At 42.0% G+C, this 60948-nt stretch overlaps 2 protein-coding genes across 3 annotated transcripts; both read right to left on the bottom strand.

Moving 5' to 3' along the window:
- Positions 1 to 16559: 16559 nt before the first annotated feature.
- Positions 16560 to 33717, bottom strand: LOC117458782 (histone acetyltransferase KAT5-like). Of its 2 annotated transcripts, XM_034099446.2 has the most exons (16): positions 33640 to 33717; positions 33493 to 33559; positions 31726 to 31794; positions 31473 to 31609; positions 28949 to 29017; positions 28672 to 28863; positions 27335 to 27499; positions 26433 to 26507; positions 24429 to 24497; positions 23936 to 24184; positions 23409 to 23498; positions 23164 to 23304; positions 22960 to 23053; positions 20747 to 20906; positions 20573 to 20654; positions 16560 to 18328 (listed from the first exon to the last, which is right to left on the bottom strand). In XM_034099446.2, exons 1-16 carry the CDS (start codon positions 33667 to 33669, stop codon positions 18194 to 18196), a joined length of 1824 nt encoding a protein of 607 aa, XP_033955337.1. In that variant the 5' UTR covers positions 33670 to 33717; the 3' UTR covers positions 16560 to 18193. The 2 variants fall into 2 exon arrangements, with proteins under 2 accessions (XP_033955337.1, XP_033955338.1); XM_034099447.2 differs by lacking the exon at positions 27335 to 27499 and having other exon boundaries at positions 16561 to 18328.
- A 1876-nt stretch (positions 33718 to 35593) lies between these two features.
- Positions 35594 to 60257, bottom strand: abcg4a (ATP-binding cassette, sub-family G (WHITE), member 4a). The gene is made up of 15 exons (XM_034098234.1): positions 59692 to 60257; positions 57551 to 57787; positions 49348 to 49465; positions 48694 to 48826; positions 48556 to 48606; positions 43975 to 44120; positions 42697 to 42820; positions 42390 to 42504; positions 42172 to 42311; positions 41038 to 41136; positions 40755 to 40923; positions 40568 to 40668; positions 40328 to 40486; positions 38989 to 39107; positions 35594 to 38847 (listed from the first exon to the last, which is right to left on the bottom strand). The coding sequence occupies exons 2-15, from the start codon at positions 57777 to 57779 to the stop codon at positions 38622 to 38624; spliced, it is 1929 nt and encodes a 642-aa protein (XP_033954125.1). The 5' UTR covers positions 57780 to 57787; positions 59692 to 60257; the 3' UTR covers positions 35594 to 38621.
- Positions 60258 to 60948: the final 691 nt, after the last annotated feature.

Here is a 60948-nt window from a genome sequence, read left to right on the forward strand (position 1 = left end):
CGTACCTTAATAATGTAGAAGCTATCTCTGCCGCGGTTAGCAGGAAGTGTGTCTCGCTGCTGATTTTGCTAGTGTCTCTTTAAGGTCTTTGTTTTATTCTGAAGTGGATAATGTCTGCTTTTTAAAAAGTGGAAAAGAAAGGCTTTTATTATGCTCGTGACACGTTATTGTTCTCTATCGTCTGATGCGACATTTGATCCTTTTCAGCATTGTCTTCTGCGGCTCTATTCTATAACAAAAGCCTGAGCTGTGTGACATCAATATTTAAAAGTCTCCATTGAATTGGCAAAACACAAAAACATGTTTATAAGTCATATTTCATCCAATATAAAAAAGCCTACCATCTCTCAAAAGCTTTAGGTGTAAAGTATTTCATCTGAAAGCTTAATCAAAGTAGGGGCTGGGAAGGTGTAGTTTTATTTTGTCATAACTGTCAAAATGTGCAAATACTGCTATTTGTTGTCGCTCGTGTTTATGTGCAAGCAGACACAATGAGTGTCAAAGGGTCATATGGATAGATAGTGTTGCAAATAGGCCGTGGTTGTACATTATTCAACAATAAGTTTGACATTTTACTCAAATAAACTTGAATTCATGTGTCTGATTATTTAACTAACATTATTTTGTTAGCTTGAGATGATACAGACAAGGAGAGCAATACAACATGTGATAACCGTTTTTTAACATCTCGTACTAGTCCAGGCTTCTGATTTCAGATTTCGGCCATGTTTGGTTCCCTGTCGGAGACACTGGGTCCCATAGAGACACCTCTGTGCACGTCCCGCATCGTGCCAGGGACACTAAAACCCCGCTCATGTATATTCCTGGGAGCCTGTGAATGTTCTCAAACATCATTACCCATGTGGGCACAAAGATGTGTGTCTACGCCTTTCTGCAATCATTAGGTGCAGCCTCATCTGCATGTTTTCCTTGAAAAGGTGCGAGCAATCCATCGTCTCCGCTGTCTCTAAGTGGGATGTTGATCATTGGCAGCATTTTGTAAGCAGACACAATGAGTGTCAAATGGTCATATGGATAGATAGTGTTGCAAATAGGCCGTGGTTGTACATTATTCAACAATAAGTTTGACATTTTACTCAAATAAACTTGAATTCATGTGTCTGATTATTTAACTAACATTATTTTGTTAGCTTGAGATGATACAGACAAGGAGAGCAATACAACATGTGATAACCGTTTTTTAACATCTCGTACTAGTCCAGGCTTCTGATTTCAGATTTCGGCCATGTTTGGTTCCTGATTACCTTCATGTTGTTCCAACAGCAAACTGAACTTCAAGAAACACCTACCCTTTGTGTAAATCACATACTCCGGAGCTTCTTTAAACCCCCGACCCACAAATCAGTCCTTGTTTCCATAGCAACCGGTATAGTGCCACCCTTTTTCAATGTGGTATCCAGTCGAACAATGCTATACAGCTCACTAAGAGGGGAAATAAGCCCCCTACCCAACAAACTAAACACTTATGATATATAAACTACGACAAGAGACAATATTTGAGTCTTGTCATGGTGGTGGTTGACTACAAACATATTTTAGAGTGTAAACATGTTGTCTCCATAGATATACTGGTTCTGCAGTGGCAAAAGAAGATGACAGGCACATATCAAACAAACAGATGGACATTTTAATTGTACACAAACATGGCACCAGGAAACACATGGGCATGTTATATTTTAGCTATGCCACTAGCATGCCTCTAGGGATGGTCTAATTAGTTCATGTTAGCATGCTAATGCGCTAAACCACAATGCATACCAGGGAGAATGTTATAACCTGCTTCACATCAGCATGTTAGCTTTGCCTTTGTGAGCATGCTGATGTTAGTATTTAGCTCAAAGCACAGCTGTGCCTGAGGTTAGCTTCACAGAGCTGCTAGCGTGACTGCAGACAGATAGTGTGTAACAAGAGCAGTGTCTGCAGCACGAAGCATGTTCCTTGAGTGGTAAATCATAATCTACACATGAAGCATATCTCTGTGAACAGCCAGTACACCAGAACCTCCATAACATGCCAAATACATGAGCTACCTTTCTTAATAAGACACAGTGAGCTGTTCGACACCAGCGATACATTGGCTGCCTACAAACCTCTTAATGTGAAACATAGTTTTAAACTTGTACTTTTGAATGAGCTGTAACTCCTTAGAACCTGGTGCTGACTGAGAAACGGGAATATTATACAATACTTGTAGAAAAAAGAAAATAGTGTTTCAGATGTGGAATATTTTGTAGGTTTTAGGAGTGAATTATAACCAGCTTCGAAGAGGAGCCAAACAGAACTTGGATCACCATCATTTGAATGATTCACATTTGTTTTAGCATCTATCTGTACAGCGATATTCAGTTATACTGCAGTGATGGCAATACACACATTCCCTTTGATCGAAGCATACAGACAGAACATGTTACTTTGTGTGAAGAAGCCAAACGATTAAAAACAACGTCTTACCATTATTGATATGTCACTTCTTCAATCAGATCTTTAGACTTTACAATCCACATGCACACCAGATCACGTCGACACTGACCTTTCTTTGAATAGGAACTGTCCTCTGACTTTGTTCTCTACAGAGAAGTGTGTGATATACCTCATATCGAAGTACAAAGTGAAGAGGAACTGTCGTGTTATGTCCCTGCCCCCGCAGGTTTCAGCTCAATCTATTACAGGGAACTCAGTGTCTGTTCTCGCTGTGTTCTGCTGCATGGATTAGCAACTTAAATGTCATTGCATATCCTCCTAATGCAAAAGCAGGGAATCAGTGAAGCTACTTTTAGATCCTAAAATTGCTAAAAATAAAAGCACATCAATTATTGATCACTACCATAATGTTTTTCGCAGGGTAGTCGTACAAGTCTGGCTTTAACAAAACCCTAATACGATCATAAAAGGATAAGTTTGGACCAGCAGGACTGACAAAGTGGCAATAAAAAGAGAACTTGAGGATATTATAAAAGCTTTAGTCAATCAAGAGCAACAGGAAGCTCTTTCCACAGCTTTTAATAACTGAATGTTCTCTAATAATACAAGTGTATCACTTTTGCTGTGGTTGTAATGGAGGAGCTGCATCTCACTGGTTTGAGAACTGCTTCCAAAACAAGACATAACTGCAGTCTAGATACTTCTGGCACGTTCAACTTCAAATAAACCTGTGCAGTAACATCAGAATCTTTTTGAATACAATTGAAAATAACTCATTAAGGTGCAGTTGCATTGTGTTTTGACAAAATATATCTATCTCTCTAAATCAGAGAAGCAGGTCAATGCCCGTAGAAAAATCACTGATATTTATTTTCATCATATCTGGTAGCAACAACTACCGTATCTGCTATACAAAATAAAGCAATTACTCCATACAGTTATAGTTATAGCTCTCGCCCACGTTTGCAGCAAAAGCTCTTTTCTCAATGTCAGTCAGCGCAGCAGTTGATGACAACCGCGCATGACCTCTGATGCTCCCTGAGCCACAACTGTAGGCAGGCACCACTTACACGCGTTGTATTGAATGTTTCTGAGGAGGGACTGCGCAGAATTTGATTTGCTGACTTTTTGCCATGACTTAAATCTCCATCATCTGGTTGTTTTTGACATACACGTCCGTTGATATTACCATGTGTTTCCACAGCCTATAGAAACACATCTCCTGCCTTTAATCCACAGTGAAGCACGTTCACCACATGAGTCCAATCATGGATTATATTGTGACTAATTCAATGACAACCGTTATGTCGGACTAGAAATGTTCTTACCACTACTGATATGCAACGTCTGCGGTTCTTTTTCTCTCTTTCGCCACAGGATCGGTCAATAAGAGATGACCCAGACATGCAGCTGATGCTCTCCAGGATTGTTTTTAAAGATTTGGAGCGTTCACTACTATAACCCTTGGGAAGACGGTGCCCTTCGAAGATCCTCTCGCAGAACCAGCGCCATCTCCGTCCCAGAGAAACTCAATAATGCATGTGCACGGCAGTGTTTAATCCTTCGTCTCAGAGCTTAGAGCTCTGTTAGCAGCCAGTGGACAGCAGTCATGCCAGTATTACGCTCGCATGCTCCGGATAAACAAGACTTTATTTTAGTGCCGAAATATTCAATTTGTTTTTCTGCTGAGCTCAAGGTGAAATGAAACCGTGGAGCTGCATCATTGGGATTATATCCATGTTGCTTCCTTTGTTCTTTTGCACCGGATTTACTTTAAAGGGCTTTTACTGCCCGGGGTTGATGTTCGTCGGTTAAACTCATGACAGCGAGCGAGGTCCACTTCCATGTTAAATCCAGGACAAGGTTAATGGGCCTCTGGTGTACAGTATCAGCACACAAACTGAAGTCAGCGGAGGGTTTGCATCGTTTTGGGGAAGTCAGGGTCGCTTGACTTATTTTGCACTCGCTCATGCAAGTCTGCGTCCTGTCAAACAGGAAGAGGTGACTGACTTTTGGACCCTGAGAGGATGGGTGTCGTCATCGTTTCTACTCGACACTTCCACACCTATGGCTGCCCCGCCGCAGCATGAATGAGCAGCTTTCTGTTTAGCCTCGGCCCGGTGCTTTGATCACAATTAACGTGATTTGAAGTATCTGACGCCGAAAGAGAGATGGCGTGCTGATAAAGACAATTGAGATTGGATCTGTTTTTCTCTTCAGGTGAACCGGCGGAAATCGGCTTAAGAGCTTAGCAGCAATTAGATGTGATCAGTGACAAATGTCGTGCGCTTACTGCAGCCTTATCAACTCTATCAGGGCTGCAGCAACCGTGCAGATGGGCGACCGTGTGTCGTTGTTCTCTTTCTGTGAGAATGGAGGACTAAAGATGTGAAATGCACGTCGACGTATTTAGCAAGCGGTCTTTCAAAGCAGGACACTGTTCGAGATGGAGAAACTGGAAAAGCGAGGTTACCGCACCTCGATGACTATCCAACCAGGCGGGTAAACGTCCACTATCTGGATGTCAGCTGCTGTAGTGTCGCTGTCTATCTTTGTAGTTAAAAGCTGCCCTGCAGATTCTTAACCACAAGGTCTAAATCATCTCCTAATAAAGATTGATTTGGGGAAATGTAAAGCCAGGCTCGGTCTCACTCTCGTGTATTGATCCCACACAACCCTGTTACTTCTGGGATCGGGTTGCATCGCTGCGCTGCTGCCGACGTGTCACACTGAACTGACTGCAAAGCCTTTAGGAGAGTAAACATGTATTAATATGGCTGGATGTGGATCTCGAGGCATCCTCAATGTACCCCAGCTGACCCCTCCCTCCAGCACACTGCGGACAGTGAACTGGCCAAGTCCAGAGGCGGCTAAGTGGATGGTACTGCAGCACTCTCTTTTCCCTTCAAGTTTGATCTCCTCTTATTCACTCAGCCAATTTGCAAACGCCAGTCTAAACTATTGGTCCCCAAAGGCACTTAGACTTAGCAACCTGCGCGCAACGGGCCGATTTAAACAAAAGAAGATAACTGTCGAGGTGGCATGAAAAGGAGCAGGTTTCCTGTCATTGATAATCCTTCGGTTCCCCGCCGTGCGAGCACTTCTCCACAGGTTGCCGTAAACATGACACACGTATCATCGCTTCTACCTTGAGTTCTGGGCCTCGTGACGTCTTCACAACACTTCAAGGTGCAACTGACAGATTGCAAAATAGAAAGTTACGTCATTTGAAGAAGTTGTGGTTATTTCCTTCACATATGCCAACTCAGGCATAACAGCTAAGCGAGCCATGTTTCTCTTCTCAGTTTAGCGACAGCATATTGAAGCTAATCGGGTGTTTTAGCGTTAGGTTTTCCCTTCAAATAGCTGTCCAAAAAAAGGGATACTTACTTTTCAAAGAAGTGGCATAATAAGCTCCAAAAAGTCTGGAGTAGAACATATTTCAGTGAATGGAAATGTGAAAGGGTCAATCAGCGGAAAAGAGTCAGTAAAAAGCGTGTCTTTGTGGGCATCGGCGCTGCTGTGTAGCACTGTTGCCATGGTTTGATTTGGAGGTCAAAGCTCCCTCTGGGCTCCACAGCAGCATCTCCTCACAATCAAATACCTTTTCAAGGAGAGCTGTCCTACTTGAAATGTGTCCTTCAAAAATTGAAAATAAAGTCTTCTGCCTAATGAATTATTAATGAGGCTGGGCGAAAGGGGCCGAGGGTTACTATGACGTTAATAATTCATGGGCTGGATGCTCCCTGGTCCACTCTCGGACCGTCTGGGACGCAGACGCACGTAAACCAGAGCAGACTTGTTATGACTTATATCCACGTCTGTGTCTGACTTCCTTGAGCACGTGTGCCTCGCGTCTTACAGTAAACCGATATTGTTGAGGTCATGTACCGGCGCCTGGTCCAGTTTCAGTTCTTTTTTTTGTCAGGATACAAGGTTTTAATAATGAAACAGTTTGCTGTAGTAGATGACTGGCACCCTGTCCCTGGGTGGCTGGGCAGCACATGTGAATGATTCACAAATCTGAGCATGTAGACACTATTTTGTATTATGTTTTACTCATGCGTGATCAGCGACCCTACCCCTTTTGGTAAATACAAAGAGGAAGTATTCTCAGAAAAGCTCCGTCAATAGTATTAATACCTTACTTCCTCTTGTAATAAATAGTACAACAGAAAACTGATTCAAATGCAAATGTAAGCACCGTTGTTTCTATCAAAACCTACGTGCTGTTCTGCAACCGAAAAAGAACCTAACTCTATTGTTTGACGGGCTATTCGCCATGAGATCAACAGTGTGTGCTGCCACTTCCTGTGTGTCTGGAAATACACCTTGTGGCCGGCTATGTGTGTGACGGGGGGGCAGGCAGAGAGACGTGGGGCCTGAATGGGACATATTTGAGTACATGTGTGTTTTTGTGTGCCTTTGCTGAGACTATAAAAGCCTTATAGATGAAGCACAAGGTCCACACAGTGACAGGAAGAGCAGCTGTCCCTCTTTGACCGCGCTGTGTGTGTGTGCGCGTGTGTGTGACAGGGAAAGGAACTGACTCTCAGCTTCATGACTGCGTCTATTATGTTGAGACAGGGTTCACACTGTAGCTCCTCCGTCATCAGTGCAACCGGCTCAGAGGCAAAGGATGGGAGATATTGCTTTAATAGCTGTTACCCTACCTCGTGTACTTTCAGAGGAAGAGCCGCTGACCTCCTCCGCTTCCTCACCGTCCCTATTGTCTGCCAACATGTAGCTGAGTGACTATGAAATGGCCGCAACGCTCACGCTACCCAAAGTAGCCCCCATTCTCAGCTACGACTTGAGGGTGCTGTAGTGGGGAAGGTCACTTCGAAATGGTTGCTATCATTTTGAGGAATGGGCTTCTGTCTCTTATTGACAGAGCTCTGGCATCAGTAAAGCCTCCTCTCACATTTGACTGAGACATAAAGAGCTTTCCGAGGAAGAGTTGACTTCTAGCAGGAGATGACTGTAACAACGATAGCCTAAGTGATAATCAATTGAATAAAGGGACAAATGGAATATCCTGTTTTCCTCACCATAAAACAAACGAATAATCCAAGAATGCTATCTCTCTCAAATGGAAGGCGTATCGGTGTCTTCCCTTCCATTTCCTTTTTCTCTTTTTTAGATCTAAGGGACTTCTTTAACAAAGTGCGTGATGTGCTTAATGTTGAACAATCGCAAAGGGGTGTTCATTTATTATCTTGCTGATAAACTTCTGTTTGCCACTCAGCTCATCTTCGTCAAGAAACACATGAACAATTCCCATTGGCTTTTCTGTCAGGGAACCAGGGCAACGCAAACAAAATGTGTCATCCCGGCATCCTAATGGCATTCTGGATACAGCTGTTGTGCCCTGATGACACATATACTCGAGCATTGCTCGGGGGTGCAACTATCCCATGGCAGCTCCATTGCTCAGGGTTATGGACGATGTTTGTACGAGCGGTTGCAGGTAGTTAAGCAATACCGGAGGAAAGGCAATGGCTCGTTCTGAAGAGGCATGTTAGCAAGGGTACTGCAGTATTAATTATAAACAATCTCCACAAATAAGCCATTAAACATCTTGAATAAGCACTCTTGCAATAAAGTATAACAAGGACGCTAGAGAGTAGATGAAGAGCAGAAATGTGGTCAAACTAGCACCACCAACACCTGCATCTTTAGCGTAAAATATATATATATATCCTAGGGGGGGTTCACTATAGATCTGCACATTGCAGATAAGCACTGTCTGCGGTTTCAGCCTTTCTTGCCTGGTGGCCTTGTGTCATGTTCACCAGCCCCTTCTGACCTACATAAACACGGCTCATGCGCCAATACGCCGGCTGTGGCGATGCAGAAACCGTCTGATTGACTGTGATGCTACGTAGTCTACGACCTTAAGAAGGAGCAGGTTGAGTATGAAAGCAGACGCCCCCGTGCGTCACCGGGAGACCGCGATGCATCGTGTGAATTACTACAGCTTGCTCTAATGCGTGCATGGAACGATTCACTGAGCCATTACAGAAAGAACCCGCTCAGAAGTGTATCGGTGTGTCTGGGGCCCAGTTCTGTTTTTATTTATTGAAAGGTATGAAACTGACACTTTAACAATGTGATTGCAAAGCACGTGTTTGCGTCATGTTAAATAGAAATGGCAGAGAATGTGAGAAGTGTGGCAGAACTTCATTCCAAGCAGACGTCAGTTTCTTGCGAGTGAGTGCTGTAAGGTTAGACGCTCTGAAAGCCTCTCCTCTCACTTCTTCATTACCGCCGCCTTTAAAATGTAAATGAAACAGTTGAGGTTGCAACTTCCTCCTCGTAGTTGTGACAGAACAAAGAGGCTCCTCAGTCTTAAGTAAATACATTGATGGTCTCTAATATTTACAGAATAGAACATGAGGGTATTTTTACACATGTTTTCAGCCTTTTTGTATCTGCCAAGTACGGCGATGAAGTGACGTGGTGCGAGCATGAATGGTGGGTCCTGGTCTGCTTTCAGAGCCTCTGAATGCTCCGGAGTGCACTTCTCCTGTAATAGCAACGTGAACAATGGGAAAGAGCCACTGCACCACTTGATGGTTTAATGTATGTATGACATAACTGAGAGGGACATTGTGATTAAGAACAATAACTAAGCTCCGATGTATTTCTGAAAGGGGCTTTTATAACATGCATTATGTCGAGAGATGTTGGGAATAAAAGCAGATGCTTACATAAATATGTGTCATGACGGCAGCAGCTTCTGCATATTTTAGGACTATTACATCAGGGTTTTGTTGAAAATCACATTTTGTGTTCTCTTTTTCTGGCTCGATTGAAAGTACAATGATTATCCAAACCATCATTTATTTAAACAGGACCCATTCATCAACAATGAGAACGTTCTTTGTACTTGAAGGACCTGGTTTCTTTGTTCACACAGTCGATAGCTTTCAGAAAGGATATTAAAGACTACTATTCCTTTGAGTCATTTTAAACATTTCACTGAATTGTCCAGGGACATTTTTAAAGTCTGCAAATGGAAAAAATGTCTAAAGAGACTAGAGACTTTGCTGCCACAGAGACTTAACTCCCACAATGATAAAACTGAATATGTGTCATATCGTACGACTAGACAGAAATAAAACAGCAGCAAGCCTCGGACCAAACCAAAGAGGCCTGACACTTTAGGAGCAGTGGTCAACGGGGGCCAGGCGACAACAGAGAGCCCCAGCTGAGAGGATCCACCGGAGGCTTACGATGCCAACATCCTGCCATTTGATGAGGGGGAGGCTCCAACTGCCCCCCCCCCCCCCCCCCCCCGCTGAGCCCCCCCACCGGGAGCCCGCCGGGGTGTAGCCGGTGCAAAATGGCTCCAAATGAGAGGAATGATAGGATGCTGACTCGGAGCAGAACCAAATCTGCCCGGTAACCTTGCAACGTGCGATCAGAATGACTGAGTGCAAAGACAGAACAAAGTCACTCTGCTGGATTTAGACATCGGTGTTCCGTCAGGGAAACGCTTCAAAAGAACTTTTTTGTAATCTGTTATTTTCTTGTATTATCATTGAAGTAACGGCCATTGGCTGAAGCTGATGTTTTGTGGACATGGAGATTTACAAAAGCAGGACGAACAATGTGAGCTAAAGTTGAAATCAGTGACTCGATCTTACCGCACAACTGTGATGCCGCTAACACGCGGTTGTCATCGTTATTCAGTGCAAGCACACACCTGCCTTTCAACGGCAACAACATGGCTCTGTTCTGAAAGTCTTCTGTATCCCTCGATAATTTGCTTTTACAACAATAATGTTTTTAAAGTCAGGGGTTACAGTTGGCTTAAGAGTATTTGAATGGCTCTGCTAGACAATAGGAACAGAATCTGAATCCACAACATGACACACACACACACACACACACACACACACACACACACACACACACACGTACCGTACACACACACACACACACACACACACACACACACACACACACACACACACACACACACACACACACACACACCACACACACACACACACACACACACACACACACACACACACACACACACACACACACACACACACAAGCTCAGTTGGCTCGTTTGGTGCAGGAAATAAAAGTAGGCCGATCGATTGAAGAGTCTCCTCTGACTCTGCTCCCCTCCTACTCAACCTGGAATAGCACCACAGAAGAAGACTTTCACAGGAAGAGCCGGCCCTCGGTTGTCAGTTATTATACTAAAATAGCAGAGCTCTTGCGCATGTATGCTATTTTGGGTCATGGACATTTTCGTTTATATCTAAGGGCTTGGGCCAACAAAGGTACGGGAGTTTTTTCTGTTGGGTTGTTTCACATTCCTTCAGCTCCGGTACGACTGTTCCCGTACTGAAACAACTGCAACACAGTCAGGCAGAAACCGCCAAGTGTCAAATAAAACTCAGAATGTGCTTATATCCTACATTTCACCGTGTCAAGCAGAAACGATAAGTGAGGTAAGAAAACAAGTTTCTATTTCTATTTTGCCATGATAGTAAACTACATAAACTTGGGTTTTACACGGTTGGGTAAAACAAGAAATCTAAATATCAACTTGTGCTCTGCTAAATTATGATTTAATCAACCAAACTATAAAAAAAGTGAATTGAGAAAAACAGATGAATCAACATGGCACATTCTGAAATGAACTCATTATGTCCCGCCCTAATCCACACGTCTATCATCTCTTATCATCACTGGAAAACAGAGATGTATTCCTTACTAATAACATAATGGCTGACATGTTACGGTCATACATGTTTGAGGTGATTCAATTATGGAAAATAACGAAAAGGAACGGGCGCTAATTGCTAAACTACTTTACCAATTGAGCGCATTTCATTATGATTTGGGAAACACTTCTTTACGAGAGGGCAATAAATAAAGCAGTAGTGTTTGGCAACAAATCAATCATTCCGTTTTCATGCAGATAATTACGGACTAAAAGTGGCACAATGGCTTCAGTTATAGCAGTGTTACTGTGAAAGGCCTATGTTGAATCTGAGCCACTGCTTTGACACAAGTGCTCTGGATTAAGGTATGGTTAGTATTTTATAGATAAAAGATGTACTGCTTGAGTAAGAATTCGACTATTCTTCTGACACATACTGTCGAGTAAACGTGTTTGGCAGCAGAACAAAAGTCCGTGTTGGCTGATAAGCTAAATACTGTTAGCGCCGTGATGTCATGCATTCGCCATAAAGAATAACGGCATGTACAGGAAAACCCATTCAAAGTTGACCCTGATGGAAAACATGCCAGTCAGGAACACCAACACAAAGCCTTCAGGGCACACTCACGTATCCCTCCGCCTCCAGGTCAGGTGGAACTGCATGTATTGTGAAAAATGCTAATGTCAACCACAGTGAACACCACATTGAATGAGGTAGCCATGCAGCTCAATGTAAATTAAATGGCCCGTCCTCTGAGTGCACTGGCTTATGTAAGCTGCTTGTCCCCCCCACCCCCCCCCCAGATCTCCATCCCTGCCTTTCTTTCCCTTCAGCAGCCTTATCCATCCCCTGAACCCCAAATGTCTCGTAAACACACAGCCCCGTCTTAAATTGGAGAGTGCAGGGGGTGGAGAGGGGGCTGAGGAGGGGGAGGCCTGACTCACGCAGCCCTCATTTTTCTCTGCCACCTTGAAAACAACACCCCAATCCCGTGGTTGTGCTTCTCCGTGCCAGCAGACTCACAAAGCTCTCCATCAACACAAACTGGCCTTAGAAAATCAAAGATCGAGGAAAAAGAAACCCTGCTCTCCTTTTTGTTACTGCATCTTCGTTCTCTCTGTCTCCCCTTTCATTCTCTCAGTGTCCCTCCACCCATGCCTCCCCTCCCCTCCCCACCTTCTCCCCCCCCTCCTCCTTGCCCTCATCTCTAAACCTGCGGCCGAAAAAAAGCACTCCATGGCGAGGTTTTCGCAGTGGCGTCTTGACAATGTCACAACTGCGTTTTCTGAGACAATCCCAGTTTCATCGGAGGGTGCACAACGGAGAGAGGCAGGAAAAGATGGGGGGGGGGGGGGGGAGCAGGAGAGGGGAGGGTGGAGGGCGGGGGGGAAGGCCGGGGATGAAATGCGACAAAGGTTGCGAGCTGGATTCAAACCTACAGCGTTGCGTGTAAATGCTATGTGAAGGGCTGGTAAAAATGCATTTTTAAGCTGGCAGCGGCACGATGCGCAGAGAGGCAGAGGAAGGAGAAGCTGGACGGGGATACGAGAAAGCCATTATTTCATATCCTCTACACAGCTCTCACACATTGTCTCTGAGTATAAGAGCATGCCTGCACAGAGGTATGTGGCAAACACGGTGTGCGGCGGATCCATCCATCTGATTTCATTATCATCAGAAAGGAATGTGAATCCTCCGTCGCCTCGTTACTGAAAGGAAAAGGCTTACCTCCACATTTCAGCTCAGCTCGACCCTGCCTTGTTTCATCCTGTTCCTCTCCGCCGACTCCCTCCCCTTCTCTCCCCATGACAGCATTTTTCTGCTATCTATCTCCACGGTGAGGCTCTTTCTCCTCCTCCTGCTTCAGTTCCTCCTGTCTGCCGCTCTCTTCCTCTCTCCACGCGTACAAATAAAACAGAACCGACACTCACACACTTCCCGATCTCTGTGTCTACCGGCTCCTCTATTCTGTTGTTGAAGTCAAGAGGCAGGTTGATTTGTGCCGTCCTCCTCCTCCCTCTTTCTCCCTCTCGCGCTGATTCTATTCCATTCACATCGCACTAAAGCCAACCCCCTCTTTCTCCTCTCTCTCTCTCTCTCTCTCCCTCTCCCTCTCCCTCTCACACACACACACACACACACACACACACACACACACACACACACACACACACACACACACACACACACACACACACACACACACACACACACACACACACACACACAGCCTCTCTCTCCTCCCCCCTCCTCATCTCCTTGTCAGAGAGAGGTTGAGGCAGTGACGGACAGCAGCGGCCGACAGAGTAGAGCTCCATGTGTCTGAAACTGAGCCCTCAAAATGCCTCAGCGGCAAGACTGCGAACGACAACAATGTGCTGAATCAAGGACTCGGGATCCCCCTTCCTAAACGTTGACAAGCACACGCAGAAATGTGGAAGATTAGCTGCTGACGCAACACTGTATCAAGATCCAACAATGTGTCTCTCTTTTACTGGTATATTCATGGGAAGCATCGTCTCGATCTTTAAAGAGTCCTTTTTTCTTTTCCGAAACCGACACTTCTGCACGAGGGAGATAAAGACAGAAGCAGACTCGGGGGCAAAGGTTAAAATGGCAGTGTGTGTGTGTGTGTGTATTTGTAGAGACCTCTGTGTACTCCCCAAACGCAGCCAGTGTGGGTCGAGACCATAACAAACAATCAACCTGCTTCAGGACAATGAGAGCACAGCAGTGTAACAACACAGCTTGCCTTTTCCTTCCCCCTCCGTCACGGCATCTTAAAAAAACACAAACCTGATCATTTGGGAGAAACCATCTCATGCCTTTAAGGAGAGGAGATGAATCCCCTGCAGCAGGGCCAAGTGTCCGGCACCATCCCCCTAATTACTGCATGGAGTCCCGTCCTGGACGTACCATATGGCTGTGTGTGTGACCAGGTCAGTGGCTGTGGTCTGTTGGGGGGGAGGAGGAGAAGCCTGCGTTGCTGGTGGTGTGTGCCTTCAGGAGATAAGAGAAAGAAAAACAGAGGCACGAGTTGATAACCAGTTGTCTTAAAAGCAGGAATAACTCAGTGCGTGTCCATCCGCGGTCAGGAGGTGTCTCTGCAGATTGTAACTTCCTCCCGTGTTCAGAGTTGTTCCAATCTGAAATACAAGACAAAACAAATTATGATATGATATTAATAATTGAAACCTAACCTTTCCATGTCATAACTCATGTTTTTTTTTACAAACATGAACTAAAAGATTTAAATTAAATTGAAGTTTGAATTTGCTGGCACTGATTTGAATTCTGATGCCTTTAATACATTATACACTTGATTTATTGGGATTCATTTTTGCGAGAGCACAACTTGTGATGCTCTGAGCCAGAGGTCATGGTGGGCCTTTAGTGCTACAGTGACACCGTGTGGAGATAATCCATTAGGACTCTTTCCAGCTCAGCAACACACTTATCTTTCTGAAGTTGTGTCTCATTACAAATATTATAGTTTGTGCAAAGGCAGTCCATGGGTCTCCTGCACCTAGAGCACGATAACAACCAAGACGTATTCTCAAACCTTTGTCAAACTGTTAAAAAACTAAATACATACTTTACTATATATCCTGATAAAAACTAAGAAAACCAGCAAATAATGACAATAAAAAGCGGAAAATGTTTCCCTGAAAAGTGACTCAAACAATCATATTTTCTTGATATAAATGTGTTGACTTAATGTATTAATTGACTGATCCCTTCAGCTCTGATGTTTTTAAAATACAACCATAGGCCATAGACATATATAACGCTATACAACACATGTACTAACCATATTACATGCATACTTAGCACCACCACCTCCATGTTTTCATTTATTTCAATATTTATAGATTCATAGCAGTCCCCTACTATTATTAATATATCTCTATTTGATAAACATCTTTGTATTATACTGTATGTAGATTATCTTGAGTTGGCTTTAGAGCATTACATATATATATATATATATATATATGTTAGCCTCCTTACATCTCTTTAAGACATCTATTATCAGATGTATTTGAGTTTGACTTGCATTTAAAATATTTGAAATTGTACCAATAAGTTTAATTACTAATCGTTTTTTGTTAAATGTGCTTCATTGTGGTGCTTTGGCAACACATGTCACAAGTTTTGAAGAACAAACCTATTGAATTGAACAGAAATTAATGAAAGTAAAGTAAAAACACATGAAGCCACATATGAATATAATCTCAGTGGCCCAGATAACGCACCATCTGGCTCCAGTCAGGAATCAGGAAGAGGAGAAGCTGCCCAGGTGAGTAGGTGCTGCTGTGATATTAGATTAGTGTGAAAGTCTCCTGCTGTGGCTCTGCAGGTGGAGAAGGAAAGGGTCTGGCGGGATGGAGAAACACAGCAGAGAGCAGAGATATAAATAGTCTCCTATGTGTTTTAAACGTTTTGTTTTATTTTCATGTATGCACCAAAACACTAAGTCAAATTCCTCGTATGTGTTAACCTACCTTGTACACGCAGGGCCATCCCTGGCCAACATGAGGAGGCTCCACGCAAAGATGAGGCCCTCTGTTTCGCGAGAGTCGACGGGGGGAGGGGTTGATAGTGGAGCCTCGCGGCAGCGGAACCGTGCCGCGCCACAATAATTGCGCCGCATAAGCAAGATGAGGCCCCACGCAGTCTGCATGATCGGCCTGTAGGGAGGGACGGCCCTGAATACACGTGTTTCTGATTCTGAGGCAGGCTGATCATTGAAACCATGAAATGAAACAGCATCAGGCCTGAGCTCTGCCGAGAGAGATACAGATTAATTTAAACGAGATCAAACTATACTACACAGGTTAAAATACCGCGTGTTAGACTGTTTCAGTTGTACCTATTTTTAAAAGTATTTGGGCAGGATCAAAAGTTAACCGCGAAAACGACTGAAGGTTCTCGGTTTAGCATCACATTTCATTAGTTTTCCACCTACCTGTACTTGGATAACCACATTTGACCCACTGTAGGTGTCCATTTGTCGTTTGAATTTCCACAGCTGGAGCAGAATAACACGTTAGGTTGTATTATTAAACTTTATTTTCAACAAGCATGCCTCTTAACCAATTTTGACTTCATTAATGTAATTCTGCAGACTCAGGGAGGACAGTGTGTGATGCTGCCTCCTGGTGGCTGTTATATTAACATGCTAACGGCTAGTGCATTGATTTTCAATTTGTTAATGTGTTTCCAATAATACTCTGTCCCGATCAGACACAAGATATATTCTACACGGTTGTGCACGGCTTTAATTGTAACAGTACAAGTGATGTCTTTCTTTACTAATTTGAGTGATTTATACATTAGTCTGATTTCTTACCTGTACCTAAAGTTCATAAAGCTGGTTCTCTCTGCCAATATGATGCGCACTGAATGGGGAACATCGTATTCAAAGACATATTCAGGACACTTTTATGCATTTTAAGGTTGTTTTTTATCAATTCAACAAGCATATCAAACGTTCAAATCATACTCTCGACTGTTTGACTTAAAGATATACTAAATAAATTCAACAAGGTAAACTCAACATCCTTTGTGACATGTAAACAAGAAACACAAACTGAAAGTAAGATACCACTTATTATTAACATCGTCTTCTCCTGTTGATATTGTGCAGCCAGTTATTTTACATGAAGTAAAAAAAGACACTAAAGACAACTGTACACCAAATTTACATTCCTCTAACAGTTCAACATGGCTTCTGTCTTCTAAGCTTTGTACAATCAGGTTCAGTATGTACATGTACAGGAAACAATGTGTAACTTGGGGATTTGATTAGTCTCATTGCGCGCTGTACAGATAACGAGGGAATTGTCTGGGGAAAAAATAAAGAATCACCCGAATGATCACAAAGAAAAGACAATAAATACTTCCAACTATTTAAAACATAGGGGAAATTAAGCAGAGCTCCTTCTGTAAAAGATAACCCTGAAATGACCATGCATGTTTATTCGAATATTTTTTACAAGAGAACCATATTACTGCTAGAACATATCGCTGTTTGCTTGAGACAATACAATTCAGGCACTGGAGGAGTATCGCAATAAACTGAAAATTACTATCTGTACGTTGAGATGAGGATTTACAGTTTTAATGTTGTGCTCCTGAAAGAGATCTTATAACTTCTCTCCTTTAACACAATAACAATACGCTTCCCATCGAGTCACTGTGACACTCAGCTGTGAAGCAGAAGGTATTGTTTTCTGTGCACTTTAGGGGAAGAAGCGTATGAGAGACTTTCGGGAGCCTGCACACTTTGTACAAAAATGTATATAAAAACGAAAAAGAAGTGATGAAAATATTTTGGAGTGCTGATCAAACATGATAACGATATGTCATGTAGTTAAGGAGTGCTGCAAGTCTTTTTGTAATTAACTATATTTGAAGTATGAGTCCAATTAAAGTGGTTATTGGATGGAGTCACACAGGGAATTTGACTTTTTGGGGATATACAACGAGAACATTTCAACGCCACTTTTTTTGTGGTGCAGATACAAAGGACGAAATACAAAGATCACACACTTGCATTTGTGCCAAAGAAAATAAAAAAAATGTCTTGTTCAATTTAAAAGAAATTAATTTCCCTTAGTGGTTTTTTTCACAACAAATCCCTGTAGAAGTCAGATTCTTTACCAAAACCATCTTACATCCATTATGTGGCCTGTATGTTAGGCTTCCATTTACACTTGTACACAACACCATATTTCACTTTTAACGCACTGTTGGTCGCGAGCAGGATCTTTTACGCAGCAGGAGGTGGGTTTTTAAATGTTGGCGGTGTCACTCGTTTCGGAATTGTCCCCAAGTTTTGACAGCTTTTCAAATTCACAATATATAAAGAATATTCACAATAAAAACAATTGACAAGTTGTGGATCCAAAGCGGAGTCCTTGGGATTAAAAAGGTTTAGAAGTCAAGGGTTTCAGCGAGGAACTTTGACAAAAACCTTTTTCTGATCCACAATTTGCTTCAAGTCTGATACTGGCGTTTTGGGGGTGGGGGGTCAGTGAACCAGGGGGGGGCTTCTACCACTTCCCCCTCTTGCTCCAGTCCTTAGGTGTGAAATGCAGGCATTTTGAATCTATGCGCAAGTGTCTCTTCTGCATCGCTCTTTCATGTCCGTCCACAATGTCCTCTGAGAGAGTCAGGATGTACTGACCCTGCATTCAAGACACAAAACAACAATTTAAGAAACATAAAATCACATTTTCTACAACATTGTTATGGGGGGAACTACCACACCCACTGGTTAATCAATATGTCATGTTAGTAGAAACAACAAGTTATTTTTAGGAATAGCAGTTCCGTAATTTAAGCGATTTTCATTTGAGCATCTTGAGCAGCTTTTCCCTACATTAAAAAGTAACGGGAGTAAGGTTTAAAATCAACAGTAGAACATAAAACTGTGTAAAGAGAAATTAAAGAAGTGCGCAGGGCCAGTGACGGTCAGATCGTTTATCCATGATAGCTGTTTTTCACAATTTTTAAAGTTCATAAAAACTTGTTTATTCAAATAATATTAACTGTATTGCTAGCAAAATTTTGTTCATTTCAATGCTTTATCTGACGTTGAGCCACGCCGTAGAGCACATGTGTCAAACTCAAGGCCCGGGGGCCAAATCAGGCCCTTGGTGGATTTAATGTCGGCCCGCAGGACAATGTTTAATTACTATTAGATCTGGCCCCCCGGTATATTGCACGCACACCTTCACTCCATCCTGAGGGTCTCCTCCGCTCAGAGCCTGAGCCCAAACATTGATGACCTTGCACCCGAGATGAGATGCCAAGTATCTGTTTGAACTAGCATCACAGAGCAGCACACTGAGTTTAAAGGATGTTTCCTTCTGCACTTTTTCTCACGACAACAGGGCATGTTTGGTTTTTTCTTTGAGTTTTCTTGAAGCTGTTGTTGGCCTGTGGAAAAATGTAATCATAAGAAATGATTCTGGAAAAGCTGCAGATAGAGCCATAAGAAATGAATGCAACTGATTATTTAATGTTTAATGTTGTAGGCAATAATTTAAGCTTTGTTAGTTCCAGGTTTAATATGTGCAATAAGTTCATTTCAATACGTTTTGCAATAAACATTGAACCAGTCCGGCCCTCGACTGGTACCCATTTTTGTATTTTGGCCCACTGTGTGTTTGAGTTTGAAACCCCTGCTCTAGCGAATCATTCAAAATCTTCTCAAATAAAATGACTTACATCATAAAAATATAAATGATTTATTAAAGAGAATAAATAGACTCAACTACTGCTAGGAATGTTTTTGTATATATTTAGAAAATAGATCTATTTACACGTGAAAAGTTCACAACAATCGATATTCAGATTAAAGGGGACTTTAATCATTTTAGAAATCCAAAACATACTTATATTGGCTCAGTTGTTTATGCTGGAAGTTCTTAACTCCCCCTACTCCTGCCGCCCCACACCAACAATAGGCTCGTTCACACCGCAGTACTTTTCCCACTTTAGTTCCGATATAGTTCCGAAATGTCGCGTTCACACCAAAAAGAGCCGGAACTAAAATGTGTTCATCAAAACCTTTTTCACCCCCCTTCTGCTAGAGAGCAGGGACTTTTGTGGGAGAAAAAGGTTCCTATGTCTGATTGGCTGGGCGGAATGCAAACCATGCCCCGTAAAACTCCAAAAAAGTTTTGTGATGCCGCCATTTTATTATCCTCGCATTAGCATTATTAGCATTAGCCCAGCGCACCAACGGAGCGACACTAACTTATGGCAACACAAAAGAAAACATGGGAGCGGTGGAGATGAGGAGGTGTTGGTGTTCTGGCGATTTACTCGCCAGAACGCCAACAGGACTGCCAACAGCTGCTGGGACTCCCAGCAGCTTCTACTGAAGCCAGTCCCCAACTCCGGGGACTTCCGGCCGGGGACTTCGGGCGGCAGTATACGCCGTGCAGTTGTTTGCGGCCTGCCAGTAAACCCAAAGCAGAAGAAGAAGAAGTGACGTCAGTGGCTTCATTTGCCTAATCCTTCCCCAGGAACTTGTGAACGCGATCTGTACTTAGTTCATGAGAACTAAAGAGTTCTCTTGAACTAAGTTCTCATGAACCTTTGTGGGAAAAGTACTGCGGTGTGAACGCGCCTGCCTATTCGGATCCCTTATCTGTGATCTCTAGTAACGATGATTGGTCGATATGAAACGACGGCCCAAGTGTTTGTAGTGTTTTCGGTGTAAGCCATCGAGACAAAACCTCTTTTGTTCATTCATTTACATTCACCTATTTGCAAGCCTTTTCAGAAAGCCTTCCATGCCAAGTTAAAGTAAGCAGAGAGGCGTCTGCTGCCATGTTTATTTACACAGGAAAGTAGTTAATTGATACACCTCAATGTCGCAGACACAATCAGAAAGGGCAATCACAGACTCTATTTCTCACCTTGTAATAGTTGATGAGGTTGAGGTACTGCAGCGTTGAAATGACGTCTTCTTTCTTTACACTTGTGATCTCACTGATCTCACTGGAGGGTTAAAGCAAAGTCAGAGTCAATCATTAAACTGCTGTTATATACGTGATTTCCAAGGTGGAGATTAAACGCCAAGAGTCACATACTTGATGGTGATCTGCGGCCTTTCTCCGTTGTCCGGTTTTAGTTCCATGAGTATTTCCAGGATGGTCTGGGACCAGTAGGAGCGATAGGACAGAAGGCCGAGGTCAGAGAGCGGCTTCTCCGGAGTGCCCGTCTTCCCTTCTACCTTCGACAGCTCGTAACCTGACAGAAACACACAGAGAGAACAGATGACACGACTACAAGGTGAGGAAAACACAGAAAATACCTTAAAACTGGATGTATATATAAGAATGATGTAGATGCATTAGCGCCTATATGATATATGTTGCATTATTTTTATATCTTTACGGGGTTAAGAAAGGGGACGGTGTGTTTTTTAGTCAGGGCCGTTTCTAGCTTTTTGGGGGCCCTATGCAAGATGCTGTTTGGGGGCCCTAGTTTTTACAGTTTTTTAAACTACAATGGGGGGAATTCCGAAGCTTTTAAGAGGATCTGTGGAGACGCATCAATCTGTTACACTTTAAGAGGAAAACAGGCTGATTTCACGAAAACCAAGCAATTGAAACTTACACATTTTTTTATTAAAAAGGTAAACAATAAGGCTCCTCTACGTCAATAAATGCAAGAGATGCAGCATTTTCTCAACAATGTATAATTTACATTTTTCATCTTCCTCAGACGTCACTCATTGGCTGACAGCCCAATGATGATTTGGACTTTATTTCCCCACAAACAAGCCACAGCTTTGCTATCGTTGCAGTTTAGTTGTGTTTATATCCTACATTTGATTTTTATAGCTTGGGGGGGCCCCTAGTGGCCGTGGGGGCCCTATGCATCTGCATAGTCTGCCTATAGCAGGGGGGTCAAACTCAATTTCATTTCGGGCCAGATCAGCATCAAGGTCGCACTCAAAGGGCCGGTTGTAACTTCAAGACTATATAAAAATACATATATAAATATATAATATATATAAAATAATTAGGGCCGGGACTTTAACGCGTTAATTAAGATTAATTAATTACACAAAAATTTTTAATCGCACTTATTTTTGCACAGCGGAACGTTTCTCACTGGATGAGTTTCAGGCGTACCGATTATACTGGAGCACCAACTAACGTTCATGACTTCAGCATGGGGCTTCAAACAACAACAAACCACGGTGAACAATAGTCAAACATGAACGAACAAGCTGATGAGACCGCTTTGGTCGGCCCCGTGGATGGGAAATTTTGTTTTAAAAAACGGACGGATGGAAGCGTCGACAAGAGCACGGTTGTGTGCAAATTATGCAAAAAAGAATTTGCATATCACCGCAGCACATCAAGCCTAAAGTATCACGTAAATGCAAAGCATGTAGCAGCTAGCGTGGACGTTAGCCCGACTCCGAGTGCAAGGAACCACACCCTGACCCAACCCACACTCAACCAGATGACTGTTTCAGGGCCAGGATAAGTAAGTCCACGTCTGAGAAAATGACCAACTCCCTGGCTCACAGGATTGCACTCGACTGTTCTCTGGTCAAATATGTATATTTGATTAAAAATGCGATTAATTTCGATTAATTAATTACAAAGCCTCTAATTAATTAGATTAATTTTTTTAATCGAGTCCCGGCTCTAAAAATAATGTATTATATGACAGTATTGCCTCTGCATTGGATCATTATCGGATAGGGTAATAACTTCATAATTAACTACGTCTGAAAGCAGAAGTCTAGAGCAAGTAATTGCAAGTCTCTTCAGTGAGAATGTCACAAAATGATTTAAAAAGAAAAGCCAAATTCTGGAGAAAAAGGCCTAATAAAAAAAGAATAAGTGACAGTGTGAAAAAAAGGCAAATTCTGAGAAAAAAAGTCAAATTTGAGATGCATTGTGGGACATGTATTCATGGGCAACGTGCTTCTGTAAAGCGTATAATAAACATATTATGTTCTTTGCAAGCTCTTGTGGGCCACATACAATGAAGTCGCGGGCCGTATTTGGCCCCAGGGCCTTGAGTTTGACACCCCTGGCTTATAGGAAGAAACAGCCCTGTTTTTAGTTCAAAAACTGTCCATGTAAAGAACACGTTATTCTGCTTTTGTTCAAAATGTTTAAGACAACAACATTACATTACAAATATATGGATGTTTGTTGTAATTGTATAAAGCTTTGGCAACACTAAGTCATTATGGCCATGCCAATAAAGCTATTTGAATTTGAATATACATATATTTACTGAACATTGTGCCTCTGTTTTTTAATACCACACTTACTGAACTCGATGAGCAGTTTGCCGTAGCCCCTCCGCTGGTAGGGGGGCAACGTCAGGATGCAGGCCACGTTATAATCTTCAGTCGACTCTTTTTCCTGTGTGCAGAAAAGAGAAATATAATTTAGTTTGGGGTTTGTTTAGATATTGCACTTTTTCCAAGCTGTATTAAGTGAACTTCACAAAGAGATTTGCATAACGTGTGTACCTTAGAGTAGTATCCCACTATGTGGAAGCCTTTTGAGTCATACTCGGTCATCACATAGAATAGGAAAGGGTCTGTGTCGTAATACAAGGTTTTGTGGTCCAGGAAACATTTAGCGAGTAAACACAGGTTCTGGGAATAATTCTGGAAAAACATAAACAGACAATCAGTAACACGATAAAAAAAACATGACTTTTGTGAAAAATAGACAAATAGATATTAGATAGATAGATAGATAAAAATCTCACTTTGTTTTTCCTGCCGTCAATCTCAAAAAAAGAGATGGTGCCTTTGCGGTAGATCTCGTTGCCCGGCGGATGTCTGAGATGGCATTTTGTCTGTGAAAGAAACAGGAGGATGAGTGCAACGATCTAAGACCCCATTTACACGCAAACGAACCGAATACGATATCAAAAAAGTTTTCCGTTCACACGAGACCGCTCGAAAGCGCTGTAGTACATATGCCGGGCCTGTAAGTGGCGCTGTACTTCCGCCACAAAATACACCAATAAGAAGCAACAGACTGACGCGTAAATACACACTGTTTTCATACACACGTGTAAATAATATGTACACATGACCAAATATGTATATGTGTTCATTTTCATGAATTTCTTATTTTATAGCTATTTATTATTTTAAATGTGTTATCTTTGACTTTATCATGTTTTTCAATATTACCCTGTTGCTGTTGAACTACTGAATTGCCCCACGGGGATTAATAAAGGTCCATCTTATCTTATCTTAGAGATGGAGACACGCTGAGGATTCTTACCAAATGCCTCTGGAGACACTTGAGGCTTTTGAGGTACTTGAGACAGAATTCACAGAGGTAGAGGATGGGCAGCGTGGTGAGTTCCTGCGGGTACGGAGAGAAGTACCAGGGCTTCAGCCTGTGGCGTCCCAACTCTATACACTCGATGTTCTTCATGCGGGTTACAATGTCGTCATGGCTACGGTCCGACACCAGACTGCCCGTCATGCGGGGCGCCGTCGGGACGCCGTCAGAACTGTCCTGCGAATCCTGATGGTGAAAAATCGACATTGTTGACACTAAGTTATTTCAGATTAATTGTGCTAAAACACAAAAAGCTGCTTGATCAAATGGAATTGCATTTCTACAGATCTAGATTTCTTTAAATGGTGTAGAATCACAGTGGCTGTACGTGTTACTAAAAGGACTGGTCTGGGGTAAGCAGCACCTGTTTTATTGGTGAATTTGCACAGTAACACACAACCAACGACCAATAACAGGAAGTGAAACAGACCTCTGGTGGTGGTAGAAAGACACTGGCACTTTGAGGGTTGTTGTTGTTATACTGCAAAACCTTTATCATCTAGCAGAAAGAGAGAAAAAAAAGACTTGCTTTTGGAAACAAAAAAGGGGGATAAAACGGTTCTTATTGACACTGAACAGTTTGGTTTGATTGAAAGCAGAATTTAAGTTCAGTGTCACATTTGGTTTAGAACAATCCAGAGTGGGTTCAGCATCATATTCTCAATCAGAGGTAGTAGGGTTAGGGTTAGCCTCCCGCTTCTATTGAATGAAGAGGGAGGTAAAAAGAAAACACTTCGGGCTGCACGATTTGGGGAAATAATCTAATTGCGATTTTTCTGACAGATATTGAGATTCGATATTTGTTTTTAAGCGATCCAACGGAAGTTTATTGTAAAATGCGGCCATATCTCCGGCTAGGAAGGTCGTATCAACGTGCTCCCATCTCTAGCACCCCGAGCTACGAGTGAAAGAACTAAACTTACATGAAACTTCCGTTGGGTTGCTTTAAAGTCAAGCTTCAGTTTAAGATTCACCCTGTAATAGAAACATGTGATGGAGCATCACTAACCTGACTCAGATGCTTTGTTTCACCAAACCATCTAGGAAGGCTCCATTGGAAGCCATTTGGAAAAGTTTTTCAAAAATACTTGGCAAGTGTTTGGATCAACCAAATGCCAGTATAAACAAATGTAACTTTGCATAACATAAAATGTGCTGCTATGTTGCTGGTCATGTTTATTTCTAATTATTTAAACCAAGTAAAACCTACCAACAATGCTTTAGGCTCAGGATCATGCTATCAAATCACATTCACAGCTGTGGCGTGTAATGCACCGCTTGAATGCGACATTACTTATCCAGCAAACACTTTCATAATATAACTAATACAAAATATGAATTGGAAAATATGGAATTCATAGCATGTCGAAAAAAGATAAGGGTAAAGGACGATAAAAACAATAACGTGAGAAAAAATATTTGGACTTTTCTCAAAGTTGAAAATGAAATAACTTTAATAATAATTCTCCATTTTATTCAGGCAGTATTTGTGATCAATTTGGCTTGAATTGAAAGAAGTTTTTAATGTTTCAATGTTTTAGTTTGAACATTCAAAACAAAAAGATGAAATCATTAGGGCTGTCCATTAAAATATTTAATCGCACATTTTTTTTCTGATCTAAATGTACCTTCGAGGAATATTTTTCAAGTTTTTAATACTCTTATCAACATATGAGTGGACAAATATGCTTTATGCTAATGTTTGTTTATTATCATTGGAACAATGACTAATATTCTCCTGAATATTTTCAACACAACAACCTGGAACCTCTCTCTCTCTCCACAACTCCACACTCTCTCCCAACCCCGTGTACTTCTGTGCACTGAGCCAGTTGCTCAAACAGACAAGCCTGTTTACAGTTGTCGGCAAAATGCCGCTCCTCTGTCTTCATCTTCAATCAAAGCATGAGACTGAAGTTCTCACAGTGGGTCAAAATAATGCGCTGTGATGTGCAGTCGACACGTTGCATGCGATCCGAATGATCTAACGCAGCCCCTCGTCCTTTACAATGTTAAGCTGTAGCCCCCATTTAGCTATCGCTGTTGTTGTCCAGGCGTCTCCCCGGCAAACTTTCAAGCGTGGTCTGCCGCAAGCGAGCGGGGGCTCGTCGGCATCAGCTCTGTGCTTGGCTTGCTGTTTAAAACACCTTTTTTTGTATCCATATCTCTTGCTAGAATCTCCCACCATCCAACTAACAACAACAACAACAACACCACCACCGTCAAGCTTTGGGCTCTGAAACTACGGGCGGACCGAGGACAAATACACATGCGTTAATCGCGCGTTAAAATAATGTGTGGCGTTAAAAAATGTTAGTTGACAGCCCTAGAAATAATGCATCTTCAAAACCAAAAAGCAGCAGAGACGTGGTAAACACTTAAAACAAGAAAATAATAAGATGCCTGTAACATTTTAAATATTGAAGATACACACCTCGTCCGCTCCCCCACAGTTGGCTTTCCTCTTCCTCCCGGGCTGCGGGGGGATGAGTCGTCTGGCGGTCCCGTTCTGTCGATATGATACAAAGATAAGTGGCGAATTAGCCAAGAAAAAAATAATACAAAAATGTCCACAAGATTCAAGATTCTACGGTTTTATTGTCATTGCCCATTGGCTACAGAGTAGAAATGGCAATGAGATTCTTCTTACCGAGCTCCTCCAACAATGCAACATAAATTAAAAATACAAATACAAAATTGTGCAAGAAGTCTATATACATTAGGGCTGCACGATATATCGTGTCGATAATCGCGTTATGCGCATGCGCAATATTCACATCGCAGGACGTGCGGTTTTTTTTTTACGGCGTGCGATATTAAGGAGGCAAATTAACTCCAACACTTCATGTTACAATTCTTTTGCTGCTTGCTACAAAAGGAAAACTCGCGCGGCTCTCATGTCAGCGGTACTGGAGTCAGCGGTACAGGAGTGAGTGAGTGAGTGATCGGATCACAGCAGGATAACCGCGCTAGCTCAGCTTGTTGCTCTGATAACTTAAGATCCAGACGTCCATGACTAAAATCCTTCATCCGGTTAAATATAGTTTGAAAAATACCAATTGTATAGCATTAAAGTTCAAGAAAGGACGGTTTACGGACAAATAAAAATGTATTTTCTTCAATTCCTGTATTTTGTCATATCGCAGGGGAAGAAAATATCGCAATGTCAGTTTTTCCAATATCGTGCAGCCCTAATATACATGTCAATAGAATATGATATATACAAGAACAGAATGTGAAATTAAATATTAAGACGAATATATGGTGATAACTATTTATATAAATTAGTAGATTGCAAGATGACAAACAGATGAATGTTTAGGGGCGTGTCTTTACTGTAGTGAGCGAGGCGATGGATTCATTGTCTTCACGGGACTTGAAGGTTTCTCTCACGGCAGGAAACACCGCCGCCTGAGAGGCTTCGGCTGAACTCTGCGGCGACGGCACGGGGGTGGCCGGGGGGACCTGCGTCGCCACGGGAACGGCCTCTACTTTCCTCTTCTGGAAAAACAATCAGTGTCAGGCATTTGTCTTCAAATAAGTACAAATAAAACAAATGGAGAAAAAAAAAATGTAAGAAATGTTTTTCTCCAAACGAACTGTTTCCAGTCAAATCAGAGGCATGTTCGGGTTTTCAAATTTAAAAAGAAAAATGTATGCCACTCAGAATTATATTTTGAACTCAAATTTGCACACTTTGGCTACAAAATATTGGTTACCAATATTTTTTGGGAAGAGTGTTACCTAATTCCTAAAATACCAATTCCCAAGTACTTTTTAAACATTTTAACACCAATTATGGTCTTATTTTTACATCATATTAATTGTCTCTAAATACTTTTTAAGGATCTGTGGGTATATTTTAGATAGGCTTCTTTAAAGTGCACCCATCATGCTATTTTAAGGCATATATTATGGGTCTCAGATATATAGATAAATATGTTTTGCTCAAAAAACAGATCATGCATTTTAGTGGTGTAGTGGGCGTTGGACGCGGGGGTACGCCGTACCCCCACTTATTTGAAGCATGATTTTTTTTAATAGTCTAATAAATATAAAATCATTGCCAGTGTTATCAGTTGCAAGTGTGTATTTGTTGTAATAATGACGAAAACATAATGGGCAGATTTCACGGTAATTATAATAAAAACGTAGCTCAAGCATTTATGCAACTTGATTTGAAGCGTGTGTGTGTGTGTGTGTGTGAGAGGGGCAGCACCGTGTGTGTGTGTGTGTGTGTGTGTGTGTGTGTGTGTGTGTGTCTGTGTGTAGGGTGACCAGGTGTCCTGCTTTGCACACACAGCTTTTTTATTATTTGTCCCGCGTCCCACAAATTGAGACTATGTCCCGCATTTGAGTGACAGACGCGCAGAAAGGCCGGATCGGTTCGCTGGCGGCCGGCACCGCCCTTTATTATTATATTGTTTAAACGGCATCATGCAAGTTGCGCTGACAGGCGACACAGAGGTCCACAGTGACGCCGCGTGAGTTCCCTGACGCACCGGGGGACACATATTTATGTATAAAAAACATCAAAAAGTGCATGTTGCATGATAGGTCCCCTTTAAGCTAAGGGTTTCATCATTCAGTCTTACGCCTCCAGATCATAAAAGCTCCTGAAACAATCCGTCTCCAGCACAAGGTGAAAGGTGAGACACAGAGAGAGCAGCTACCTTGAAGGATTTGGGGAAGTTGTTGTTGAAGTGTGGCTTTACGAGTCCAGTGCAAACACCCGACAAACATTTGGACACGTTGTTTGTTAAATCACTTCTCGGAGTGATCTGCACCACCGGATCAGGCTCTTCTTTTTTGATATCATGGTTGTTTATTTCTGGAGTGGCGTGCAGTTCATTGTGAGCCGAGAGCTGTGTGATCAGAACAAGATAAAGGTTAGCACCAAGTTCAAACAAGGTCTCAGACATTTCTACAAGCTGTGGATTCAAGTCGTACCGGTGTGGGGAGAGTTTTCCCTCTGGATGGAGCCGAGGCCGTCTGTGCGTTGAGCTCTAAACTCTTCCTCTGAAATAAACAGGGAAAAGGTTAACATTCATATAAACTAGGGATGCTCCGATCAATCGGCCGCCGATATTCACTCTCGATCGGTGCTCTCTATAAAGGCCGATCGGGGGAGCCGATCACATGACGTAAAATACATGACACTTTTCTCTGTGCGCGGCAAAACAAGCTCGCCAAAATGGCTTCACCGGTCTGGCAGTATTTGAAGGTGTCCGAAAAAGACAATTAAATAGCGGTATGCAGCTCCGCCCGCTGTGACGGCCCGGTGAGCGGAGCAAAACACACACCAAGGCCCAATCCCAAATCACCCCCCCAACCCTAACCCTCCGTGACGGAGTGAACTCCGTCTGTAGCCGCACTCGCAGCTCCATGAAGTTCCCTCCATTAAGGGTTAAGGGTATAAATACAGCGGCAAGCTTTGGGACGGCCTCCCCTCTCTCCGGCAGAAACAGGAAGTGCCGTAACTGTATGTAACAACGGTTTCAAATCAGCATCTCTTTGACAAAAGATTTAAATGAATAACTCAAATAAAACTCCAAACATCTTTCATTGTGTTTCAAAGCTCTTTTAGTTTTAAACCTGATGTTTATAAGCTTCTTAGTTTTTGCAACGGTCTGTAAATATACACAACTTTATAATAAAATGCACACATTTACCTTTTTCTAGACTAAACACAGGTTTGATCCTAAGTTAAAACATATGAGGTCATCATGAGGTCGTTAACATCGCAGTTTATCAGTGGATGTTTGCTGGAACTACTTGTAAACAGCTTGTTTCCTGACGGACACACACAGCGTGACTCCGGTCAGGTAGAGACCGGTCTCCAGTCAGCACCGCTGCAGACTCGCTGTTTGAGGGCTTGATAGCCCCCTCCCCCTCCACACTCGTTGGTTTGGAACAGCACTTAATATGGCGGACCCTCGGAGGGGTAGTGTGTAGGGGTAGGGTGTAGGGGTAGGGTGTAGGGGGCGGTTTGGGATTGGGCCTAAGAGTTAGACCTAACACACTTAGCTATTTTATCTACCTCTGGAACAAGCTAAACTAGTTGTAAATATATTTATTCTTCACTGTCGGGTCACTCATTACTGGATCAGTGAGCTGCATGAGACGATACTGACAGGCTGTCAGGAGAGAGAGAGAGAGGGGGAGAGGGAGAGGGGGAGAGAGAGGGAAAAAGAGAGCGCTTCCGCTCATTTCTCCCGTGTTATTCTCCAAAGTTAATGTAAACTTGAATAATGTACTTCATTTGAATGTAATAATGATGTTGTTTGTGGAAGAGCATCATGTATTGAAAAGTTAATCTAAACTTTTCGATCCGTTACGATTATAAACTGAAGCAATATAAAAATGAGCCCCGGTAACTGAGTTTTAAACATCACTTTAAATGGAAGATCCCCATAGCCCCCCCCCCCTATGATCGGACCGGACGATACTGATCGGACGATACTGATCCCGGTGATCACAACGTACATATTGTTGTGCATCAAGAAAAACAGCAATTAAACAGTTTGAGTGGAAATCGAAATAAGAGGAGTAAGTGTTTCTTTAAATATTGAACACTTCGTAGAGGTTTTGCAAAAGATAAGTGTTGAGGCAGGGTTACAAATAAAAGACAACACATATAATCCTGCTTCCCGTCGGCTATCAAATGCATCATGTATTGACGGAACATTTTTATACTAAAACGACCACATATTTGCTAATAATTTTTGCAAACCAACCACCAGTTAAAACGATTAACTTGTAAAAACTTTTTGTCTGTGTTTTCTCTAGTAGCTAAAGATGAATATGAATATACATGTATTTCCATCTACACCACACAGATAGTATACCCACTTAGAATTACTTATAACACAGTGATTGAGATTGACATTAACTCGACTCAACTTTTCTAACAGCAATAGCATCCACAGGTTTGAACACTTCTCAGTGTCGGTCGTCAAACATGCTGGGATGTAAAATGAAGGCCACCGTATGAACTAGTGTCCTCACAATGGTAAATAAGATGCTGACAAAAGCCGAGTTGGTGATGAAACAGCGTTTCCGCCAGGGGGCGTCTTGCCGTCATTTGATGCTCTTATTCAGCCCTGAACTCGAGCCGAGGGCGTCCAAAAAATAAATAATTTGAGAGAAGATCAAGTTTTTATCGCTTGAAATGACGAAAAGGAAAAAGGACAAGGACATCGCTCTGTTGGAGGGGCAAAGAAGTATTTTCGCCACCAGCAAAGCGTGTTCCTGTGACGAAAAAAAAAAAAACCCGCTGCATCTTCCAAGGACCATGCCAGGAGGGGTGTCCCTGTCGGCAGGGAGACGTAAAGAGATAGTATAAGGGACGTGACACGACGTGACGTCCCCCCCCGCTCTCAGGGTGGACGCCCTTTCAGCCCTGGTCTGGCGGAAACACTGGGATGAAGTGTTTCAGGGTATGAGATGAACATGTGGCAGAGCACGGGCTTACCACGTCTCTCTCTGGGGACCCGGGGCGGGATCCTGGAAGACCGTTCTTGGTTGGCGTTTTAGCTTCTTTCTTTGGGAACTGAAGCTTCTTCATGTCCAGCCGGTCTCCTGTGACCCACTCATCCAGGCGCTTGTTGACTTAAAACGCAAACAAGAAGGCATTAGCTGTCAGTGTCATTTCATTGAGTCTGTAAAATGATTGTTACAAGTAAAGTTCCTCAGAAGAAACAAGAAGTGACACAAGCTGTACTCACAGTCAATGTAGTGAACATAGTAAAGCTTTCTCGAGGAGACTTCCTTCACGCTTAGAATTTCAGCCAATGCTGCGAGGACAAAAGAGATATGTCAAATAAAACAAAGGTTATTTCAATTAACAAAATGATGAAATAGCTGCTAAAACGTTGATGATCTACCATCATGCTTAACAACAATTCCTTACTGTGAAATAGATCTAAGGCGACACAAGGTACTACAAATGCTGCGGAAATAATTGAAATATAAAAAAGAAGACTTAGCCTCACTTGCATACATCTATGGTTATGATGGACCCTTGCTCTTGATAAAATCTTGTATGGAAAACAGGCAAATTAATTGTATTGTAATGTATCTGCACCCCAGCTCAACTCGTTTGTCAGTTTGGATGCATTTGATAAGATGTAGCTTTATTGTCTCCCTTAGGAGAAATGTGTCTTGGGCATCGAGATAATACACATAAAACATTCAGGTCAATCAGTCATAGATACAGAACAGAGATCACATATCACATGGCAAAGAAACAAACAAGAAACATACAGGTCCAGCACTTTCCCTATTGCACATACATAATCAAATTGCACTTTCCCTATTGCATTCATACATAATCAAATATTGTACTTTTCCCTATTGTATTTTTACATAAATAAAATATTGCACGTTCCCTACTGTATTCATACACAAATCAATATTGCACTTTCCCTATTGCACCTATGCATAGTGTCCGTCAAATTGCACATATCCCTATTGTGTCCATACCTTACACATAATGCACTTCCCCTATTTAACCTTCTCATTGCACAAACTACACTGTAAACAGTGCACCTCCCAACAACTCCTAACGCAGCATAATCACAATTGTTTGTGATTTGCTTATATAATGTCTACGGTGTGTTGAACAATATGGTTTTATGTGAGTTTTATGTTGTTGAAATGTGTCCAAACATACCTACGGGTCAGCGGTATGGCCATTATCATATATTTGATTGCAAAAACATTCAATTAAGAAGGTGAAAGAAAAAAAGAATTGATACACAAATGATGTATGAAAGTTTTAAACTTTTAGATTGCATATGAGTGGATAGTTATACCTCTATTATACATTGATTTAAATAAAGATAAGATCATAAATCCCAATGCTCATCTAGACACATGCAACCTGTAACAGGGGGAAGTAAAGACAACCTTAAGCTAAAACGTTTGACAAGCACTGCCAAAAACAAACTTCAACATGAGGTTGAAACTTGTGTCAAAGGGTCAAATCGTGTGTATTTCTTTGTGTTTTGCTGAGATGTTAGGAGGACCTTTATGAAGCTTAACAATGACAGTTAACTGAGAAAGTGTTACTGAAATGACAGACTGATTTTTATGTGGCTCTAACTTTTCTCATCTTTCGACCTATCATAACAAATAAGAGCACTTAAACTCTTTTGAGTGAGCCAAACTGCATTAAAAAAACCAAACACATCACTTGAAAAATCCGTTTTACATTTGTAAACAACAGCCTGCTGTCAGGTGGATTTCGCTCAAGTAAGTCTTTCCCAACAAAGTAGTTTATAAAAATGTCCCTGGGAGCTAGCTAGCTAGTATAATACGGATTTACTGGTGGCTCTGGCAAGTATTTAAGTTAACTAGAGTCACATTGCAAAGCGACATGTGTGCCCCGTGTGTTTACACCGCTCCGACTGAGGCCGTCTGATAACAACAGCTGAGGTCCGCTAGTTAGCATTAGCTAGCTTAGCACGGGAAAACAACCGCACAATACTTACGCCATTCGTCTTCGTGTTCCTGGTTTTTACGAAGAACGGGGAGGCGGCAGCCCTCAACGATATCCACCTGTCAGAAATAACATGTTAATTTGCACCCTGAAAGTGGTCAATGGCTCTAAAATAAAATAATATGGCCCGAAAACCTACCGATGATGCGTTGTCCGCCATTTTCGTCATCTGTGAGAGCAGCAGCAGGGTGTTGTGGGAAAATGCCGGTCCACAACAAAGACGACTTAAACAGCAAGATAAAGCTCGTTCAACCTACCCGGAGACCGGAAGTCGTAAAACCAAACCGGAAAAAATAAGCAGGGGATTTCTCTCTCTGAACATCCATGTTTTTAAGGGTTTTTACTCTTTGTTCACTGCGATTTATTTACATATATCTCAATATATTTTTTAATCAATCCTTCCTTTTTTTTCTTTCTTTGGATAACATATATATAATAGTATTATTATTATTATTATTATTATTATTATTATTATTATTATTATTATTATTATTATTATAATCTGTGATATTTTTGATATGTGATAAGTAAACGCTATTTTTCAACACACTTGCAAACTTCCATTTACCCTTGTATACATTAAATACTGGGGTCCTTTGCGAAGAAAATGGGCAACATTTCTTTAACAACATTTCAATTATAGTCAATTCAATATCTTTAATCTGTCCAAAAGCTGGTCCACATTGAAAATTGGAAACGGACATAGCCTATAGAGATAACCAGGCTTAGCAATACAATGGTGATACAGTCACATACCAAACAGAAAGATAGGTGACAAGAATATAAGAAGTGGCCATTATTATTATATTTTTGGTGGAGTTCTCAGACCTGATCTGTCTCTAGATCAGGTCCAAGTGTGTTCACTACTCTGGAACAATCTTTAGATAAATAAAACCAGGCCAATACATTACATTTTACATATTCACCCTCACACATACTGCTTAGGCACTTTCTTTGACAACTTGATGAAGTCCTGTATTATTTTCAAGATGGATAGTATACACTTCTCGCCAGTAGGGGTCCCTCTTGTCTACAAGCCAATCAAGCCCAGAGGAAAACAAATAAACAGGCTTTGAACAGAAGGTGACCTCCACAATGACTTTCACTGACAACATTAATTAGGGCATAATACACAGCTTAATGAAGATTAAGATATTAATAAGATCGTATGGGTTCTGAGTCTGAATAACATCCATGGATACATAAATCCATAACGACTTAATATCTATTTGAAGTTTTTAATTTAGCTTTTGCCATTTTATCTCCCCAAATCTTTCTGCAACAATAGATGCAGCTCATGGTTTAACACAGAAAGCTGTTTTTATATGAAGCTCCTGTGAGAGTGTAGAGAACAGCAATGTGATTACAAAAATCAATCAAATCTTTCTTAAAGTCGCATTGCCTTTCTTTTGTAACCTGCTCTCCGCTTCCTCGTGTAATGATGAATATAAGTTATTTATGAATACACTGCTTCACCACTATATAATAGAGGCATTATTCACATTTGCAGAAGTACATCCCTCTCATTATGCTGCATTGTGTTTGCTGCTTTTGCAATCATCAGGACAATGGTGCCTTTCGGGATGAAAATGCTTTAAATAAGTGAGCTTTCTGCTTTTTGGAGATACTGACACCCAGCTTTCCCTTTTTTTAAAAGAATACTTCTCATAATATTTGATTCATTTAATTCAATTGAGAAGAATAGCGCTTACATTACAAAGTAAGAGTTATTTTCTGTAATAAAGGAGATGTTTTCATATTAATACGTTAAACCCCAACCAAGCTTCTGGTTTCAGACAGAGGGTGAAAAGAGGTGCTGCAGCAAAGGCGGTGTGAGAAAAGCATGCCTTGGCACAAAACACAAATATGAACCTAAAAATTAGCATTAAAGGCCCCTAAATTCCATAGTACATCAGTGCCCTAAGTGTGTATGGAGAAACTGTAATTAAGTACTGCACATACACTTGTGATATATGATCGACCAAACAACAAATTACCAAATAGATATTCACTTAATTATCTTTGTGGCCTTGTATATTCTCACAAATGAATTCAGTCTGATGTTTGAGCGAATCATCTCACTGAGCAAGGGCAAAGGTTATAAATGATCTTTATTATAATCCTTGGAACAGCGTTCAGTATAGAGAACTTGCATTTTCTTCTTTTATGAAACCATTAGTTAATCTGTAAATGATAAACAAAATATATAAAACAAAAATAAAAAAGACAGTCAGTGTTAAACAGCCTTCCAACACTTATATTCAACCAGACCATCGAAACGTTCTGTAGGATTAGCCTGCATATAATCATTAACCATGCATGTTAGAGTGCACTGTCAGGTGGCTTATTATGGCAAACAGGTGAAACAGGTGACATGATAATTCAAAGTGTGAACAAGCATCGAACATACGCTCATCAGCTGCATCCTACACTTCCACAATACTGCTCACATGTGATTTTCTCCACTGGAGCTAAATCATATTTGTCAGTGATCACTTTTATGACCTGGAAATGACAATGAAAAATCTTAAGAAACTATTTCAGGATAGATTGAAAATCCAATTGGCAGGAAAATCCAGTTGGATTTAAATGACTCCAGTCCAAACATTGTGGGCGACTTTTTCAGAGCTAATTCTTTGGCCAGAAACGTAATGAGAACATTTGCTGAGAGATGAACCCTCTTCTTTTCACATTTCGCAGCAGAGGAAGGATAATTTGTGTTCTTCTTTGGTGCCACGGTCCTTAAGACCTGAGGCCGAGACGTTCCCAGACTTGTTAATGACTGCAACGCTGCTAATGATCCCTGCTTTTCTCCAGGGTTCGAGCTCTTTATCTTCCTCATGCAAAGTCATCCTTGCAGGTCTGCTACCAACACTTGGGATTTGTGTGTCATTTGTGGAAGAATAAAACACATATCTGCTGTAATGGCCCTAAAAGTCACTTTATGCAACTTTGATACATTTTCCTGCACTAACTTGAGAACTTTGACAAGGTCGGACATTAAAGTGGCAAAATATTACTACTATTTTATCTTATTCAGACCCGTATACAGTACGTTTTAATATTATTGTTCTGCTTCTGTCCCTCTAATTAGACAGAAAGAGACAGACTGCATGATTCCCTTCACGAAAACACCATAGGATGGTTATTGCACATAATAAAACTGCACATAATAAAACTGTTAGGAACAAAAAAGACTCAAATCAAGCTCTCAGTAAAAAACATGTGACTGATGCCACAGCAGTGGGAGGTATAACTATATCACAATATTAACTATTGCTATTAATGACAGAATCCAGACGTCTCCAGGACTCCACCTGCTGAACAGTGAAGCAGATCAGCGATCACTGCTCTCTCTCCAGTCTGTTTCTAAAGATACCGCCACTCTCTTCAGCTACATAATTATACATGTGTCTCTTGTTAATCCGTCTTCCTTCCAGCACATTTCACACATTTTCTAAATTACATTCTCACTCCTGATTCTTTTTCTTTTTGTATCTGCACCAGTGACGCACTCTGTTCCAGATATTCTAAAAATGTTCAGCAGAAAGCAGAGTATTTGCATCTCCACGGCAGGTTACATTTGGATGAGAAAAAGGAAATCGTTACACTTTACCCCGAAATGTACTATTTCATAATTCCTAATTTGGACATGCAACATTCGGTTGCTGTTTTCCCGTTATACTATCAAGCAGCGCTCATCATCACATAGATATATACAAATAAAATAAATAAAATAATAATAATAATAACATACATTGAAAAGTGCAAATGTACATTTGTTTACAGCATGACATACTCACTGTACAATCATTGATTATATACCCACATTGTTTTAAGCATTATAATAAGGAATACTAAGTAGCATAGTTTAAGTAAGAAATATTTCAAAGCAAGTCTATTGGAAAATATTTGCATTGCCCTGCAACAAGGAGAGGCTCTTCTAAACATTGCCAAGTGTGTGCGTGTGTGTTTGTGTGTGTCTTTGTGTGGGTGTGTGTGTGTGTTGACATATGGATGTATGTGCAAACAATGAAGCAAAGGAAACTCAAATCATTCTATTTCAGAGGCACGAAAAAACTGCCCAGCCAGCGGTTCAAGATATCTAGCATTGTTTGGGACAACACACATCTCAGACGTCAGCAAAGCAGAGGGAACGAGGAGTTCAGCGAGGAGGCAGCTAAAGAGTCATACAATGAGAAAGAGTGGAAACAAGTATCAAAAGAGTGACACCGATTAGACTTTTTTTTTAACCAGAACAGCTTGTTGCACTTCGCCTCCCTCTCTCTGTGCAGCAGCTCTCTGTCAGGCTGGAAACAGCAGACATGCTTGCTTTCTGAATGCTTCCATGATGATGGCGAACGTGTTATATTAAGGTAATGAATCACAGGCCTGGGTTCTACCACCGTCAATGGTAGGGCTGCAACAATGATTCAGTGGTTTGTTGAAGTCTCATTCTGAAATGAAAAGTCATACAGGTCAACGTCCTGGTACCTGATGAGATGTGTCTACAGAAGAGCAAGAAAGGTTTTCTGTTCTGGCACTGTGAGTTTGCCTTTCCTGATGGGCTTTTGAGGATGTCCGTCTTGAGATCTGGTTCCTTGATAGGTGCTGATGTGGAGTCGGATGTTATGATTGTCTTTTCAGGCATTGGATTGAGAAGCTACGCGATATTGGACACTCCGGCACCAAGGTGGTGGTACTATGGCTCCCCATAAACCCGGAGGCTTCAGCTTATGATTCATGTGGCACTTTCTTGGACTGGCCGCAATTTCTCAGTCTAAAGAGACATGCCTTTTGTTACTTTGTTGGGTATTCTGTTCGTGTATAGCGCAGATACACAATAGTTTCAGAAGGTAATGGTGATTTTAAAAATACTATTACCTGTAGGATAAGGGATGTTCCCTTTCTTCCAAAAACAAACCGTTTAAAAGATAATATTACACTGTACAGTTTGGTGTTGCAGCACAGCTTCGGATGTTTTTGTATGAGCTGGACTTGTGTATGTCTTTGTACATGTACTGTATGAAAGTTTGAGACAAAGAATTAAGACATTATATGTTACTATCTCACACTGGTGGGATATGTGCAAGCATCCAAATCCATCCACCTCCGGACGTCTTAACGCTCTGACTTGACCTTGTAGCGCAGAACCAGGTAAGTTGCCAGTCTGAGGGCCAAAAAGAAACCCCCCAGCACAATGAAGTCGACGTAGAGCTTTGCATCCGCCACATTCAGCAGCTGCAGGACCTCCTCCGGTTTTTGGAACTTACACACCACGCCCGGGCACTCCAGCTCCGACCGGTTCATCCCGTAGATGGAGAGTATCACCCCCTCAAAGCCGTACCTGAGAGTGGAAATGGTTAACTTGTGAACCTAGGTTCGTTCAAAGAGAGTTGTGTCACATCATAGAAAGCCTGACCACTAAGATCAATGGGCAAAGTGAATTTAGCAACTCTTTTAAAATGCAATAAGTTGATGACAGTACCTGACATAGGAAACATACGAGCTCCACTGTAGGTATTTGGGAATGGTGTCAAAATTGACAAAGAAGCCAGAGAAGAGGAGTACTGGAATGGCTGTGACTGGACCCACAAAGGTTGCCACCTGTGGAACAAATGCGTAATATTTAATAAAAAACTGACATAGTGAAACATCTTGTCAGTATATACTTATATAATGTGTTTCTCTGCCGCTAAAGTAATGAGTTATATTACTATGTTACTTCACCATCGTAACTCATCAGCTGTCCCTCACTTCAGCAGATAAATATTAAAACATTATAATAATAATAATAATAATAATAATAATAATAAGAGATGGGATTTGTATAGCACTTTTCCTAATGCTCAACGACGCTTAAATAAAATCAGAACAGAAACAAAACAAAGAAAACATAAACAACAACAATGTGACACAATTACTGGACATAAAATACACACTGTTTCCACACATTTATGTAAATATATCTAATATGTATATATGACCCAACATGTGTATATGCTCATTTTAATTAATCTCTTATTTCATCGTTTTTTATCATGTTTTTATATTTATCTTTGATTTTATCTTCAATTGTATTAATCTGTGTGAATCTGGGCTGTCCTGTTTTTCATTCTTACCCTATATTTATATAAGGTCCATCTTATCTTATCTTATCTTAAACAATAGTCATTAATAGTCAGAACATTCTTCTTGTGTCAAACTGCACATACATTACATTTCACAGTGAAGGTCAAACACCAAAGTTAAAGTGGACCTATCATGCTATATTTGAATAGCCATACCTATGTATAAAACATGTCTGTGAAGTTTCTTTTTCAAAATACCAAACGGATCATGCATTTTAGCCATGCCTCATTTTGCTCTATTTGCTCTATTCCAGCCCTGTCTTCACAAGGGCTGATTCTGTGGCAAATGAGCTGCAGCTGACCACGCCCCCCTGCAAAGGAGGGGGGTGGGGCACGAGCGTCATGTTACCATGCTGTTACCATGCTGTTACCATGCTGTTGCCATGCCACGGCAACCTCTCATTCCCCTGATAGGTGGAGAGTTGCCCATATAGGCGGAGCACCCCGTTTCTGATGTCAGAACAATTTCAAATCTGTATCAGTCTGTATCAGCTCCGTTGCAGCCCCGTTTTTAGAGATTTGGGTATGGAGGAAAAGAGAGAGGGTTGTGTTTTCTGACACTTGGTGAGTTCCCTGACACACCGGGGACACATATTCATGTATAAAAGACGTACAAAAGTGCATTTTGCATGATAGGTCCCCTTTAAGTAACGAAAAACCAAACATATGTGTAAAGGAAGGGGACTTTAAGCCTACCTGCAGAGATGAAGATGCAGCCCCTATAAGCAGACCGAGGGATTGGGCCACCAGGGCCGTGGAAGTGGACAAAGCCATAAAGAGGAGGTAGCGACTCGCCTCTGGAGGCTGCTCAGTCATCCAGTAAACAATACTACAGTACAAGATCGGACAAATCACCTGTAGAAGAGATTGTGTAGTTTGAAAAACATTGTACTCCAATGTCCAAACCATTGTGTGCACAGTTAATACGATCATTACCTGGAACGGTATGTCAGCCATGGTTTTGGCCAGGTAATAGGCTTTCAGGCTGTACCAGTAGTTGAGATGTTCCCGCATGAACACGGACATCTCCAGAGGAACTGGGGAACAGCAGCAGCGTTAAAAGACTTCAACAAGAACACTGCAAATCAAAGTTTCCAAACTCTCAAGAGACAGAGCATCTTACATGTTAGGATGGTGGGCATCAGGGCAGCAAACATGAGGAACAACATGGAGAAAAAGAGGAAGCCAGTGTTGTTGAACACCTTGCTGGCATCATTTCCAATCTTGAGATAAAGCAAGCCAATCAGCACTCCAATAAAAATATGGGACATCACCCTTAGGTGGGTCAGCACCTTGAAAACGCACAAACAAACCAACATCAGCACGACTGAAAAGCCCTTAATTGATTGATTATTTTATAACAGTGTGAGTTTGAGCAGGGATAGTTTATATATAATTATTATTACCGTGTCCCTGCATATCGTAATGAAGGTTCTTTTGAAGAGGATGCAGAACTGTGTGAATGTACTGGTAGCAAAGCTATGTTTCTCAAGGGTTCCTGTCTCCTGTGGAGAGAAATGGGGACAGCGAGGAGTTAGTTATGTAATACACACTCGATACAAGAAAACTGTTAGCAATACAGATCAAAGAGAATATCATACCTTTCTTACGGCACGTTGCAAACAGTGGAAGAATATAAATAGCCTGATATTTAATGCACACATCTGCAACACACTCTAAGTGATGATAAACAGCAGATATTTTTAGCGGGAGAGGAAAGCGACCAACGTTATTATAACATCTGAAATTAGCATTCAATGACAATATAAAAAAAACACCATAATTCCTGCGCAGAAAAATCCAGATAGAAAGAAAGGGCAACAGAGAAAATCCATAAATTGACGATATGTTTAAAGCCCTAACAGGGCAAAACGTCACCATGCAGGAGTAATGTATATCAAAGTGCTCTTGGTGGTTTACATTTACCGTTTTAGCATTTAGCTGATGCTCTTATCAAAAGTGATCTACGAGGTGGAGAAAGAAAGAGTGAGAGGAAGCTGAGCGAGGCAGAGGAGACGGATCGATAGAGTGGAGCAGAGGAACAGTTTGGATCATATAGACAGGAAAGATTTACGGGTGTTGTGTTCTGTAAAAACGTACGTGAACCCCAAAAGTGTTGTGATACGAGTACTGTAGGTCTAAATGGATGCATCCAATGCTATTATGTGTAAAGGCATGGTAGGCAAAAGGGTCTCTTTTCACCCTCTGTCTGAAACCAGGGCCCATTCTGCTCTGATTGGTTAGCTGGCTCTGTTGTGATTGGTCAATGGCTTAAAAATGTCCCCTTAACGTATCACGTACAATGTGTTGGAGCGCTAGCCAATAGTAGCGCGAGTGTTAAATAGTGATGTCATTACAGAAGTAATAGGAGTCAAATGGAGGCTGGGGGGGAGAGAAACGTTGGGATTTTAGCCTTTGCAGACATGCACAAAAACCTATATAACACACTACAGGAAAGAGAAAACCCCAAAAGCGTAAAAGAGCCCCTTTGAATAAAACATAAAGGTGTGTTACTTGAAGAGAAGGGTGGTTTTACTCACACTGGGACATGTCGAGGGACATGAGGAGTCACTTTTGTCTCCGGAGTTCTTCTTGCTCTGATCTGAGCACAGTCCACTCTGGACCGCCTCGAACAGAATTGAATTCAGATCCCCATACTCCCCTGACGCCACCTCGATGACTGTGGACGGAGAGGACACGATGGTCAGAACAACAACACACACAGACACACACGTACGTAGGGAGATGCTTGGCTTACTGAAGTCAGCAGGATTGTGATATGTCGGGCAGTGGAGGCCCAGGCTCTTCAGATAAGGGATGAGGTAAGGGACCGTGCCCTTGTATATGCACTGACCCTGACTGAGGATGTACAGCTGGTGAGGGAACACAGGTACACAGTAATAAACATTGTTTCCAACACACTGACTCTCTGAATAATATATGAACGACTGACAAAACAACAGGCCTGCGTATCGACTCCTGCGCAGCTGGACAAAATGAATCACGCTAGCCAGCGCCCCCCGGGCTAATGGGAACGTGTCCGGCACTATAAGCACTCAAGTTACCTTATCAAACATCTCAAAGAGCTTGGCACTGGGCTGGTGAATGGTGCAGATGATTGTCCGTCCTCCCAGAGCCAGAGACTTCATGAGGGAGACCACCTGGTAGCAGGACGAGCTGTCCAGACCACTGGGGCGCAAGGAGAGACAGGAAACCAGACAGATCGATGTGTTAGAGACAGCTTTTCGGCATAAAAAAACAAACCACTGATATTGATGCAGTCTGGAACCCATTCATTGATACATTGAATTCATAACCCTCAATCCGATCTCAGCCACCACCCTTTTCTACTTCTTTAAGGTCATGCTACTATTTACATGCCCCCCCTAAAATACATGACTATTATATTGTTACTCATATCATTTTAATTATAATTTTGTCATTTATTACTCTCTTTTTGTCTAATCCCTCAAACACACACACAGACACACACGCACGCACCAAAATTGTCACCTAGTAATGACCTCTGTAATCAAGAAACCATAAAGAACTACGACGCCACCCTTTAAGAGACACAGATATGGGCAAACTGTGTGGAAGATGCCGTAGGGACACAGCTTGTAACCTTGAAGTTACATTACGTACAACACAAAAGAAAGAAAGACAATCCTAGTTTGTTTATTATATTATTTGTGTTTTGTTTCCTTTTTTTAGATTTGTTCGACTATTGCAAAGGCCTATTTTCTTTGTTGAATGTGTGTGGAAAGCTTTTTATCCTTTTTTTGATAAACCACGAGACGCATTACTTCAACATCATCTGAAGCAGGGGTGTCAAACTCAAGGCCCGTGGGCCAAATCCGGCCCCCGACTCCATTTTATGTGGCCCGCAAGAGCTTGTAAAGAATATCATACGTTTATTATACAGTTACATGCCACTTTACAGAAGCAGGTTGCCCATAAACTACATGTCCCACAATGCATCTCGTTATGTGACATGCACACTGAAGAGACTTGCAATTATTTGCCCTGGACTTCTGCTTTCAGACGTGGTTAATTATGGAGTTATTACACTATCCGATAATAATCCAATGCAGAGGCAATAATGTAATATAATACATTATTTTATATATATTATATATATATGTATATTTATATAGTCTTAAAGTTACAACCTTCCCTTTGAGTGCAACCATAATGCTGATAAGCCAAAAAAGCAATCTGAGGTAAACCAATGAATTAAAAGATAACGCATTAGAAATGTCTAGTTTTAAGCCGCGAATACATGCAGCCTTTAATCTGGAAATGAAAATACACTCCCTCAAAGTAGCTGAATATTATCCTACCTGGTGGGTTCGTCAAAGAACATGACGGGCGGGTTGTTGACCAGCTCCAGGGCGATGGCCAGTCGTTTACACTGACCTCCAGAGATAGCGTTGGTGCGTGTCTGAGCGCACTCCTGCAGACCCAGAGCCGTCAGGATCTCATCCACCTGCACACACACAGAGACGATGTTCGTACATGATGACACCTAACTGATGAGAGTGATACAAATGACTTTCATGGTGTGAGTTTCATTGACAAATACGGGCCTCTTTGTTTGTGTTGATTCACCTTCACTGTGACAGTAGAGGGTGAATTAAATAGTAACTTATTTGTATGATAATATCTTTAGTACATATACATATCAGTTCATGTAAATGGTGCCTGGTCCCTTACTTAAATATACATATTTTTATTTCCTATTCAATTTTTGCCGATAATTCATGTGTGTTGTTGTGTTTTAGCATGGACTAGGGTAGCGACATATTTTCTTTATTTTATTCGACAATCTGTACAGATCTATTCCAGATTTAATGACAATTTAATTTTTTTTTCCAGAGATACATTTGGTAAAGCTGTTCCTTTTAGAGAAGCCTACATTTTTAATTCTTTAGGTTTTGGGGAGGATCCACATAACAAGCAAATAGACTCATTTTGAAGTTAATGTTGTTGCTTTGTTCTACATTGAATAGGGGTATGAATGAAACTAAAGCCAAGAAGGACCTCGCTGCAGAGAAGATGGACATCAACGAGGATTGTTATCAATAATATCAATATTGTGTTATTATAACTACTGAAAGAACCAGATGAAAAGATTTTGACAGGAAAGCAACTAGAGACTTCTAGAATTGTGTGAGTAACATTCTGTTTTTAGACTTCTCTGTTTCAGTGTGTGTGTATCAATGCTCTGTAGTTGATCTGACTGAAATTGTGATTTTAAATCTCAAAACCGCTACAGTATCTGTTAGGCAGAAACTTGGGACAGGTAATTTGACTGAAAACCTTAAAACTGAACTAACTGACTGCTAGGGTTAACTTTGATTTAAACATTTGTAGAATACTATGAGCTTAACTAATTAAAGGGACGTGGCCCCACAGCTGTGAGAACTCAGCAATCAGGTGTCCATTTTAGGTAGCACTTTCCTGGAGCGTCAGCTTCAGCGTCAGACTGGCAAAGACATTAGAGTCCTGCGGGAGTCACGAAGGAGGCAAAGAGGAGGCAAATCCTACTTTGATTGAGCTAAGTATCGCTGGTGTTTTATTTTATTTGGTTGTTTAGCCCCTCATGCTATAATAATGTGTATTTTCTCCATTCCTGTTTATGTGTCTTCTCGCAATTATCACTGGCCCCGTGTATCTCGTAATCGATATAACCGGCCTGCTCTCGTCTATCCCACATGCTCCACTGAGATCCAACATCTAGTTTCAGGCGGCCTGTGGAACTGCCAGTCAGCTGTTCCTAAGGCTGACTTCATCTCTGGCTACGCTTCCCTGCAGTCTCTGGATTTCCTTGCTCTCACTGAGACGTGGATTACTCCATCCAACACATCCACCCAGCAGCTCTCTCCACAGCATATTCCTCCTCCCATACACCCAGACCCACTGGCAGAGGAGGTGGCACTGGTCTCCTGCTCTCTCCCAAATGGAGCTTTTCCCTCTTCAAGCTACCTAACTGCACTCCTTCCACCTTTGAATTCCATGCCGTCACAGTGACCCATCCTATACAACTGACCATTGTTGTTCTCTACCGTCCACCAGGCGCCTTGGGGGACTTCTTGGAGGAATTAGATCATCTCCTCTCACACATCCCTGAAACTGGTCCTCCCGCTGTACTTCTCGGAGACTTCAACCTCCAGACGGGGAAGATAGACGAACTAACATCTCTGTTAACCGCCTTTGCTTTCTCACTGTCTCCGTCCCCACCAACTCATAAAGCTGGCTATGTCCTTGATCTCATATTTCTCAAGGAACTGCACTACTTCCAACCTCTCTACTTCTAACCTCTCTGTAAACCCGCTCCACACATCCGATCACTTCTTCATTTCATTCTCTCTACCCCTTTCCAAATATAACAAACTAATCTCTTCTCATCCTGCACCTGTCCACCGTAACCTTCGTTCCCTCTCCCCCTCTACCTTTGCCTCATCGGTGCTCTCAGCCCTCCCTTTCTCTGACTCGTTCCAATTGCTGCCTCCAAACTCTGCTGCAGAAACTCTCCTCTCTACTCTCTCATCCTCTCTGGACTCTCTCTGTCCTCTCACATCTCGGCAGGCTCGTCAGTCCCCTCCTGCTCCCTGGCTAAACGACGCACTGCGTGCTAATAGAACCGTCCTTCGGGCAGCAGAGCGGAAATGGTGGAAATCCAAACACCGTGACGACCTCCTAACCTATCAGGCTCTCCTCTCCTCTGCTTCGATCTCTCAGGTAAAAAGCACTTTCTTTCAAGATAAGATCCAATCTTCCTATTCCAATCCCAAAAAACTATTTTGCATATTCTCCTCCCTCCTGGACCCTCCCAAAGCCCCTTCCCCCTCCTCCCTTCTGTCAAGCGACTTTGTTAACCACTTTGAAAAAAAGGTTGATGATATTCGCTCTTCTTTTTCTGACTCACCTTTACTCACCGCTGGGTCACCAGACCCTCCTTTCACCCACACACTGACCTCCTTTTCCCCTCTTTCTCCAAGTGAGGTTCTTACCCTCATTACCTCTGCCCGCCCTACCACCTGTCCTCTGGACCCTATCCCCTCAAACCTCCTTCAGACTATCGCTCCTGATATTCTACCGTTTCTCACCCATTTCACAAACACTCTAACTTCTCTAACACTTCTCTCAACCCGTCTGATGTTATAAACTACAGGCCTGTCTCTCTCCTCCCGTTCCTGTCTAAAACACTTGAACGCGCTGTCTTTAGACAACTCTCCTGTTATCTCCATCAGAACAACCTTCTGGATCCGCACCAGTCTGGTTTCAAGGCAGGTCACTCCACAGAAACTGCCCTCCTTGCTGTCACTGAGGAACTGCACACTGCTAACGCAGCCTCCCTTTCCTCTGTCATCATCCTTTTGGACCTGTCTGCTGCATTCGACACGGTGAATCATCAGATCCTCCTTCGCACTCTCCAAGAACTTGGAGTTTCAGGCTCTGCACTTTCCCTCCTCATCTCATACCTCAAAGACCGCACCTACAGGGTTACTTGGAGAGGGTCCGAGTCCGACCCTTGTCAATTAACTACAGGGGTCCCTCAGGGCTCTGTTCTTGGTCCACTCCTCTTCTCCTTGTATACAAACTTGCTCGGATCAGTCATTAGCCAGCATGGTTTTTCATACCACTGCTACGCTGACGACACCCAATTAATTCTGTCCTTTCCCCGCTCAGAGACCCAGGTCGTCGCACGCATCTCTGCTTGTCTAGTTGACATCTCTCAGTGGATGTCTGCTCATCACCTCAAGCTCAACCTTGACAAGACTGAACTGCTTTTCCTTCCGGGAAAAGATTGTCCCACTCTTGACCTAACAATCAACATCGGCACCTCTGTTGTTTCCCCGACTCAGACTGCAAGGAATCTGGGTGTGACCCTAGATAACAACCTGTCCTTCACTGCAAACATCGCTGCTACAACCCGCTGCTGCAGATACACGCTTTACAACATCAGGAGGATGCGTCCTCAGCTGACCCAGAAAGCGACGCAGGTTCTGGTCCAGGCTCTCGTCATCTCACGCCTAGACTACTGCAACTCCCTCCTGGCTGGTCTACCTGCATGTGCCATCCGACCTCTGCAGCTCACCCAGAATGCAGCGGCTCGCCTGGTCTTCAACTTTCCTAAATGTTCCCACACCACGCCGCTCCTCCGCTCCCTCCACTGGCTTCCGGTAACTGCTAGAATCCACTTCAAGACAATGGTACATGTGAATGGATCTGGCCCTTCCTACATCCAGGACATGGTTAAACCGTACACCCCAGCACGTGCACTCCGCTCTGCATCAACGGCTCGCTGCACCCTCGCTGCGAGGGGGACCCAAGTTCCCATCAGCAAAAACACGTGGGTTTGCTATCCTGGCTCCAAAATGGTGGAATGAGCTCCCCATTGACATCAGGACAGCAGATAGCTTACACACCTTCCGGCGCAGACTGAAAACTCATCTCTTTCGACTCCACTTCGAGCGATAGAATTATTAACAAAGCACTTATATACTAATAAAGGACTGGCTTATCTAAAGCCAGTTGAGTAGCACTTGAAATGTTTTTGCTCTATGAAGCCTGATGTACTTATATGATTCTGTTTTCTTCAAGTTTGTATTTTGTTGGTCGAACGCACTTATTGTCGGTCGCTTTGGATAAAAGCGTCAGCTAAATGCAATGTAACGTAATGTAATGTAAAAAGGCCTCTAATGGCGTATACAGTGAAACAGATAGCTTAAAAATGTATGTTGATAAACAAATCCTGTAAATCCATTATAACCATACATTTGGCTGGCTCATCAATATGCAATTACACACATGACAAGATATTAAATGGATAGGTGCTTTGCTATACTTATATATGTATTGTCTTCCATGGTTGAAATATTGCAATGTAAATACAATCAATATATATTCAGACTTACAAGTTCCTTTTTGACCTGCATGGACTCGTTCAGCTTCAGATTGGCAGAAACCTGAAGACAGAGAGAAGTCGGCACGTTAATATTCCACATTAAGATTTAATGAGGTGTTTGTTTTCTGTTGTCTTTAGAGGACATTACCATCATGGCCTCCCGCACGGTGAGGTGAGGCAGCAGCATGTCGTCCTGCATGATGTAGCATGACATCTTCCTGAAGGTCCTCAGGTCCCTCGGCCGGCCGTTCACCTTGATCTCCCCCTTCATGCCCGTCTCTCTGTTTCAGAAAATATAATGATATTTGTTAGAAAAATATCACTCGTGAGTCGTGACTGGCTTGAGCTTCAATAATCAGGATCCTTGCATTTGTGATCCTCTCCAGAATGGAAGTAGCATCACATACAGAGCATCGAGTAGTTCCTGAGCAGTGTCCTTCACATGCTGATTTACAAGAGAGGGAGTTACACAGTCACAAGATGGAGGAATAGAAAGCAGTATTCAATGTTTACTTCAGATTAGCTCCATGTCAGAAATGAGCATGCTTGATGTCTCTCTCCATAGAGGCTGAATCATCATGTTAATCACATAGATATCATCTGCCTAAAACAGTCCTGATGCTCTTCTAGGTAATCAGACATCCTGTCATGTACACAGCTACAGTTGGGATACCTTTGTTATCATGTGTACTCTCATATTGGAAGAGTTCATTCAGTATTTTCCCAACAATATTGCTGCCATTTTCGAAGCTCTAAAATTTAAATTAAACCAAAAGTACGATTCTTCTAATCTATATCTTACCTGTACCCCGCCAGGATATTCATCAGAGTGGATTTCCCGGCACCAGAAGGACCCATGATGCCGATCAGCTCTTTGTTTCTGAATCTTCCAGACAGACACTTAAGTAAGGCTTTGTAACCTGACAAAGATAGAACAAATATATATTATTTATAGTAGTGACATTGCTCTGAAATTGCTCTTATCAATCACTCTCAGACATTTGTATGTAACTTAATCTAAAACAATGAGCTTTAAAGTGATTTGTTAAATGTAGTTATATGTTTCTAGCCAATTTACTAGACTCTAATTAATATTTATTGTGTGGAAAATATTTCTAGTGTCTTTTTCACGTTCAGCAATCACTGACAAAAAGGAGACAATATTGGAAAAAGAAAGCAGGGGGAGAGAAGTAAAAAAAATTAAGCACAATAACAATAAAACATGTAATAAAAGTGAGAGAAAAGTCAACCTGTTACTGAAAGCATGTTTTACTCACACATTACAGGGCAGAACAGGGCAACTATTGAGGTATGAAATTACATGTATCGTTTATTTACACCCTATATTCTTCCATTGGTTTACAGTGTACTCATGTGGGAAATGACTGTAGCAAAAGAAAGATTTAGAGCCATGAGAATGGATGTGTGCTCCTAACACAAATAAAACAGCTGAGACAATATTATTTTACATCCTGTATTCAGTTTGCTTTTACCCAACAGTTATATAAGTCATGGTCCATCTGCTTTATCATGTATGAGTCTGCTCACTTAAATATCGCCTTCATAACATGCCAGTGAGAAAATAAAGCAGGTTGAAAAGCAGAATAGCAGTCGAGTGTAATGACCTGTTTCTATTATTATCACTTACTGAGCTGTGTTGCACGGTGACACAAGTGTTTCTGCAGATCATTATGCAGACACTGAGCCTCATTTCTCTCCAGCAGAGAAGGTCACAGCCTATTAATTCTGAGTACAAGGAACCATGATGCAAGGCCACTGATGCTGCGGATCTGCAAAATTAGCAGGCTACACTACAGCAACGGTTTTTAAAATAATCTAGAAATGGTGTATTTTAGGAGCAACAATCAGGTGGATAGATAGTCTGACGTGTAAAGAAGATGCCAATGTCATATTTGAAACAACGTTAACACCCACCCACTCAGGTAACCCTCTTGTATGCAGTAGGCACCCTGTGATTGTGGGGGTTTTCCCTTTCCTGTCGTGTGTTATGTGAGTTTTTGTGTGCATGTAAATGGTCTGCAAAGGCTGAAATCCCAAATTTCCTCCAGGGAGTTTCTCTCCAACAAACTACATATGTAAGGCAAGGCAAGGCAAGTTTATTTATATAGCACCTTTCAACAAAAGGCAATTCAAAGTGCTTTACAAAAAATTGTACATATTTATTTATGTAATATATTTGTTAAACAATTAATTAGGAGAGTTAGACGGACACATTAGCTGTTATTTATGTCTAGGGAAAATAAATAATTCAAGGTGAAGTTGGTTGCGGAGAATACAAAGCTTGCATTTTATGTAGCTGGGTATCAGGTGTGCTGCGAGACATTACTGTAAAACAGAACTAAATAATAAATATATATATACAAGACTAGATCATTGCTCCTTAAGTGGCGCCAGGAGATGCAGCGGTTTTCAAAAAGGTTGAAGTTGTGTGGCCTTCTAATGAGGATGGCTCAGGTTTGAACCCTTTCAGAACTGACAGATTCTGAAAGCTTCCGGATATGGAAAGTGCAGGAGTCACCCCGTCTCCCTCGCCTCACCCATTTCTCCACTGTCTTCAGGGATACTTCCTCCTGTCTCAAGCGTTGTAATTAGGGTCTCAACAGAGCCGCCAGCCCCCTCAAACCCTCACTCTGGGAGTAAAGTATAGTCTAATGGCAACCTCCTCCCACGCAGTGTTATTACATCAGACAGCCTCCACTCAGACAGCAGAGCGGCCTGCTGTCAGGAAGCAGCCCTGCTCCGGCATGTGCTGCATGCTGATGGTCTAACCCGGTGCTGCAGGTTGTGCATAATAATGGACTTATCTGTGAGAGCCACAGAGGAAACAGCTCACCTCACTGTCAAAGAGGCGGCGATGTAACAGCATGTGACAGTGTACATCCAGTCTGATCTCACAGGATGTTTCACAGTCATTGTTAGACAAATGATTATGAGTCACAATGGAGGTGGATGACACCCTCAAATTGGTTGTTTGAAAGAGATGTCAACTCAAATCTCTCACTTGGATTATAATGTGTTCAAAAGTAGTTATTTCTCTCTTTTTCAATGAATCGTTTCTTTACTACATTTCTTTAAAGGATAGACATATCTGGCGAGTTGGCTCAATGATAACATTTGCTGGAATAAAATTAAAATACTAGTACCTTTTTTATATGTACATATTGTATTATTTACCTTGTTAAATAAACTATATGCAAACATCCAAAGGTAGTGGTTGCTGCTTGAATCTAATCCTTTTCGCCCCAACAGAATCATAACCTGGTTACATAAAATGCAGTCATGTGCACATGATAGATGTTTGAAAGGCTAGACCACAGATTAAGCATGCACTTGTATGTACTTTTGGATGTAGATGTGCAATAATTTATAATCTTTTTCACCCTACACTGTGTTTTTCCTTATCAAAACCTTGTGCCTACAAAACCAACAGTGCGATCAGTTCTGTTGGAGGATCAGGTGCATTATGCTAGTCTAGTTACAGAGGTGTGATACTGTCTGCAGATTTTTCTCTAACTTGTCTCAGCGGGCAGATTTTCCAAAACATGGTTTTAGGCTCCAACTGACGCTGTCTCAAGTGACATCACTAGAGACAATTTACCAGATTGCACAACACCCTCTGGAGCCAAAAGAGGTTTTATACAACACTTTTAAATTACATGTAACAGGCTTTGATGTGTAAAAGTTGGAGGTCTCTTTTAACCTGTTAAGCACTGAGCCTGTTTTTCAGGTTTCAGGCTCGAAAATGACATTCCCAGAACAAATGACCATAACTACACTTCTAAAAGGGGAAAATCAGTCATCTTTTTTCTCAAAGCAATGATAAACCTGTGAGTTGGATATAGAAAAGTCAGATTCAATATAGATGTTTTTTTAAAAAAGAAAATTCAGATTACACATAGTAAAAAACTGTAAATTATAGTGTCCGTCCAAGAATTATTTTTTACTTATAGTGAAAACTACCCTTGGATGATGGTATGGTAGACTAAAAGCTTTAGGAATCCAAAGTACAACATATAATAAGTACCCTGTATCAAGATTGATGCAAAACAAGTGACATTTTACCTTTTTAGAGAGATTTAGCAAAAAAAACTCCACCTCTGGTGATTTGGGTGGAAATGGGCGTTTTTACCGTTTCTCTGGAACCCATTGGTCGATTTTGGTGATTGACATCTCTTTTTAACCGTTAGAGCCAATAGAATCGAAGGGGAATTTCCACATAGACGCACACATTAACAAAAAAAAGTGGGGGCTTTGCGCATGCAGTTTTGCATGAGAGCGAACCAGCTCACGCTCTGACATCTGAAAAAGGAAAAGTCGGTTTATTGCTTATGGATTATCAGAAATAATTTCAAAGGGACACAGACACATTGGATTAACCTATGGATTAACTTCAGCAGCGTTTTTATCGTTTTAATGCTATTGAAGACCACTTTTGACCAGACAACGACAAAGGTGAGCCATTTTGCCGTTTTTAGCTACCTAGCGCCACATGTTTTGATGTCTGTTCTTGTTAATATCTTCGCAAGTTCTTATCATAGAGTGATGATGTATGTACCTATCGATTCTGTGTCGTCTCACGATGCTAGGCGATATGTTGGATGTGCAGTTAAGATAAGTAATAAGGGTATTATGAGTGAGTTGCGTGAGTAAAAATGAGTAATGCGTTAGCATTTTCCCACTCGTGGCTAATTCAGAGGCTGAGCGTTAGCATTGTGGGTTTAGAAAAAAAAAAAAAAAAAAGATCAGTTAGCTGAGTTTCTTCCCGTTACATGGATATAAAACATTCATAGTTTATTAAATATTAAGATGCCCGCACAGACGCTGTTTCCTGCAGATGACGCGTTTTTCCCCCGGTACCGGAAGGGCGATGTAGAACAAAAAGTTGGAGGTCTCTTTTAAAGGTCCCATGTCATGGCCATTTCCACTGATCATAATTCCATTGTTGTGGTATACTAGAATAGATTTATACTGTGCAATTTTCCAAACTCACATTGGTTTCGCATACAGCATCTCTGTAAAGTATGTGTATTCACTCTCTCCACTAAACGGCTCGTTGCAGCTCTCCCCCCCCCCTCCCTGTGAGCACAGTGTGCTCTGATTGGTCGGGACGTTGTGAATCGCGCTAAGCTCCGTGGAGGTGTGATTTCCTTGTTTAGCGATACACAGCGAAACACAGCCAAACTCACCCTGAGCACACACAAACTCACAGCCGAAGTAAAAACAATAAGTGTGGCTTGATATTGAGTAAGAAAAAGGTTGACAGTTTTTAGATGCGCAGCGCCTCTGTCTTGGAATAGTCTGCAAATTAAATGGAAACTGAACAATCTGGTGCCACTAAATGTTTTTAAAGCTCGGTTGGATGCTAGTCAATCAGAAGCTATTGGTACCTGTTTATGTGGATAATTTTGTAAATGATGCTGTATGATGTCCTTTTGTTGTTCTGTTTATGCTTTTATGTTTCATGTGGAACTACTTGAACAGGTCTCCCTTGGAAAAGAGATCAATGATCTCAATGGGATTTTATCTGTATAAATAAAGGTTTGAAATGAAAATGAAATGAAATGATAAACGTTGTGAGAATGGGTCTGCAGAGAGAATTTCGCCGTGATCCCAACTGTCCGTTATCAGCCTGCAGCCAGGGAGGAGAGATCAGCAGAGCTGCCTGCACTGAGTGTGTGAGGAAGTCCGTGGATTGGTCAATTTGGACCAATCGGCGGGGGCTTAACGTAACGGCTCCGCGGACGTAACGTAACGGCTCCACGGATTGGTCCATTTCATTCCGGGGACAAAATGACATCATGATGTACCCGGAAGAATCAAATTGACAGTGACGTATCTCCAACGAGGCGTTTTGGGGAGGTCTTCTCTGTTTTAGAGTTTTACTCCCTACAGGGTGTACTTTGAGGGTTTTGACTCTGCACACCGTTTACATGCATAAAAACCTTCATAACACACAAGGGGACGGGCAATAACTGGAAAATCATGACATGTCACCTTTAAGTAGGGCTATTTAAAATGCAGTTAACTGCATAATTCAACTCCATTTGAGTCATCATGGTCAGTTGCAAGCAGCTTTAGAGGAAGGACCACATATTTTAAACTAAATCCACACACTGAAGAATGAAAATGACAGGTCCAGGATGAAAGAAACCAACATGAAACAATAAAATCCGTCTCGCACACTAATTGCGCCGCTTAAGTGCATAGGTGCGCCGCATTTTCGAGGCCCCATGCAGTCTGCATGATCGGCTTGTAGGGAGGGAGGGCCCTGCTCTGTATCAACTGCAACCATTCTTCACAAGATAGAGCATCACTTGCCTTCTGTTTTACCCTGTCTGACCATAGGTTTAACATTACAGGACAAATAAGCAAACATTAACTATCTTCAATGTCTTTATGAATTGCCTTCTTTTAATTTTGCTTCATTTATTTAGTTTTTAAATGTGTAAACACTTTGAATTGCCTTGAAATTAGCTATATGGATAAACTAACCTTAACACAACACTGCTTTCATTTCAAATCCAATTAAACCTTATCGTACATTTTCATAACCGTTCTGCAAGAAAATAACACAACGCTGGTGGAGAGGTAATCATAAATCACTTTGTGTCACGGTCATACATTTGAGTTATGGTGTGCAGGCATGGTGATGAATAAAAGTAGCACGGTCGAAGCATGATAAGTAGAGGATGTGATTTTATCTGTAAGATGACTGCTCTTCTTCTTCCTCCTCACAAATGAGCAATGCAGGTGCAGAGACGCACTTGGAGTACACAACAAGAGCGGAAATCACCTAAAGGCATGTAAACGTCTCCTGCTCTCCTTTCACTCCCTTCCCTTCCCTTCCCTGACTGGGGTAGTGTTTCACCAGCGAGGAGAATACCTCACCAGCGAGGAGAATACCTCACCAGCGAGGAGAACACCCCCAACATAAAAAGCAGGTCATAGCAACTCCATCCTGACGGGGATTAACGGCCACCCTCGCCAGGAGACACTCATAATTACAAATGGCGGGCAGCTCATACAGCACCTTTATGCCCTTTGACAATAAAATAAACCACTCTATATCCTTTTACACCTCTTGGTAATCTCTTCCAGGTCGACCGCAGACATTTTAAGGAATGACTCATGCATAGTGTGTCAAGGAGTTATTCAATTACAAATAAAGTGCATTGTTCACGTCACCCTTTTCCCTCTACAAGCTGTATAATTGCACATAAGTCAGCAGGAATAACATCAAATTAAGTGTTCTTTTAGGGAGTAATCATCGACCTCTTGAGCCGCAGCAGAACAACAGCCTTTTAGCTCCGTGTCAGTTATTTTACAGCTTTGATCAGGCAGACAGGAACTGCAGTGGGTCAACTCTGAGCTCAGCTGAGACCTAAACACAGACGAGTCCCTCAGAATCTACAGGATGTGTGAAATGTGAGCAACACACTGACTATATTATTTCATGCGAGTGGCAGAGGTAATCGCAGGGCAGACAGGGGTTATGAGGAGCACGCTGTATGTGACAGGGGGGGTTTGGGAACGAGAGTGCGAGCATCTCAAAGGCAGCGCTTCATTAGTAAAAGCTGAGACGCTTCCTGATGATGCACTTTATATGTCGTAGCTGCTACATTGTACTGCCATTTGGTAAACACTTGCATATGCTGATATTTGGTTAAAAAGAACACAATGGTGCTCTAGGAGGAGATTCAGGTGATAAGGGGGGGGGGGGGGGTTACCTTGGTTGGTGATTGGCTAATGGTTACACAAGCCACAAAACCGTTATGACATCATAAAGTGGCCAGGTTTTTATATAAATGGATCAGGACAAAGAGTGAGCAAATCTTTTTTTCTGAAACTTTCAGAATCTCTTTCCACACATGTTTATAAGAGGCGGCTGTGGCTCAGTGGATAGTGTGCTGGACTTCGAATCAGGGGATAGCAAGTTTGAGTCCCACTGCAGTCAGCATGTCGTTGTGTCCCTGGGACACTGCACCTCAAATTGCTCCTGTGGGGATTGTCCACAGTGCTGAATGTATGTAAGTCGCTTTGTATAAAAGTGTCTAACAAATGATATAATAATAATAATAATAATAAGAGACATTAAAAGGTGGGTTTTGCATAATAGGTGACCTTTAAAGGGAAAAAACATGTGCATCAAAAAGCTTTCTCGCTGTGATCCTCCTCATGAAAGCTCTCCATACATTCAGGTTCTAGAGCGAAACTACAAACACTCCTGCGCCGAGCTTTCGTGATGCACATCAATATTACACAAGACTGAAAATAGCATCCTGTAAGGGCCTCCTATACTGTGTGGTGGGGCAACGTGAATAAAGGAGTGCTCTCGAGTCCCCGCCCTGCTAAATATACAGAGAAGAGAGGGTTATCGTGTACAGAGTGCTGGTTGAGTTGACAAGCAAAGATGACCAAAGGTTGGGGGCTCATCATAAATAATGGTGGTGGGTTGGAATGCTGTTAATATTTCATGAGCCGATCAATCGTGGGTCTGCCACCGCCCGGTCAGACAACACGGGAAAAGAGAGGAGAGCGGTGTGCCAACCTGAGAGCGTAAATTATTTACTATGTCTAAACTCTGCTGAGCGCAGCAAAGCTCAGGCCTGCAACAACATGGTGGAAAAACTGCAAGCGTGTGTGTGCGTGTGTGTGTGTGTGTGTGTGTGTGTGTGTGTGTGTGTGTGTGTGTGTGTGTGTGTGTGTGTGTGTGTGTGTGTGTGTGTGTGTGTGTGTGTGTGTGTGTGTGTGTGTGTGTGTGTGTGAGAGAGAGTGAGGAAAGGGCTTGGCTACATGTGTCCGAACAAAAGAGCAAAGCGACAGAGACAGAATACCGCTGAGGGGAAATAATATTTTTCTTAACTGTCACAAAGGCTATTAAATGCCTCCCTTGAAATGTCTGCTCTCCAGATATCGATCACCATGGGTGGTGCTCGCTTGCTCCTCATCCATGATGGTAACTATGTGTGAGCTGTGTACAGTACCTCTCCTCCTCCACCAGGGGCCCTCCCGGATGGTGTAGGACAGCTCGTTGAACTCCAGGTCCACAGCAGAGCGGCGTGGGAGGTGGGAGAAGCGCTGAGCCTCCGTGATGTGGTTCTCCACCTTCTTCAAGTGGATGAGCAGCGGGGCCTCCGAAGGCGCTCCACTGGGAATCTTGGTCTCCTCCATGGGGATGCTGACGGGGACCGGATCAAGAGTCCTCTCAGCCATGATGAAGGCTGCAAGGAAGACAAACATGGCATTGTTTAAAACTGATTCCACTCCATAGAAGGAGCCTCATATCCTTACGTTTTTATCTATGAAGAACATGAGATGCTGATTATGAACCTTCAAGGTGCGTTGAAGCTAGGTCAATAATAAATTAGTCAATAATCAGGACAAAATGTTGTGGCCAAGGGAACTGAGAAATTCCACACCACCACGATGTGCACTAAATACCATTACCATCATTATAAAACACTCTGCTATATAACATGTGCAATATTATTATTATTAATAATGTTCGATAAATAACGTGCAATTACGTAACTACCACTAGTTACGTGCACTGTACTAAATACTGTGAACATTTACATTCATTATGTGACCATTATTGAATTGCTCTTTTTTCTGAACTGTTAGTGTATTATTATTATTATTATTATTATTATTATTATTATTGTGTTGCTGTGTTTATTGTATCACAACAATTTCCTTCGGGATGAACAAAGTCCTATCTTATCGATTAGTTTCTTAGTTGGTTCATTGGCTGATCCTTTGCAAACCGGTGCCTCAGCAGATGTGTGGTAGGTTGCAGAATTGGTTTTAGGATGACTGCAGACACCATCTTGAAACAAGGTGATGGATTTGATCTGATTACACTTGATGTTATGGACTGGCTGAGGGGAATGAGATTTTAAGTGTGAGGGGTTGGGATCTGGTTTCAGTCCTGCAGCATACTCAATCTGCTGATTCACATACATTTCCTTCGAGGCAAGGCGGCTCGTCTGAAGTGTTCTCTAAACCATAGTGCTGATCCATTAGTTTTGTAATGATAGGAAACTCTTTCTTCTTCTCAATATTTCCATACTGAAGATGTGTGATAGTGGCTGAATCTTGTTATTATTTCATTAATTCAACAACAGAAAAGATTCCTGTATTAAATGAAGGAGGATTATGTGCATGATTGAAATGAGTACATGAGTAGTCCGAGCTGCCTTATGGTTGAAAGTGTATACCAGGTCATGTTGAAATGCAATCAAGAAAAGTATTTATATGTGAGATTCATTGTAAAGCAACTGTGGGAATGGTGAAGTATTAGGAAAATAATATCAAAACCACCTTTTTGTGTCCAAACAGTTGGAAAAACCTCATATTCATTTACATGCAGGCCTAAGATTGCCATCAAAATGCTACCCCAACCAAATAAATGATAACGAACCACAGAAATAAACACAACCATGGCTGTGTGGGTCCGAGATACATTACTGAGGCATTTATAACATATTCACACAAATTCATCTCTTGAATTCATGTCAGAATCAAGGTTCCTGTGGTAAATACCGACTGACATGGCACAGTCAACACTGTATACACACACTAAATGCCACATAGTCTTGTATTGTCCATCTATCCTTGACCAATGTGCAGTAAGATCTCCTCATGTGAAGAGGCCCAGTGAAGGAAATTGACCATGGCTCCTATTGATCACCCTGCCATTAGTGAACTTCCATTACCAGCCTGCATACAAGCTCAGTAAAACCCTGACAGGCTGTAATGGCCTCTCCGTCAGATTGGAGGCCTCCTTGTTCTGTCATGCCGCCCTAAAGCTGGACATGTGAGCACACACACGGCCATCATTTATTAAGTCGAATATGGTTATTAAATGTGGCTTTGCAGTGGTGTGGCGACTCTGCAGTGACTTCAGTCAGAGAGCAGGGATGCTGCCAGCTCTCCAAAAAGCACCATGTTAACAACAAAACTGAGACACTATTTATGCAAAATAAGGAAAAAAATATGCATTTAAAACAAAGGTGGGTCATATGGTTCTGAGGACAAATATAAGGCTTTACCAGTCAATCCGTAAAATGTGTTTGCATTACACACACACGCACACGCACACACACACACAAATTGCACATACTTCTTATTGTGTTGACAGGTGAGATGCTCCTGGTCCTCCTCTCTGGTTCAGAGCAACAGTGTTCAGTTGATCCTTTTAGTCAAAACGGCACAATCCCGCCACATCAGAAGATCCTCCAAAACAGTTAGTCAGTGCAAACAAATAAATCAAAAAGAAAACAAGATGCTCATGTGCGCCACAGTCTAGGAAAAATCCGGTTCGGTTGACAGGCGTTAGAGCTGTTTGATCACCTTATCAATATATACCGGGGTGCGGCGTGCACCATCTCACATCCACTAAAGCAACTCGTGAGATTACAATCATGTCCGGCCTCAAACTACGACTGCATACCCGAGAATCGTCAGGGGAGCAGGATGCCGGTCATGGTTTTCCTCCTGGCTAAGATTATTCCTTTCATTGAATCCATCCGATCCGAACTCGCATCGAAATACTCTCACACATCCTCAGCAGTAGTGCTAATGACTATCTTCAGTCCCGGTGTGAGGGATGGAACAAAAAGAGGCGACCAGCTCTGCAGATGCTTCAGCAGCAGCTCCGTTATCTCTCACCGGGCAGTGCGTCTGTGGTACGCACGCCGGTCTGGGATACAGGGCGTTGCTGTTTGCTGGCAGGATGCTACTGGAGGGGGGAAATAGTGTTTTGGTTTTGAACGTGTCCTCCAAGTCCTCCTCCCAACCCGATGTATAATAACCAGGAGTGGATCGGGAATTATGTTATTTCACTTATAGTTGATAATAGTCCATTTTAGGTAGGCCTACATTTAAGGAGGATTCCACATTGATCAAAGGTAATGGAGTGACATAAAAGTTAGAGTTAATTCAAAGTTCATTAACGTATTCCGGATAAGCTAATTTAATCAAATTAGCCCCCTAGGTGCCAATTTAAACCTTTTAAGTATATTATGGAGATACTTGAGGCTGCTGTCTCTGGGGAAATGAGATGAAAGGGAATACATTAGGATAAAGCTCTCGTGCGCAATGAAGTTGTTTTTAATTCTCGTGTTTCCAGCCTGACACCGATTGTTAATTCTATATACGGCTGTTGTCAGTCTGTGTAAACACGAGGAAGGTTGTGGTGAGCTGCCCCGCTGTCTCTTTAAAGGCCGCACCTGCGCAGCTGCCTGGTGCTGATGCTGCAGTGCCCGGGTTATTTTCGGTAAAACTGCCGGGGTTACTCGCGTTCAAGCTGGCCCTCCATGGCTTACATCACCCCTGAGAGGAAATCAAAACCATTTTTAGCCAATCGCACCTGCCTTTT

Source organism: Pseudochaenichthys georgianus, chromosome 14 (genome assembly GCF_902827115.2).
Source record: "Pseudochaenichthys georgianus chromosome 14, fPseGeo1.2, whole genome shotgun sequence".
Classification (NCBI taxonomy): Eukaryota; Metazoa; Chordata; class Actinopteri; order Perciformes; family Channichthyidae; genus Pseudochaenichthys; species Pseudochaenichthys georgianus.

Coding starts and splice junctions, on each gene's coding strand:
- LOC117458782 (XM_034099446.2), bottom strand. CDS start 33,669: ATGACGAAAATGGCGGACAACGCATCATCG. Junction 20,907..22,959: donor CAAACTGCTCATCGAGTTCA/GTAAGTGTGGTA, acceptor TGTTTCTGTCAG/GTTACGAGCTGTCGAAGGTA. Junction 18,329..20,572: donor ACCTCATCAACTATTACAAG/GTGAGAAATAGA, acceptor TCTTGAATGCAG/GGTCAGTACATCCTGACTCT.
- abcg4a (XM_034098234.1), bottom strand. CDS start 57,779: ATGGCTGAGAGGACTCTTGATCCGGTCCCCGTCAGCATCCCCATGGAG. Junction 48,827..49,347: donor AATATCCTGGCGGGGTACAG/GTAAGATATAGA, acceptor TTTCTGAAACAG/AGAGACGGGCATGAAGGGGG. Junction 42,312..42,389: donor TCACAATCCTGCTGACTTCA/GTAAGCCAAGCA, acceptor CTCCGTCCACAG/TCATCGAGGTGGCGTCAGGG.